Raw genomic sequence first — 68,197 nt, 5'->3', positions numbered from 1 at the left:
CATTCACCCAATCCCTTATCCGGTGGTATCTCACATCAATGTGTTTGGACCTCCCATGGAACACTTGATTCTTCACTAAGCAAATAGCACTTTGACTGTCACTTAGAATCACCACCAAGTCTTGAGCTATCCCGAATTCCTTTGCCAATCTCTTCAGCCATACCGCTTCTTTTGAAGCTTCCGTTAAAGCCATATACTCCGCTTCCGTAGTAGACAAGGCACTAACCGATTGTAACACTGCTCTCCAACTAATCGGTCCTCCACCACAAGTGAAGACATATCCTGTGGTGGATCTCCTCTTGTCTAGATCTCCTGCATAATCAGAATCTACATACCCCGACACACATGCCTTTCCTTGTTGTCTTTCAAACAATATCCCAAGCCTTTTGGTGCCCTTCAAGTACCTGAGAATCCATTTTGCTGCTGTCCAATGTTGCCTTCCAGGATTCGCCATATACCTTGACACCACACTAACGGCTTGGGCTAAGTCGGGGCGTGTGCACACCATTGCATACATGAGACACCCTACCAAGCTTGCATATGGAACTTTACTCATTTCCTCCTTCTCCACATTCGTAGAAGGACATTCTTTTGCACTTAACTTAAAATGCTCCGCCAAAGGAGTAGACACCGGTTTGCAATCCATCATATTAAACCTTTCAAGTACCTTGGAAATATACTTGCTTTGTGACAGCCACAACTTGCCTTCCTTTCTGTCTCTCCTTATCTCCATTCCTAGGATCTTTTGTGCAGCACCAAGATCCTTCATGTCAAACTCCCTTCCAAGTAATGTCTTCAAATTCTGGATTTTTGACATGTCCTTACATGCAATTAGCATGTCATCAACATAAAGAAGCAAAAGGATGAAGTTACCATCCTTGAATGCATGAGAGTACACACAACAATCAGATTCACATCTTCTATACCCAATCTTCATCATGTAAGAATCGAAGCACTTGTTCCACTGCCTTGGAGATTGCTTCAGTCCATACAAAGACTTCTTCAACCTGCAAACCAGATTTTCCTTCCCTGCTTCAATGAACCCTTGAGGTTGGCTCATGTAGATGTCTTCCTCCAATTCACCATGAAGGAAAGCAGTCTTCACATCCATTTGCTCCACCTCCATGTCCTCTTGTGCTACTATGGAGAGTAGTAGTCGTATAGAAGTATGTTTCACCACCGGAGAGAAGATTTCATCATAATCAACTCCCTCCTTTTGCAAGAATCCTTTTGCCACCAACCGAGCTTTGAATAAGGTGGCACCCTTCTCATGCATTTCTTCTTTCTTCCTAAACACCCATTTGCAGCCAATAACCTTGCGACCTTTGGGTTTAGGAACTAACTCCCAAACTGAGTTTTGGTGTAGAGATTCCATCTCTTGCATCATAGCTTCCATCCAACTTTCCCGTTCCTTGTTCTCAACAGCTTCTTGGAACGTGGTTGGTTCTTCTTCACTAGCATTTAGGGCATAGTGAACTGCATCCATCTCCCATCCAAACCTTTGAGGTGGTTTGATGGTTCTCTTGGGCCTGGACCGAGCTATAGATGATGGCTCCACCTGTTCTTGAGCCTCTTCTTCTTCTTGAGTGTGTTGTTGATGCTGCCCAGCTTCTTCCTCTTCAATGTCGGACTCCACCTCCTCCTGAACGTCTTCAGTTGGCTGTTTCTGAGTAGTCTTTCTTGACACCTTCTTGAGTGGAACTTCAAAGGTTGTTTCTTTCTCAACAACATCCTCCTTTGCCTCTGAATTCTTGACTTTGTTCATAGGTATGGTCTTCTCATCAAACACAACATTTCTGCTGAGTATCTTCTTGTGGTTCACTGGATCCCACAGCTTGTAGCCCTTCACACCACTTTCAAATCCAATGAAAATACATTCAAGAGACTTTGGCTTCAACTTGGATCTTTCATCACTAGGAATAAGTGCATATGCACTGCACCCAAACACCTTAAGATTCGAATAATCGATTGACCTTTTAGACCATACCTCCTCTGCACACTTGAACTCAAGATTTCTTGAAGGCGATCGGTTAACCAAATAGGCAGCGTGGTTAACCGTTTCTGCCCAAAAAGATTCGGGCAACCCTGCATGAATTCTCATACATCTCTCACGCTCCATGAGAGTTCGGTTCATCCTCTCCGCAGCTCCATTTTGTTGGGGTGTCTTCTTCACGGTAAAGTGCCTTTTAATGCCTTCACTTTTGCAAAACTCAAGGAACTTGCTGTCCTTATATTCACCACCATTGTCACTCTTTAGGATCTTGATCTTTCTTCCGGTTAGGTTCTCTACTTCCGCCTTCCACTCTTTGAATTTGGTGAAGACCTCAGATTTCTCCTTCATGAAGTAGACCCAAACCTTCCTGGAAAAATCATCCAAGAAAGTCACAAAATAGCGAGCTCCACCCTTCGATTTAACCGGTGATGGCCCCCATACATCCGTGTGAATATAATCAAGCACACCCGTGCTTTCTTCCTCTTTGTTTCGTTGCTTGAAAGCTATTTTGGATTGCTTTCCCATGGTACAAAATCTGCAGAACTCAAGCTTGCAACTTTGAACACCTTTCAACAATTTTCTGTTGTATAGTTCCTGCATGCCCCTCTCACTCATGTGCCCTAGCCTCAAATGCCAAAGCTGAGTTTCATCTTCCGAGTCCTTGCTTGTAGATACAGCTGCTCCACCTATGATTGTTGTACCACACAACCTATATAGACAGTTAGGTTGTATCTCTCCCTTCATAATCACAAGTGAACCTTTTGAGACTATGAGTTTCCCTCCATTTGCTTTGAATGAATAACCATTCTTATCAAGAGTTCCAAGGGAAATGAGATTCTTACGCAACTTTGGAATATGCCTTACCATTCCAAGCGTCCTAACAGCCCCATCATGCATCTTCACCTTGATTGTACCGGTTCCTTTGACTCTACACATTGAGCCATCCCCCATCATCACTTCACTGCTATCTTCTTTCTCATACGTGTCAAACCACTCCTTGTTTGAGCACATATGATATGAGCAACCGGAATCCAAAATCCAATCGGAAGAGGAACACCTTGAAGAATTAGCCAATGCATTTGTTTTAACATTGCTATTAACACACAAAAGCTCACCATCACTTTCTGTGACATCCTCCGCTGTGTTCGCTGCATTCTTCCCTTTGTTCTTCTTCTCCTTCCATATGGGGCAATTCTTTTTCCAATGCTCCTTTGACCCACACTCGAAACAACCATCTTTCGCCTTGGATTTGGACCTTCCTCTATTGCCTTTCTTGCCTTCACGCCTCTTTGAACGACCTCTCTCTCCGGTCTTTGCAACTAGACCTTCACCTTGAGAGTTTTCTCCCGAACGTTGAGTCATCCTATGGTGTGTCATGATGTCTTGCACCACAGGCTCAAAATCAAGAGTAACCTTTCCGAACATAAGAGTGGTTCGGAAGTGTTTATAGGACGAAGGTAAGGATGTCAACAACATGAGAGCCTTATCCTCCGGACTATAATTCACATCCATTCTCTGCAAGTCAGCAACACATCTATTGAAACTACTTAGATGTTCCATTAGATTTCCTCCCTCCTCCATCTTAAGATTCAGGAGTTCTTCCTTGAGGAAGAGTTTGTTGGACAACGATTTCCCTGCAAACATCTCTTCGAGCTTCTCCCATGTTTGCTTCGCTGTATCCTTTATCACGTTGATGAGCACCTCATCGGAGAGATAGTTTTCGATAGCTCCTCTGGCTAACTCGTCAAGAACTCCCCACTCATCATCCGTCATGCTTGCTGGCTTCTTCTCCTTGCCAACCAACACTACATGGAGCTGTTGTTGTGTAAGAGCTGACTTCATCCTTCGTTGCCAAAGAGTGAAGTTCTCCTTCCCTGTGAAAGGCTTTAACTCCACCTTCATACTTGCTGCCTGTGGTGGCTTCATATGCTGTGAACTGCTACCACTCTCAGCTTCCATGTCACTTGCCATCTTCAACACACTAGCACTCCAAGAGAAGAACTAGCTCCAGCTGCCAAACACAGCTCTGATACCACTTGTTGTGAATTAATGACTAACTCACTGCCCTTTTAAGATCTTGTTGTTGATGGACTTTGGACAAAGAACTCAATGATGGATGAGTCTTACACACACACAGAAATTAACCAAGCACAAATGACACAAGTGTTTATAGAGGTTCAGCAAATTGCCTACATCCTCTTTGGTGATCACCTTGAGAAATTTCACTAATGAAGATAGGTTACAACTTTGGTTTACAAAGGAAACCCCCTTAGAACACTACCCTCACAATCTGTTTCTCTCACACCCTTGCTCAACACCTTGATACACTTAGAGAACTCTCTTGCTCTCCCCTTAGTTTTTCTGAACACACTACTAAAACTTCAGCTCTAACTCAACTTGGAATACCAGCTTCTTCCACTTACAATTATTCAACTTGTTTTCTCCTCTTGTGTTATCTTACTTCACCCCATTTCCTACACAAGCCAATAGACAAGAGATAAGATATCAGCTTGTCCTCCACGTTCTTCCCTTTAGTCACCACTTAGACTAAATGTCAGATCAAGTAGGTAAATAGAATCCAACTCAGCCACCTCCCACTTACACCAGAAAAGAGAGAGTGATATCTTTGAAATAAGATAACCAATTAGCCATGAGTGCTCTCCCAACTATCCAGCAGGTAGTCAACGTTCATTTAACTCAGAAGTGACCCACTAAGCCTCTGAAATCTTGTGGAAAGCGATAGCCATTGAAAACACTGTTGAAAACGCGTAAGAAATCGTCACAGCACGACTGGGACGACCGGTCGCCAGGAACTGGCGACCGGTCGCTTTTGGTTTTTCCTCCAGACCTTGAATCTGCTTCTAAACGACCGGTCGCAAATGCTAAGCGACCGGTCGCTAGCTTCCTGCGACCGGTCGCAAAGAACTGGCGACCGGTCGCTCGTTGATGTTGCTCCAGACTTCGAATCTGCTTCAAAACGACCGGTCGCAAATGCCTAGCGACCGGTCGCTTTTAGGCAGATTCAAAATCTTCCTTTCAGCGCCAAAACCAACCTTGTATCCTTAGGTGAGCCATTTTTCCCAACAACTCCTTTGCCTTAGCTTCTAATGTAAACGGAAATGCCCTCAACTTGACTTGCTCCTCATCCACATTTGCTGGTCTCATTCCTGAGCCTACCACGTGAAACTCCATGAGATGCTTGTTGGCATCCTCTGTTGAGAAGCCATGGAACTTAGGCAAGTAGTGAATCATTCCAGACTTGAGCTCCAATCCTCCTTCTGCATTTGGATATGTGATGCACAATGGTTGTTGATCCGTATTTGGCGTTGCCAACTCCCTCAAAGTACGGTTATCAGCCATGTCTTCTGGTGGTTCTTCCTCCTCTTCCGAACTCAAATGTGGTGGGGAAGATGGTGGTAAAGACACCGATGCACGCTGCTGCTTGATTTTTCTTTGAAGCTTTCGAAGTGTTCGTTCAAGCTCAGGATCAAAGGAAGCTAGGTCAATGCTCTTCGACCTTCGAGTATGCATATACCACAAAGAGTACCTGAAATAAAAACAAAAACAAAAACACTAATTAGACAAGAAAAGAAAACAAAAGAAAAATAAGTGATTAGAAATAACAATTCCCGGCTACACGGCGCCAAAAATTTGATAGGATTAAAAGCACACCACAAAGTAGCACACAAATATCCTATTGATTTTCCTTATTTACACTAAGATTTGTCAATTGTAGCATATGAAAATAAGGGTCTTTCCCGCAGAAGATTGTTTTATCTAACTACTTAAAATGTCACAAAGACTGGGCTGCTGTCCCTACAGACCAGCCACCGAAGAATAATTATTAAACCTGCTTACACCTATCTAAAGTCTACAAAAATTTATATGCAGATACTAGACACGCAGAACTACACGCACACAAATTTTTGGGATTTTTAGAGTTGATTTGCTATTTAAATTAAATCGGACAACAGCAGGACAGAAATGGATTCTGAATTATATAAACAGATTGTATTTCACAATTAAGAAAATGAGTTAGGGGAAGTGCTATCCACCACCAAATAATCATGCAACATGTTATGTTTCATTCAAATTCCTTTCATTTCCGGATGAAGATGCTCAAATTGGCTCAATGTTAGAACTCAACCTATTACTCTTTCTTAAGTAGTATGTTAAGAGAATGACGTTTTCAACTTAACTTAGTCCCTAGCATGCAATCTAGATTGGCGTGTTCATAGATTTAACAAGTAGAAATCATTAAGAACAAAAAGAGTTTGAGTCATCACAAGGCATTGAAAGTACTGGCGTTGTCTTACTTATCCTAGAAATTGATTCACATGTTAATCGCAATTAACAAGTACTACTCTAGAACATATGTAGGTCCTCATTCGTCAAGGGCAGGCACACACATATTCATAGCATTAGAATCCTAAATATGCTTACTAAGTATGCATCCGTAGAAAACACATAAAGAATTCATCAATGAGACAAGTAGTGAATCAATTTTCATCCTTTCATAAAAGAAATTGAAACGAAATGTCATAACACATTTGCAATCATATCAGAGGCTTCAAAACAGCCCCTAACTACTAAGAATTTAGCTACACATTATTCTAAAATAAAACCAAAAGAAAAACATGAGTTTGAGAAGGTAAAACCGAAAGAAGAGAATGCCAAGATTTTCTCCTTCCTCCTATCTTGCCCAACGTTGCTGCCTACTTCCCCCCAAAAAACTCTCCTCTCACCCCTCTAAATAGCAATTTATTGATGACAATAAGTGAGAAAAAATGGTAAACAATTGTAACTCTTTGGGCAGCCTTTATGCTCATTACTCCCACCTAATCCTCATCTTTAATTCCATTTCCTCAGATATGTGAGTAGGTGTCCGTTGGCTTGTTCTTGGCTGCATCCGTTTTGGCTGCTAGATTCATTGGGTTTATTGCTTTTCTTGCAGTTACAAACTGCTCAGCCTCTTGTGGACCTTTCAGTGTTAAAACGGCCATAACTTCTTCTAGAAACATGATATGAACAATCCGCGAGTTGGTCCAGAAAATAGACATCTGTAGCTTTCCAAGCATATAAGGCACGTGCTCTAATTCAGTCTGAGCTGTTCGCAACTTGCTTCCAAAATCAGCTGATCTGCACAGGCAGTTTTGACGAATTTGTTACTTAAAAATCCCACTTATGCTATTTTTCTTTTCTTGCTTGACAGATCCTACAAAACACAAAAATAAAGTAAATAGCTCAAAGATATAAGGAACTAACTAAGAAAAGGCAAGTGAATTTGATGTAAAATATATATAAATATGAGCTTGTATAGCCGTGATGAGGGCACCTACCTGGGTGCTGATACTTACTTAGAGGAGCCGGATACCTCATATATGCCTCCCGGACTTGCTAGCACCACCGAGCGACGCATGAATCTTGAACTGGTATTGGAGATCTTTCTTGTTTGTTGTATTTGCATATACGTGCTGCGTGTTGTCTGCTTCAACTCACAACTCGTGCCCTGCCACATATATATTTTTTTTTCGCAGGTGGTCCTTACTGCTGTGGACACGACATATACTTCTTCAGAGATTGGCCCTAGTCTTCCTACTGCTGACACTACGCAGACTACCAACGAGGTACCCATCCCTTGTTCTCCATTTTCTATGTCCCGGCTTAGCCTCTTCTTAGGTCACTCATCACTTAGACTTGCTTTTCTTTCTTTTCTCAGGTTGAGGGCGCGGAAGGCGTACCCTTTACTCCTCCGATTGATGCTGCTGCCATTGTTACTCCGCATCTTCCAGCAGCAACGATTCCTACTTCAGCCCTCCTTGACATAGCTGCTAGCACCACTCCAGACCTTCCAGCAGCATCAATTCCTGCTTTAGCCCTCCTCGACATAGCTGCTAGCACCACACCAGACCTTCCAGCAGCATCGACTCCTACTTCAGCCTTTCTTGACATAACTGCCGGCACCACTCCAGACCTTCCAGCAGCATCAATTCCTGGTGACGTCCTTGATGTGGGCCATCCAATTGGCAGTACTTCCACAAACGTTTCTGCTGTAGAGTGCTTATCGGAAAAAAGCATGTCCTAGCAAGATTGGGAGACTTCCTTTATGGCGTTCAAAGCTTTCTTTGATGGCGGCGTCAAGATTCTTCGGTCCATCGACGAACTTCTTCCTCTCTGTTACAGGTTTGATGGGTATGCAACCTTCCTAGGTGCCTTCGTGTACCCAGAAACAGTCGAAGCTTTGAGAAAATTCATGGATAAGTACAAATGCTTTGCAGAGGTCACGAGTATCGCTTCATCTTTCTCCAGGAGCGCTGCTCTCCGGGCCCTTTGCTTGGTACTTCACGGAGTAGACACCATGCAACTCACGAACATTATAGACCACAAGCTTCTATGTTGGCGAGACACCATCTGCGAGGCTATGATCCTAGGATTCCATGTGGATTTTCTCCTCAACTTGGTGAGGAAGCTGCGCGAGCCGTATTTGGGGCCCGAGCTCTTCATGGCATGGGGCTAATACCAGGTTCGAATGAAGTGAAGACTGCGGTTGATGCCTTGAACCTTAGGCGGCAAGAATTGGAGACTCAACGTCGGGAATTACATGATTTTCTCCTTGCGAGAGTCGTCTCCGTCGATGGTGCAAAGTGTGTGGTGGAAGCAGCAGCCAGGTTGTCTCATAGGGCATCCTCCGTTCTTTTTGGACATTCTCCATAGTTTCATGGTATGTTACACTTCCGATTCCTTATCCCCTCATCTTTCTTCTCGTTGCCATCTCATTCCCTTCACTGCTAGGCTGCTTCTTCGAGCATCATTCGGTTTTGACACATGCTCTTACTGCTCCTTTTCCTCTTGCTTGCAGGTTATTTTCTTTGGGATCCGCCGGCCTGGTGCACAATTCCCGTCCTTTTTGTGACAATGGGATGCATTAACCTTCAGCGTGTATAACCTTGTTATCTTTTTTTTTTTTTTTTGTTATGGCTGTGTATCTTTTGGATAATCTAACGACTATGTCGTTATAATTTTGCAATGTAACTCTGAACCGCTGGGGCTTGTAACAATTTCTGAATGCTTGAAACATATTGTAGTCCCTGTGTTCCATATATATGCTACTTGGTTGGGAAAATCTATCCTTGTGAAACCCTTTTTTTTTTTTTGAGATTTTCTGACAGGTCGGATGTCTTTAAAAACAAGGCATATGCTGCCAAAATTTTGGTAGGAGCCGAATCCCTGAATTTCCTTTGCATGGCTTGTCTAATTATCAGGCCTAAAAAACACCTTCTTGTCATGCCTTAAAAGGGCCAGACTAGCGTGCATGGTTTTTACCAAAATTCCAGATGTTTTGAATTGCTTGTTGAGAGGGTACAATGCTTCCATTGCTCTAGCACCTCAAAAGTTGCATGCCCCTTTTTTTTGTAATAGCTTGGCTTATGCGTGACTCTTGTTGATGATTCGGGACCCCATCCGAGTGGCTTTGCTTGGCATGTTTTACTGCTAAGTGGCATGTATTTTCTTTATTATTGTCATTATGATTTTCTTTTTAAAATTTATATATATATATATAGTATTTGGTGCAAAGTAAGTTTGGGATACATAAAGGAAAAGTAGTATTTCAAAGCTCATGCTACCATAGTGGTGCATCATACAAGAATTTTCCAAAATACCAAGTGAGAACATAGAAGGAGTTCATATCCGAAATGAAGAGAAATGCAATAGCGAAAGTGCAGAATATAAAATCAACTTAGTAGTAGTACGGTTTGAGCCACTTCCCGTTGATGGGATCCATTAGCACGCCTTCTTTGACAGAGACCAAGCGATAATAGTCGCTGCTGTAATCTTCTTCGACTGCAAATGGTCCTTCCCATTACGGGGCAAACTTGGAAGGTTCCGATACTTGTCTCCTCACATGCTCGATGACTTTTAGCACGAGGTCTCCTTGCTTGAAGGCTTGTGACCTGACTGCCCTGTTGTAAGCTTGGGCAACGGTTTTGTGGTAAAGTGTTGTTCTTCTTTCGGCTTCCATTCTTTTCTCATCCAAAGCCTCGATGTCTAACAAGCACCACTCTGAGCATGTCTTTGCATCCCATTCAAGGTCATTGACAGCCGATACTCTAGCAGTGAGGATAGTGATTTCAACGGGCGATATAGCATCGGAACCATACACAAGCGAATAGGGTGAGAAACCCGTGGCACTCCTTGGAGAGGTGCGGTAAGCCCATAAAGCATCCGGCAGGTGGACACTCCAGCCTCCTTCATACTCATACACCATTTTGCTTAGGATTCTCAACAAAGTTTTATTTGTGGCTTCCGCTTGGCCATTTCCTTGCGGGTAGTATGGCGTGGAACGACGATGCTTGACACCATAGCCGCTCAGCATCGAGCTTACTTGCTTGTTAACAAATGGGGTACCATTGTCGATGACGATCTTGTATGGGATTCCGAATCTACAGACAATGTATTCACGGATGAAATTTGCAATGGCGGCCCACATGGCCTTTCGGAGAGGAATTACTTCAACCCACTTTGTGAAATACTTAGTGGCTGTGAGGATCCACATGTAACCATCAGAAGGTGGGTGGATAGTTCCGATCAAGTCAAGCCCCCAAGTGTGAAAAGGCCAAGGAGTATGCATGTCCTGCAATAACGTGGGAGGCTTGTGACTTAAATTGGCATGAACTTGACACGTATGACACTTCTTCACAAAATTGTATGCATCATTCTTCATGGTGGGCCAATAAAACCCAACATTCAACAGCTGCCGATGGAGTCTTCTCATCCCCTGGTGTTCACCACATTCTCCAGCATGAATTTCCTGCATCACTTGCTGCGCCTCAGATTCTCCTAAGCATTTCAAAGATTCACCATTAAACCCTTTGCGATAGAGAGTGGATCCATCTACGAAGTATCTCTTCAGCGTCATTTTGAGCTTGTGGGCATGCATAATGTTGCTTGGTAGAACTCCTTCAATTAAGAATGCCAAGTATGGCGCCCTCCAATCTTCCGCAAATGAAATGGTGAATGACTCTTCGGTGGAGGGTATTGTTGCACAATTGGGACAATTGGTTTGGACTTCAGTTGCTTGTTTCTTCATTTCTGGCCAATAATAACCTTTGTGTTGCAAGCGTCGATATAGGCTGATTATTGGCTCCAAATTGCAAGTGGCTTCATGTACCTCTTGGAGTCTTCTTTGTGCTTCTGTCAGTCCTATGCAGCGAATCAGAATACCTCCCGGCAAGCGTCTGTAGAGTTCGCTGAAGATAACCACATAGTCCTTCAAGTCCTTGATGTTGCTTCCTTCGATCAGACTTTCTTTCACTGATTTTCTCCAATCCTTTTCCTCCAGCGGCTCCTCCTGAGCCATTGCTTCAACTGCTGGAACATCTCTTTTTATTACGGTGATGTTGGGCTGCTCTTGGATGAATGAGAGCTTTGACCCCAATGTAGCCAAAGCATCAGCGTATCTATTAGTGATCCCCGGGATATGTTCCAGCAGCACTTACTTGAAAAAACCGACAAGCTTTTCAGCAGCTGTGCGATATGGCGCTAATGTTGACTCTTTCACAGCAAAGCTTCCTTGTAATTGACTTAGCACCAAATTCGAATCGCCAATGATTTTAATCCTTTCTATGCCCATTTCTTTTGCTGTAGACAATCCCATAATGAATGCCTCATACTCCGCCACATTATTTGTGCATGGAAAATTTAGTTTGAACGAGAGGGCCGTGGCTTGCCCTTCAGGGTTGATGAGTACCACACCTGCTCCTCCACCATTTGACGTAGAAGAACCATCAAAGTAGAGGGTCCATGGTTCTTCCTCTATAACAACAGCCACCATTTCCGGCAGCTCCCCCAGAATCTCCTCCGAAAGAATTGGTCCTTCTTCTTCAGGAAATAGAGCTAGTATGTCAATCACGGCTTGTCCTTTGATGGCCCTAGGAGTTGTGCATGTGATATCAAATTAGGACAGTTGCAATAGCCACCGTGCAAGACGTCCAGAGAGCACCGGCCTCGTGAGCAAGTACCTTACGGGGTCAGACTTCACGATGAGTTGTAGCTTATGAGCAAGGAAGTAGTGACGCAAGCGTTGCGCAGCATAGACAAGGGCAAGGCATAAGAGCTCGGTCTTTGGATATCTTGTTTCAGCTCCCCTTAATTGCCTACTCACATAGTAAATAGGGCCTTCCTTTCCATCATGGTCGTCTTGAGCGAGTAAGGCCCCAACTGCTGCATTTGTTGCAGCTAGATAAAGCTTGAGGGGAAGTCCCGGAATGGGTGCTCTCATGGTGGGCAGCTTAGTAATTATTTGTTGCACCTGCAGATAGGCTTCTTGGCATTCCTTGCTTCATTCGTATGGCCTGCCCTTCTTGAGTAAGGGAGTAAAAACACTCATAGTGGCAGCAATACCTGGGATGAAGCGCCGAATATAGGACAATCTCCCCATGAAACTTTTCAACTCCTTTGGATTTCTCGGAGGCGCGAGGGAATTTATAGCTTTTGTCTTTTCTGGATCTACGTCTATACCACGCTGATGCACTTGGAACCCCAAGAACTTTCCGGATGACACCCCGAATGCGCACTTTTTGGGGTTCATCTTTAACCCATACAGCCGACACCTTTCCAGCACCTTCCTCAGCACCTCTCGATGGCCTTCTCTAGTTTTCGACTTCACCACAAGATCATCCACATAGTCTTCCACCTCTTTTCCCATCATATCGTGAAACACCGCTGTCATGGCTCTTTGATAGGTGGCACCAGCATTTTTAAGACCGAATGGCATGACTGTGTAATAAAAATTCCCATATGGTGTTCGGAAGGCTGTCTTCTTAGCATCTTTGGGTGACATTTTAATCTAATTGTAACCACTAAACCCATCCATGAATGATAGCAAACCTTGACCCAAAGTTGAGTCAATTAGGATATCCATGTTGGGCAGCGGGAATTCATCCTTTGGGCAAGCTCGGTTGAGGTCTCGATAGTCTGTGCATATTCTAATCACTCCGGTCTTCTTTTTCACAGGAACAATATTTGCTAGCCATGTTGGGTGCTTGATTGGCTTGATGAATCCAGTAGCTAACAACTTCTCAATTTCCACCTTGATTTGCTTTTCAACTTCAGGATGAAAATTCCTCCTTTGCTACACAACAGGTTTCGTACCAAGCTCAATATTCAACGTATGACTTACCAAGTTTGGATTTAAATCGGGCATTTCTTCGTAGCTCCAAGCGAATACATCTCTAAATTCTCTTAACAAGGACACCAACGCCTCCTTTTCTTCATTTGTTAAATGAATTCTAATGGAAATAGGCTTTGGGGCAGAGGGGTCGTCACTCAAATTGATTGCTTCGAGCTGCTCAGCTACGGCTGTTGATCCATCTTGCATGTGGCTAGGTGCTGCCATTGGCTCCTGGAAAGCACAAGACGTGGATGTCTTCTCACCTGGACTCTTATGGCTGTTTGTTTGCATGGCTTCTTCTCCATACTTGGGGCTTTCCTGTAGGACACGGTCGAGCCCCCAATCCCGTCATAAGCGGTACACGGTGCGTCCATCTGGCAGCGTCACTTTCAAGCATTGGGGATGATTGTAAGCATGGTTGTTGGCTTCCGAGTGTCTCTTTCTTTCTCGCTCAACGATGGTGATGAGTTCTTCGTTGCTCAAATCACGAATTTCAGTCCATGAGGGTAGGTAGATTCCAAAATCCTTAGATGAGCTGCTTCCAGCGCCTGTGCATTCAGTGTAAAATTCTGCCTCAGAGTAGTGAGCTTCGTCTTTGTTGAACGGTGCTTGATTCCCAGGTATGCGAAGTGGCCTTAGCTGTAATACACAGGAAAAATTCAAGGTGGATTTTCATATTTTAGTGAAAAATAATATAATTGTGGAGATTGATTTTGGGTATTTTATCAAGTGATTTTGGGATTGAGATTATTAAATTAAGTATGTTTAATTTGAAGTTGGACCAAAATGACCAAAAAATACCCCTATGTGTGAAAGATTACCAAAATACCCTTGTAGATAATAACCAAAACAAAAAAAAGAAAAAAAAAAAGGGAAAGAAGCAACATGGAAGCCAAACATTCCCCCCTTCCCACTTACATTCTCTTCAAAAATCTGATTTTGGGGTTGAGTTGTAAACCTATGGTGGATGAGTCACCTAGTCTAGCCTAAGATTCTTTCTCATCCTCTTCTTCCCATTCATTGTATCACCCTCTTCTAAATGGATGACTCACCTAGCCTAAGGCTTTTCAATCATAAATTCACTCTTATCCTCATCATTCATTGTATCATCCTTTCTTCCTCATTCACTTATCTTCATCCTCATTTTTCTTTTGTTCCTCTTCAAAAAATCCAAAATTCGTCACTTCCTTGGAGCAGCCGAGAACTCAAATTTCGGAATCTCAAATGAGAAAACGTTCTTCATAAAAGTTGTTCATTTACGTGATTCCTATAACATACTCAAATTTCAGCTCAATCCGACTTGTATAGGCTCTGAAACGTTGGTATGATCACAATAAGTTTACCATTTCCTGATTTCACAGCAGTATGCTCGGTTTCAGTTTGTTTCTGTGATTTCCTGTACTCAAATGACTTTGGTTCCTTCCTCAAAGTTGTTTGAAATGCTGTCTATTATAACATATCAAAATATCAGATTGATCGGACTTCTCTAGCCACCCTTGGGAATGTTTAGAGTGGAACTTGTTTATAGTCTTCAACCTTAGGTCCTTCCCTCGTTTTCAGTCCAAAACACTCATTTCAAAAGCTCAAAACACTATGGTTTCTTCATGATAGTTACTCCAAATTGTCCTCTTTAAAACATATCCAAAGATCATCCAAAGATCATCTAAAAATTGGTATGAACAAAACTTGTTCAATTGATTATGTTGAATCTCTTGTTATAGATGTGTACTTTCTCTCAAATGGCTTGTTCCTTATCATTCAATTGCTCAAATTAGCCACTATCATCTCAAGTAAATGATTCTTTGAAGGCTTGAAGCTCATCTTTTTATTGTCTCTTTGAGTACTAGTTTTAAACCAAGTGTTGGTTAGAATGCCTCAAGTATATATATATCTTTCAAAGGGTGTTTTTGTGAAGTTCTAGATTATTTCGATGTGATTTTTGTTCCAATTTCATTTTGGGGTTTTGTTACATCAAAATGAATATCTCAAGGGTTATTTCAAAGTTGGTTTTGTGCCATTTGAATTTAAATTGATTTTTTTGTGAAATTTCAAAGTAGAGACTATCCTGCTGGAATTGTTTTGATTCTGCTGCATACCCTGTTTTGAAGTAAGTGTTTGAAGACTTCCTAAACTTTGATTTTCATGAAATTTTAGTATGTTTTACTTTCTCGTATTTTCTTCAGATCTGGAAAGTTTTATCCAGTTTGGTTGTAAATTGTAATTTTGGTGATTTTTCAAAGTAAAGTGTACAAACCTGAAAAAAAAGAACGTTATGAAGCGTAGTCTGTTTTTGGTTTCTATTTTGACATGCTTCCTTAACCCTAATTTTTATCAATTTTTGACATCTTTAATGTTTCTATATCTAGTTGTGATATGGAAAGTTTTACATTATTTTGATTTAAACTCAATATTTAGTGAATTTTCAAAGTTAACGTGTTCCAACCCAAATGTTTAGCAAAACTGAAATTTTAGTTTTAAATTGATGTTTTTAAACTTTCTTTATGAGTCTAGAGCCGAACCACCTGATTTTAAACATCCCAAAGAGTAGAACTATTATAGGAGGGGAATACATTAGTTTTTCCTTAACGCTTGGTTCTATGCTTGCTTGGATGTGAGGTTAAGGGAGTAACAATCGGGTCAAACAACTTGTCAAGTGTTTTGTGGGGTTTTAGGTCTACGTGCGCTAATAGGACACTCAAATTTGTTTCCTTATTTCCAATGAATTTTAATTAGTAAATTATCTTAACTAGGTGTTCTACTCTGCGTACTTTCGAGGACAAAATCACACAAGGTTAAGCTAGCTGGACTTGAGGTAGGGTTTCCTGATTTCCCGATAATTGGGCTATGTCACTTTTAATCTTGGTGATTATATATAGTACTATAAATATGAATATTATTGTTGCGTTGCTCGGTGAATACTATTTGATGTTCAGTGAATATTATTGTTGATGTTTATCCGTGGATATTATTTGACGTTGAGTGAATATTATTATGCATGTGATCAAGCCTGGAATATTATTTGTTATTATCTATATTATTATTCTGCAGAGATAAATGATGTTTGCGCTGCATTATATATGCATCATAAAGACAGTGGTGTTTGGAGTGTGTGTGTGTGTGTTGTTTGAGATATATCTAAGGGGTGCAGGAAGGCTTTAGATATATCTGAATAAAATGTGGAATATATTCAGGTGACGGGAGTAGAGCTTGAATATATTGAGATGATGGGAGCATGGCCTCTAATGATAAGTGAAAGTTGAGAAATTCGTAGACAAAAGAAAAAATGGGATAAGGGATGGATGGGCGCTAGTTCATATTTTAGGGTATTCGGAGCCATAGACAGTGGTAAAACGCATGGTATGGGACATGCAGGCTTGTTGCCCTAGGATATGAATTAGTGGGATTAGAAGGGAGTGAGTTCATGACATCATCGCATATGCAAGTTTATTTATCTGGTCTGATTACATAATTATCATATACCTTGTGTTGCTTGATGCATGACACTTTGATTAACTGTGATAGCTGACTTTGAGGGGTTTCACGGTACTCTACTAGGCATTAGAATGCTCATACCCTATTAGATTGTGCAGGATTAAAGAAAAAGTTTGAGGAAGCGGGTTCAACTAAGTTGCTGGGCTTTTATTGTTGATTTGTGTAATTAATATTTGTAAGTAGTCAACCGTTTGTTAAAGATCCTAGTGTTTAGTTAACTACAAGCTACTGTGACTCTGATTTTGTAATGTTTAGTAAATTTGTACTTTTGTGGCTTTATTTCTCATCATATCATGGTTGTAGGATTTTATTCTTATGACTATGGTATGACTCACGCCATGATTCGGGAATATTCTTTATTTTCGAATCAGGTCGTGACATTAGCCCAATTCTTCCCTTCATGCACTAATGGTAAGTAGAGACCACAAGTTTATGCTTGTTGAACCATAGCTTTCCAAGTAAAGCATGATAAGCCACATCTACATCTACCACGTAAAACTTGGTAAGCGACCTGATTGGCCCCACCTTCAAGTTTACTTGCATGTGCCCGATCGTGATCTCACTTTTATTCTCGAAACCGCTGATGCTTGTTTGAGATTGCACTATTTTGGACAATGGAATACCAGCTACTGTAAGCACAAACAGAGGCAATATGTTGACAGAGGAACTTGTATCCACCAAAGCTCTTCTTTTAAACACATCGTTGATTTGTCCCTCCAAGTAAAGTGGTCTTCTATGATCTGGATATGGAACTTCCATGTCTTCATCCGTGAAAACGATAGCATTGTCATTTCCCAAGAATGACCTTTGTGGTTGAGCAGTGAAGCAATGAGGATTCTATTCCGCAGAGATGTTCATGAGAGCTACAGCAGCTGCTTCTCTTGCTTGAGGCCCAAAGCCAAGTTGGTCAAAGAGTGACTTGAATTTCGAATTCCTCTGGAGGACTTGTGAGGCCGTGGGTCCCTGCTTCAGACTTAGATAATGTTTCATCACACTTGTTTCGGCCTCCGTAAGGTTATGAAACATTACAGCAGCTGTTTCCTGCTGCAGAGACGAAGCCCCCAAGTAGCATTCTTCCGGCACGTCCATCGAAAAGACTTCATTGCTTGTGCTATCATTCCATCCATCAGCAAACGGCCATGGGGTATTATAACTTGAAGGTTTCAAATATTTGCACCAGTAAGCCTTCTCCATATTTCCGCAAGGTTCCCACATAGCCTCCGGTGGCTTCGGGTCATTCTTCCAGCGGTGGCACAACTCATCGTCGTCGAGCAAATCATCAGAGCACGTGATGACAGCAGCTATCTCTTTTCCTCTTCGTTTTGGCAAGGGGTCTTCATCAATGGTTTGCTTCCTAGAGGGAAGCTCGAGGACTCCCTCATGTATTTTAGAATGTAAAATCCTCCTTAAGCTCTGACAAGCTGTGGTTGGATGCCCTACAAATTGATGGTAACGGCAGTACTTAGGATCATTTTTCTCCTCTCGGGTGGGGATTTTGTAAGGTCTGAGAGGCTTGATTGCACCATCAGCAATCATTGTGTCGAGAATGGCATGGAATTCTTCGTCTTTGCAAGGTAATGGTGGGTATGTCTCCATATCCTTTCACTTGCGTGAGTTGTAGTCACCCGATGATTTATCATCCATAGCCAATGTCTAATGCACCTCCTTCTTCTCACTCCTCCAACTTCTATGCCCAGCTGGTTTGACAGACATACTTGTCTTCCTCACTACTTCCAGCAGTCGAGAAAATTGACTGATGCCAATATTCTCCAAATAAACACTATAATCTGCCACGATATTGCTGATACAGATTTCAACCAGCGCCTCCTCATCCTTCTCGTCATAGCAATCCACGGCCAAGTCCCGGAACCTGCGCACAAAGTCCACAGGATCCTCCCCATGTTTTTGGCGTGTGTTGTTGAGTTGAGTGGTTGTGATTCTCTCCTCATGCTGGAAATACTTTTTGCAGAACCTACTTGCCAAATCCTCCCACGAACGAACAAACCCTGGTGCTAGTGTCGTATACCATATGTGTATAAGCACGATCGGTAAGGGTCTTCGAGAACTCGCGGAGCCGAAGGTTTTGGTTGCCGGCATGTGGTCCCAAGGCATCAAGGAAACGATTGACATGCTCCTTCGGGCTCCCTTTCCTCCCATCGAAGAGGACAAAGCTTGGTGTCTCATAGCCCTTAGGATATGGCTGCTGGAGCAAGTTTGATGGATATGGTGGTTGAGGAATGTACTTCCAATCCTCTTGGCTCCTACGCAGTTCCTTTTCCAGCATGACAATGACATCTTCTTGGGTGACAAAATATGGTCCCTTTTGTTCAGACCCCTTTCCAGCAGCAGCAGACTCCTCTTGTGGGTGTCTCTCATTTTCTTCACTTGGGTTGGAGACCGAACTTTTCAGCTCCTTGATCGTGTCTGCCATCTCCTTCTGAGTTTCTCCCATGGCATGGATGGTAGCAATGAGGTCTGAGAGGGTGAAAGCTCCCTCACTTGCACGTCCTTCTTCTCTAGAGGAGGCATTTTGCCTTGATTCTGAATCACCAAGGTCTGGCCCATCTTGAGAGGTCATATTATTACTTCTAGTCTTCTTCTTTGGAGGCATTGGTTCAGATATTGGCTTAATCCCCAGCAGAGTCGCCAATTTATGTAGGGGCCTTTTTCTTCCGGCAGCAAGTGGGCTGGGCTACTGTAAAGAGCAATCTGATGCAAGTGTCCCTTTTGTGTCCGAGTTCGAAGATTAAGCCCCAAAGATGTCTCGAAAGGGTGATGACGCCTTAGGAAACTCTTTGGTTACCTTCACCAATGAAAACAACAACAAATTACAGATAAATCTTCTACCTTTGCATGAGAAGATTATGGCATGGGAGCAAAATTATCATGGGTTTAGCACTTGAGGAGAGAGAGCTGTGAGTTCCTATGAGAGACAGAGGTTCTAATGGAAGGGAAGAGAGGTTCTAAGGAGGATTGGTGGAGAGTTTTGGGTGATTTTCGTAGCTTCCGGCAGATTGCCAGTGACTTTGTCAAAGCTTCTGTCAATCTGCCAAAACAGGGGAAATAAGGGAAAATGGGCAAGGATGGCACGAAAATTGCTGGGTTTGCAAGTGAGAGAGAAAGCTTGCTCTCTGAAGGTTGTGGGTTGTGTTGTGTTGGGTAGAAGGGGCCCTATTTATAGTTGCTGGGGTTTGTTCTTCTCCAAGAAACCCTAATGGTTTCTTCCCAATCTAGCTAAGCTTTCCTCTTCCTTTCTTCTCCTCTTTCTTGACTTACTTCATGGTGGCAAAGTCAGCTCTGCCCAATCCCACAAAATCAGAGATTTTTGGGAGCTCCAGGCTTCTTCCGGCAACTGCTTCAGAGGGGAGCTTCCATTTTCACCCATCCTCTTTCTCCTCTTTCCTCCTCTTTTCATGGCCAAATCTGATGAAGGAAAGGAAATGAGAGCGCCTGCTGGTTTAAGAGATAGCATCCTCTCCTATATGCCAATACCCCTTGGTTTCTTTGGATGCTTGCACTTGGAATTCGTTCTCCCAACAGCCCCTCACATGTGAATCTTTGGCCTTTCATGGCTTTCTGCTTCAGCCAAGTGCTGAAGGCCTTGGATTCTTTTAATTCAAGTGGTATGGGCCTTTTAATATAGAAAACCAAGCCATTTAATAAGTGGGCTAAATTCACCAAATATTTGGGCTTTTATGGGCTATCTAAAGTAATGGATTATTTTACCAACAGGAGTTGGTCCAAGTGGAAGGGGCTTGGATCCTTTAAACAAGAGGTCCTGGGTTCGATCCCAGGCGCTTGTGAATAGAGCAGACTTTGTTGGGAGAGGTCCCCGCTTTGCGCCCGACAATACCTCGAGGGTTAGTCCCCGCAATCGCGCGGGGGATACCTTGGTTTTCACCAAAAAAAAGTAATGGATTATTTTGGTTAGGCTACTCTAGTTGGAGCAATGGTCTATTCCCTCTCTTGTGCTTACCCACATTTGGGCCTAAGAAATGGGCTTGAGTCCCGAGTCCCCCAAGCGACCCGAGACTTCCATTTCTCGACCCATCAATGGGTCCCATGACAATTTGTTACCATCCATACCACAATCCCACTCAAGCAAGCCCCGGGCATTTGAGTGGCTTGGGCCCACTTAAGCTTGTTGTGGGATAATAATTTCCCGCTTGGCATGGCATGTCGTTTGGCATGCTTTTTAAGTATGACGCTTGATAGGATAATTGGCACGAATTTGCAGTGCTAAGTGCATCCTTATTATTTTAATCTCAGCTTCTATCGTGATAGATTTCTATTTGGCATGGCATGTAGGATATGGCTCGTGCATGGCAGACTTCTGTATACTTCAAATTGAGTCTTTTTCCAATAATATATCGTCTTGGGCCGGGAATTTATTCAGGCCCAACCATGGATTTTTTTGGGCCTCAACATTAACCCCCTTAATTATAAGGGCCATGGGCAGGTGCTGGAATGGGCCTGATAATTAAATCCAACCTAGAGCTAATCTACAGCTATAATCTTAGCACAATATCAAGTGATGATACATACCTCAAACCCAGAGCTAGCACCACAGAAAAGAGCTGCTAGTTGGCGTTGATTTCTCGCACCAACATCTTTCCTCTCATCCAATAGTGCTATATCACCCACTTCGAAAATCTTCAACAATGTAAAGTGAGAAGAAATTTAAAAGTAAGCTTATAACATAAAGAAGATATCAAATAAGAAATAACATTTTCAAAAGATACCAAACTTAACAAACAAGATTATAAACTATACGTTTGAGGTGGAGAGAGAGAGCGAGAGACTTGAATAAATTTAGTCAATGTAAAGTGAATTACATATATATCCATCCTTGCTAAAATTCCTTTTTAATTTATTAGAGGAAAAAAGTGGCAAACCCAAATGAGAAGAAATCATGCTCAAGCAAGATAAAATTGTAACATATACCTTTATGGGCTTTGGATGATCTTTGTTGTCACCAACAGTTTTCAATACGCCAGGCATCAGACTGGTTCAGACAAGTTCAAAATCAGACGATCGAGGATTTCCAACAACCACTACCTTCGATTTATCATCTTTACGATTTAACATGGCAAAATTTTCTCTCCACGAGCCCAGAATAAAAGAAGTCAGAATAAACAACACTTCATTAAGTAAACTATGGAAGGGTAAAACTTAAAACTGTTATTTATCAACCAAAAAGTTTTGTTCACCTCTAATTTGATATGGTCAGTGATCTCATTCAAGGCTAATGGCTTCAAAGATGCAGGACTTCGCTTTGGGATATTATTATATCCATATGCAATTGCAACATCCTAAACAAGAAAGAAAATGGGTTATTATAGAAACATGACAAAAGTTTTGATTTATAATCCAAAAAGGTTGTTATGACTAATTCTAGTTGAACCTCCATGACATCACAAGGATGAAGAATGTCGCTTCTGGGTTGGAGGTACAAATACTGTGATATCGCCTGATATAGACTGCTCAGCACCAAGGTCTAAAATATCGGTGGTATCGGAAATATCGGAAGTCCAAAAACACGGAAATATCGAAGGAAATATCGGGATATTATCGGTATCGGTAAAAATTGAATAAAAACCACGGAAATTGTAAGAAAAACTTAGAAATTTTTATTGAAACTTTGTAGGATGTTTATTTAGTCAATTATCTATTAGTTTATCACAAAAAATTGGAAGGAAATGCATTGCATGATGGATTTAACTTATTTAAGTTTATTATATAGCGAGCTGGCAAACACTGTAAGTGTAGAAAATATGTAGTAATTAATGAAATAAGATTAAACACACCATAATCATTTATATATAATGAATTACTACAATATTTTACACTTTATACATTGCATGGTAAAATACATGAGTGACTTAGTACCACATAAAGTTCCTATGAGGTTCAAAATTTTCACTATCTTCATCATCTCTATGTGTAGAGTAAGTATATTTTGAAGAGTAGTCATCAAATGATAAATCCCCAAAATAGTTTTGCATGTAATTGTTAACATGCCACCCATATGGATCCGAGATTGGTTGACGTTGTCCATAAGCAAAATCATTTGAAAATTGAGTCTTGGATTCTTTCCATGAGTCGCTTGATTCCATCCCAACAGGAATGAGATATGAAGGGTAGGGAAATGGTTGGTTATGAGTATATTTTCACAAAAACATAACTAATATGGTGGTTAAGGTGTTGAATGAGTAAAATGGGAGGGGTTCGAATCCCTCTATGCGCAACAGGGGAGGCTTTTCAAAAAATTTCATGTATTTTTTTGGTTTCGTATCGGGATATTATCGATAATATCTCGATATATTGCCCAAATCATTCATAAAAATGCTGAAGTTATCTCCCCGATATTATCAGGATAATATCGATATATTGACGATAACACCATGGTTAGTTGCTAAAATATCGGCCCCCCAAAAATCAGATATTATCAGAATAATATCGGGGATAATATCGATATTTAATACCTTGCTCAGCACGCAATTGCATCCGATTCAACAAATCAGTAACCTATATGATAATAATAAAGAATTATTAGAAAAGGAAAAAATTGCAATATTTCAACTAAATCTCACATACATGATAGTTCCTAGTTTAGATCAGAAATCTTTTAGTAAAACTTGTACAAAATAATATCAACCAACTCACATGCAATCAATAACAATACTAACTTACAACCTATCACTAGTTTTGTTTTACTGATCCTGATCCTCTTTTTGTTTTTTTACTGGTAGGCTATTCACCAATGCCAAAAAAATCCAACTGATACCTTTTAAGTATTTACCAATACTGGTATTCGAAAACGGGCTGGACTTGCCCAATAATATGAAAAAGCTCAAAAGCAGGCCTCATGAAGTGAAACAAATCTAAAAGTCGGCCCAACAGCATGAAGCAAGCCCAGAAGTAAGCCCAATAACTCGAAAACATGCCCCGAAGTTGGCCCACAAATGTCAAAACAAGCCCAGTTGTGGTCCCAAAACATGAAAATGGCTCTCTAAAACAACCCTGGTAATCAGCCCAATAACATGAAAAATAGGTCCGACATTTGGTTTACCATTAAATTAATTCGATACCATACGCTATGGTGTATCTATCTACTTGGTAAAAAAAGCCCTCTTAACAAGAATCTCGCAGACTGTCGTTCTAATGATTTGAGATCTCGGTTCAGCGCAGCAGACTCCTTACCAAGCTGTAAATGTATTTGGTTAAAATAGATGCCAATCAGGAAATGAAAGAAATCACAATTTTATGCAGACAAGAGATCCTTGCTACTTCTAGCATATAGTAATTACCTTAGTAAGGTTGTTCTGGTTTGGGACTGCAGTTAGTATAGTATGGATGGCTCGTTTGTCCTGGTTTCTGAATACGCAGGCAAAAGGATCCAAAAGTTTTGGCTCACCGGGACAGAGGCTAACACATCAGAAATTATTCTCGACTTTGGTCACCATCCGGTCAACATAAAACGGAGCGTATCAGGAAATTTTTGGGTGGCGGTGAACCGTGAAACTAGACTGATAAATCATAGGGGCAAGCTCATTGTGCCAATTGCACTTCTCATCGACTCAGATGGCGCTGTGCTTGATGAGATTATTCTTTTGGATCAATACGGCAATTCATCCATCACTCAAGTTGAAGAAGTTGCTATAGCAACTTGTAGGATTGCTACAACTCTTGTTTAATAGTTTTACACCTTTATGAGTTACTAGCAGAGTTTGATTATGATTTCTACTTTTGCACATGAGTTTGTGTTCCACTAGGATTTAGTGTGAAGCCCTTCTTACAGGAATGGCCAATGGCCGGCGAATGATAAAATGACGAGACTTAGAATAGTTTGCTGGATCTTAAAGGAATAAATATTACAGCAACATGGCCTTGCCAAACTAGAAAGAAATTATCAGTTTAAACTAAGACAACTTGATCAACTTTCACCGACTAGTAAGTAAGTACTCAATCAATCATCCATAAAGGAAACAATTAAACTAGGACAAGTAAACAATTTCATCACATGATGATGAAATTGATCAGTCCACTATAACTAGATTCTTATAGTCTTGGCTAGAAATGGCAGCTCCCATGGCATGTTCGGGGCCAAAATCCCCACCATTGTCCAGGAAGAACTTGACCAAATTGTTGTTGACGAAGCCACTCAACTTGGTGAAGCCTAAGCCTGGTTGTGTATTAGGCATCTCCAGCACAGACATGTGTGCCCTGATATTCCAATACACAATATGTGGCACCACATCCCCATATCCCTTCTCCTTAAACCTTCTCTGCATTACCTCAAAATCACTAGTCTCCCATCTATTATAGGCCCCGCTGGAGGGAGTGAACACATACACCCTCTCGATCATCTGCTCCGGCTTCAAATTCTCATCCACAGCCACTTTCAGGATCAAATCAAACAACTTTTCAAAATTAACCTCAACATCCAACGGGCCTAGTTTTGTTGTCATAAACTCGTACTTGGACTTAAGATCATGGCCTTGTATGGAAACCAGCCGAGGGTTCTCATTGTAGGTGATCACCTTTCCATTCCATGGTTCTTCACTCAGTTGAGACAACAGAAGCCCCAAACCCACCGACACTTTGTTGTTTGACTCGACATCACATACAACCAAACACTTTTTAAACTTGCCTTGCTTTAAGTAGAAGTCCTCTACCATGGTCTTCCACTGAAGACCAGCCGCAGCCATTAGATCATGCACGTCATCGTCGTCATTATCCATCCTTCTCTTAAGATAGCCTATGATCTCATTTGGAAGCAGAGCACCTGCCTTAATCTTGGACTTGCCGACTTTGACGACGTCCTCCAAATAAGTCTCAACCGCGCAGGGCTCTCGCTTGAACCTTGGATCATAGCCCCATTTGTTGCCACCGGTATAAGCAGGGGTGGCTGTCTGCCGCGCAAATCTCACGGCCTGGAGTTCCGGGCCGAGGGGATATGCGTTAACACGCAGTTTCCTGCTTTTGGGTGCGGTGCGGTTGTGCGCGGGCGTGCCAGCACGGTCTACCGTGCGTCGATGTGTTGATGAGTGTTGGATGGATAAGTGGTGCGCCTGTTTGAACTCGTCTTCCTAATCAAACGATTGTAGCCGAGAGAGGAACTGGTCTCGGCTGTTAGGTTCACGGCCTGAACTACAAGGCCGTTGAGTGATGGTGTTGGTGGTGGGTTTTGGGCGGTGCTCCGGCGTGCTGCTCAGGGAGCGACGGTCGTGTGATATATGGGGTGAGTGAACGAACAACAAGGATGGTGCTCCGGCGCCTTGAAAATCAAGGGTCGTATGATATATTGATCAATGGATTCTCCTTACAATCTAACACTACTCCTAGGAAAGCAAGTAAAGATATTGAAAGTGCATTACAGGAAAAAATAAGTTGCTCCGTGGGAGGCTTTGTTTTGGTGTTGAACCCTTTGAATGTAGCTCGAGTCTTGTATTTATAGGAAGAGTCTCTGGAGGAGTAATCGAGGCTAAAAAACTGCATGGTGGAGCCTGATTGGAGCAATTGGGCAGTCCAATCGACATTTGGGATCGTGAAGTATGGTGGTGTGACCCCAGAAATCCCGGTGAATCTCGGCCGCCGCTCTTGATCGTGGGTTCTGAGTTTTTGGCCGTGGAGACGCATTTATGGCCTGGATAGCTGGTGAACCAATATCTCAGGCTGTCAGAATTCTTGTGAGAATGTCCACGTCTAATCACTCTGATCCTCATCACCAAATCCTGACTTCAATCACTTCCCACCTTCCCTCATGCATTAAATGCTTCTTTGTGGCCAATGGGTTTGCTGCATTAAACAGGCACTACTTCATTAAATGAAGCCTGGGACCCTGCTGTCACGTGATGATTTGCCTTTAATGCCTTGGCCGTGATTTTGTTCGGCCTCGGCCTCGGCCTGCGCTTGAGGCCGAGATGATCATGCCTTAGTATTTCTTCTTTTTTCTTTAGGAAGGCGAAGTACCCTGGCGAAACGCTGCGTTTCAGTTTTTACGAACAAGTGCCAGGGCCGAGAAAAGGGGCTCCTTCGGCCAGCTTATGGCCGTGATTTATCAGGCACAAACAGTGGCCAAGGCTTTCTTCAATGGCACCAAAACCTCCTTCCACAACCGCTTCCTGACTCTGTACGCATAATCATTGTTGGCCTCCTCCGATTCTACACCTCCTCCTGGCGGAAAAACCTTTTTCGCAATGCTCTCGCAGAGCAGAGTGGCTCGATCGTAAGACGAGTCGATGTGAGGGAAAAAATCCGCCGCCCTGGTTATCTCCAAGCACTCAGGCTGATCATCACTGGTAATCTTATGATTTTTCAAGCTCTGAATGTCAAACTTGAGGCACAGAGCGTAAATATCAGAGACGGCGTCGTGTAAGATGCGGTAATTGGGGTCAAGCTGGTACCTCTCAACAGCCTTTTTTGCCATGGCCAAGATCTTCTCCCTCCTCCTCCTCATCCAAGTACGACCCTCGATGCCTTTTGTGATCGGTAGGTAGAAACGAGCACTGGGCAATTGGTCTTTGCCTTGCAAAGTGCGGTACAGAATCTTGAGAAGGTCTAAGAAAGTGCCAAAGGAGGCAGCAATAGCAACGACGTTGCAGGCAAGGGTCTTCGGGTGGTATTGGTAGAGCTAGTACGCCGCCATGTAGAAGGCTTGATCGTCAAATTTACCACGTCGGTGACGTAGATTGAAGATGAGCTTGAGTGTGGTGAGGGGGCTGTGAGACCAGGCTTGCGGCAGCAGTTGCTGGAGATAGTCATCGGAAAATTGGGGGGTGCCCCTCCAGTATGCAGGTGGTTTGATGTCGAAAAACAGACGGAGGCAGGGGTTAGGGATAGGGTTCTTGTTGGAACCATCATTATAGTTATTAGCCGTTAATCTGCTGAGCAATGGAGGACCAACAAGAGTTGTTGGAGTTGGAAGTTGAATTTGAGGAGGAGGAGGAATATCGGCTTTTCTGAAATTGGTACTTAGGTGACGATGGGTAAATTTAACGACACAAACAAGACACAACAACACAACAATCTACACACACTTTAGACCTTGACCAAATACACATATGACTAGTCAACTGCTAGCCATGAACAACCACAATCAAGAGAACACACAGAGTATGCCACAAAGTACCTGCAACCCTAGAAGATTACTAGTGACAACCTAGGCACTCAGAAGGACCCGTCAATCTAGGCATCCCCTGTGCTAGCAACAACTATGGTGAAAGTGTGTGAAATCATCATTATCAAGTAAACAGCAAACAGCAGATAAAGATGACTAGTCAACCACCAAGAACACAAACCCAGAAAAATTTACAAATATGCAAAACAGAATTTGTTTACCGAGAAACCCACCATTTGGAAAAACTGGGAGTCATCAACCGACCAGGCAATCCACTAAGTAGAAAAAGATTCTTACAAAGGAAACACAACCAAGCTTAAGAAACACCTAGATCTATTTAGGAAGATGAGCTATACCTCCTTCGTGCAATCTTCTTCTCCAACTTAGCAAAACTTGAAGCTCAGTTCTTCATGGCAATGGCAGCTCCTTCTCCAGCTCGTTCATCCCATGGCACTAGCTTGCAAGCTCCAACTCAGACCAAAACCAAAATTTGGATTGAAAGGAGAATTACCAATTTCTTCAAGAAACCATACTCTTGAAGAAATCAGTCTTGAATCTGACCTAGATATAAATGAGAGAGTGTTTTAATTAGCTAGATGCATATTTTCATGTGGGTAGGATCCAGCTAGAACAGTGAGCTGGAATTCCTACTAAGGCAGAGGTTGACTAGTCATACAAAAGAAGGATGACTAGTCATAATCTTCAGAAGTTAGAAAATGCTATGTAATACAATGCAAAATTTACCTTTTGTCAAACCCATTGTTGTCCATCATAATGTAGCCAATTAAGCATACCTAGAGAAGTAATTCTTAATCTAAACTTGAGCTTGATAAAAACAATAAAAATCCTATTACAAAATTGTCAAGGAAAGCCAAAAGAAATACTCAAAATGCATACATTAACATTTTCCGACGACATGATTACTTCGGCATACTTTCAGGAGGACGGAGGTGGTGTAATACACTGGCACTGGTTTCTTCATCTCAAAGCAAAGCTTAGCTTCTCTTTGTTCTCTCTGCTCAGAGAGTGTCTTGAGTTTTTTTTTTTTTAGAGTTCCTATGAATTTCAGTAATTTGTTTGGAGGGAGTGTCTTAAGGACCACGGTCTCTGTGAGTTTGTTTGTTCCATTGAATTATAGATTCCCTTAGGCATTGGCTTGGGCACCAAGGAGTTTCCTACTTGGGCTCCACCTCCACCACGAGCAAATATATTCTTGGATTCCTTCGTTTATGTATGCTATGTCCAATTTCAACAAAAATCTTTCCTTTCCTTTTTCTTTGTAAAGTTTACCTAAGTAAGAAGAGTAAATAATAAATGGACATTAATTTCCTAAGCAGTAGTGGTTGATAAGTTTGGTAGTTGGTGTTGTTTAAGTCAAACAAGTCAAATTCTTTAGTTTTCTGGGATACCCATGTGATACAACATTTATTATTTTCCTTATTTCTTCTGAGCAACCAAATTAAGCAAACGGGTTTGTTGTGTGTTTGTTTGTGATTAAATGTTATAGATGCTATTGTTTGTGGTTTGCTCTCCTTCTTTTGATCTTGTTTTAAAGTTTTAAATTTTCAAAGCTTCTCATTGTACCGGGAAATTGCACGAATCAAATGATCATGGTTGTCACGACTCAAGTGGTCGTGACTGTTTGTGATTAATATTATATCACACCATATAGAAGGAGCACAACATAACATAACATAATTAAGAACCACAACTTTGCTTCACCCCAAAAAAAAACAAAAAACAAAAGCACGCTTCTAATTATCAAGCTGTTTGTAAATATCTAAATAGGCAAGGCAACAATTGTTATTTAACACATAGTTGGCATTGCTCTGTTTTTTGTGTCTTTGAACTTCAGTTTTGGTTATCCTGTAAACACCAACAAAATCCACAAATGGAGATCCTACGTAGCATGACTCATTGATCTCATTAACTTCACTAAACATTCAAATTTTATCACATCAGTCGTAATTTAAAGCCCAGATGCATTGATTAGAAATGCATGGGGTAGGTGGACACGAATGACGTATGAGCATATCTATATCAACGGTTCACAGCCACCCAAAAGTCTCGTGATGATGATGATGATGATGATGATGTGTTGTTGATGTTGCTGCTCCTTCTCCTTCTTATGTTAACCGGATATCCCACAGTATGGTAAATAATTTCTGATGTGTTAGCTTTTGGACCTGTTAGCCAAAACTTTTGGATTCTTTGTTGTAAAGTGCATTCAGAAACAAGGACAAATGAACCGTCCTTACTAACCGCCGTCCCTAGCGGCAAAGGAAGTCCTCTTAACAACACTGTTACTTCTTTTGTTTGTGGATCAAATTTCAACAGTTTTTCAGTTGCGTTGTGCTTAACATTTGCCTTATGTATGTCACTGCAGACGTACATACAGTCCTATGTTTAATTATCTAGCACACATTACGTTATTCGAATAATCAAGCTTTCCTCTTCTCTTCTTTGAGGTTAAAGCACATTAAACGACCCTGTCTAATTTTTCCTCCTCTTGAACAAGAACTCAAACCCAATGAACCTTTCCTCTCTATTAAGGAACAAGCAATTTCTGAAAAAGAAAAAAATTTAAAAGTAATTTAATCAATGCATTGCCGGAAAAGCGCCATTGCCTAAAATCAATGCAATATCATATAGTACAGGCTATAATATAGGATAGGCGATTACACCTCAAACATAAACAATACATTCCAAGTTCATGGAAGAGTGGGGGAAGACTTACAACTGCCCTAAGGCATGACTTGTGTACTACAAGGGTGACGAAATCATACATAAATTTCACATCTTTTTTATATTGGCTTAAAATTCTTGAACATCTTCCAACTCCGCATCAGAGAAGCCTGCAAAATAGAGTGTACATCAAGTTCACCTGTTTTTCAAATGGACTAAAACTTCTTGAAGATCTTCCAACTTCGCACTAGAGAACCCTGCAAAATAGAATATCTTGTAACCAAACAAGGAAATCCAACGTCCTAAAATAAGTTTGAATTGCAAGACCAAAAGTTGAACATAAATACTCCATAGCTATTACCTTTGCCGATACCCATCATAGATGGATCTCTGTGTGGGTTGTAAATCTTATCTGCTTTATTGTGTTCGGTTTCTTCTATCTTTCTGGTCTTCAGCTTGCCTATTTTTGTCCGAAGTTCTGATGCTGTCTTCATCATCTCTGTATGAAACAAAAATCTACTAAAACTTTTCGTCTTTTAAGATACAGCAACAGAAACTCAAGATCCAAAACAGTTAATACAAACACAACTTGAACGCGTAAATGTATGGATTTTCCCACTCAGTAGTCTTGAAACAAGAAATGGTAAAAGTAGCAGATTACTAAATACAAGTTTTCCTGCAGAACAAATATGATTGTAACTTTGTCAATTTCAGGGACCTATAGCAGCCAGAAAGTTACTAAAACTACAGGACAGACTAAAAACCTATAAGACATCTTTGCCTTGAGTTGAGTTTTAACATCAGAAGAAGTTCAGAACAAGGTCCAATCACCTAATATATTAGAAGAAAAACTTTCATTAAGGTAAATCCATGTCTTCTAGTATTATGAGTTATAACGGATGCTAAAGCACACTAAGTTTGAACATATTTGTCGGGAGTATTTAGTTAGTTACCTTGGAACATCTCATGATAAGAGTTTTGGTCATATAGTAGCGAAATCTCATTGAGGGCAGAAATATGATCGTTAGATGCAGACTGTCGTTCTAATGATTTGAGCTCTCGGTTCAGTGCAGCAGACTCCTTACCAACCTGTAAACGTATTTTGTTAAAATAGATGCCAATCAGGAAATGAAAGAAACCACAATTTTATGCAGACATGAGATCCTTGCTACTTCTAGTATATAGTAATTACCTTAGTAAGGTTGTTCCTTAATAAATCCAACTGGGCATCCAAGTCTGAGTCACAGATTGCATTTTGACATATAGAAGTGTCGACAGGAGTTTCATCCTAGAAAGTAATTTTCTTTAGTTATTGAATTATACAAGGTTTATGGAATAGAAAAGTATTACTTCCAATGTACACACTCCACATTGCAATTCCTATAAACCAATTATTTTCTCTCACAATAGGAGTGTGGATAAAACTGACTTGAAAGCATCGAATAAGTGAAAAAAAAAAAACCTACACTTCTGGGCAGCATGAACCCCTCAGGAACTTGAAAAAAGTGGTTATGGCAGTGCTGCTCCCACATAGTTAGCCGCTTATCGATATCTGATTGAACCTTTTTGCGAATAACATTAATACCCTGCACAGAAAAACAGATAAATAACTGACCAGACCCAACAAGAATTTAAAAATAAAAAAAAAGATTGCATCTCCTATTAGTTAGAATGAGAAAAATATAATCCTCAAACAATTTTGTTTAAATCCATGGTGAAATGTGTTTGTTTCATTTGACCTTATGTAAATCATCCGATGCAATGTATCAAGCACCAAGAGAATTCAAAGTTAAAAAAAGCTAAAATTCAAGTTTACTAATAATATGGACCAACTCCCAAAAGAAAGAATGCGTTCACTAACAAACACATAGTCTCACTCACACAAACACACATCAATTCGAGAAATTTGTACAAAGGAACAAGCCCTCGAATTATGGAATGAATTGAAATGATAACAAATTAGGCAAAACAAGAAAAAAAAAAGAGCAAGGAGTGAAATTTATACCTTGGATAAATCTTGGGTTCTGTCAGTGCCCTCGATCTTCAGGGAGGTTGATGCTTGTCTGGAGGAAATCATCAGAAAAATAAAAATGCCATAAGCAGCCGCTGATTTAGGTTTTCAGAGAGAGAAAGAGAAAGAGAGAGTTACTGGTGGAAATGATTGCAAGCGTCATCGACCAAATCATCGACGAGGTTGAAGAACTCGTTGATAAACAGCTGCGGATTAACGTTCAGCGAATCGAACACTGCCTCGCTTTCACTGCCTTCCATTCTCGCAGTGGCTGTGTAAAATGGCGCACTTTGAAAAGTATGGGAAAATTGGACTTGAATTTTGAAAGTGGAAATATTTAGGAGAACAGAGCGGACACGTGGATCCACGGCATTCTGCCACGTCAAGTGTAATCTGTCTCCTGTCTTTCTTTTTGTTTTTAAAATTATTTGTTTTTTTCGGTGGAGGAACTAACAACTGAAGAAAGGCCCTAAATTTTTCACTCCAAAAATATTTTTTGTTTTTCTAATTTGTCAGTGGCTACCCGAATGTCTCCGAAATTTCAAATACCCATGACAACTTGATATTACTAAGTAGATAGATACAAAATAGTGCGTATGGCATCGAATTAATTTAATGGTAAACCAAATGTCGGGCCTATTTTTCATGTTATTGGGCTGACTACTGGGGATCGTTTGAGAGAGCCATTTTCATGTTTTTGGGCCCACATTTGGGCCCGTTTTGACATTTGTGGGCCAACTTCGGGGCATGTTTTCGAGCCGTTGGGCTTACTTCTGGGCTTGTTTCATCTTATTGGGCCGACTTTTGGATTTGTTTCACATTATGGGGCCTACTTTTGGGCTTTTTCACATTATTGGGTAAGTTGAGCCTGTTTTTGAGTACCAGTATTGGTAAATAATTAAAAGGTATCAGTTGGATTTTGTTGGTATTGGTAAATAGTCTACCAATTAAAAAAAAAATTAGAAAAAAGGACAAAAAAAGAGAGGATCAGGATCAGTAAAACAAGGGCAAACTAGAAAGAAATGACCAGTTTAAACTAAGACAACTTGATCAACTATCACTAACTAGTAAAGGAAGACAATTAATGATGATGAAATTGATCAGTCCACTATAACTAGATTTGATAGTCTTGTCCCAAATCTACAAAACTAGCATTAGGTCCTTTTCCTTCATATTTGAGAATTATACCATCAGAAGTGCAAGTGCCCGCATAAGGTCATCCACCATATTTGCTAAAGACAAGGGACACCGAACTGCCGGCGTGTGATGTTAACTATGCAGATATCCTTTGCTCAAGTTCAGATGTCCTTTGCTCAAGTCCAAAAATCCTCTGCTCCGCTAACAATCATTCATTTCTTAGTTTCCTTATTGTTTCTTCTTTTGCTTCAAACTCCTCATTACGAAGCTTTATCTCATCGTTAAGCTTTTGTACCACATATGTAAGATATCATTCCACTATCAATAAATTAAAAGAAAAACAAAAAGGAAAATGGAAAGAAGATAGAAATGAGTGGATTTATACCTCTGATTGAACTTGGGATTCGCCAGCTTCTGTCTCCATTTGCATGGCATCATTTATACGTATTTGAAGGGCAACAGAAATATCTTTACCCTGCATGGAAAGCAGAAATGCATCTAAGTCAAATATATATATAAGTGAAGAGGCATTAAAACCCCAAAAACCTGCTCAATTTCAAATTGGAAACGTGAAGAACACCTGCTTTACCTTATTGGCTCTAGGTTTTTCAATCCCAGATACCCCTTGCTCCAACAACGCTATATCCTCTTTTAGTTTCCTAATCGTGTCCTTTCTTCCTGGCAACTCCAAATTATGAAGCTTTTGTACCACCTATGTAAGATATCATTCCACAACAACAAAAATGAAGAGAAAAACAAAAAGGGAAATGGAAAGAAAAGAGTAAGGAGTGGATTTATACCTCCGACAGATCTTGGTCTCTGCTAGTGGCCTCATGTGGACGAACACCAGAGGAGGAAGCACAGTGAGGAGTAGCTGGGTTGTGGCGATAAACACCAACCAGCATAAACTCCATAGTGGAGGGAAGGACCCTGAAAACGACATGGTCACCAACTAGAAGTTGGTTCTCTCTTGCAAACGTGAGCCACTCCCTACCTATAGTTATTCTATAATTGCCTGTTAATTCACTTTTAATTTCTACTTGCCACTTTTTACTCCCCTATTCAAGTGGTTCACTGCATAATCTCAAGTTCTAAAAATACAACATTTTAAGTCAAATAATATAAGTAGAATATTTTCAGTTGTATTTCATTCTTTAAAATGAGGTATTTATAATACAAAGGTATAATCCTAGTATGGTTAAACTAGAAAACAAAATAAAATCCTAATTACACAATATCTGTACAAAAGGAAAGAAATAGAGTTCTAATAGACTAGGAAATAAATCTCCTAAGTAAACTAGGATCTCACTAACACTGACAGAACCCTACCGAAATTCCACTTTGGAATCTGTGTCAAACCCTGTGCATGTCCAACACCTGGCCGGTGCCGGGCATACTTGACCAAATTACCTTTCTAACTAAAACTCAAAAATTCTTTTAATGTTTGACTTCTGTCGAAAAATCGGCAAAGTCTCTCCTGTAAATCAGACATTTCCCAATAAATTTCCCACTATAAAATATACAGTTAATATTGAAAACTAAATCTCAATCGTTCAGCATGCATCAGACAAATAACTCTGAATGGCCTCAGGCCTCTTTATACCAAATAAATCATTTTGCCATTTGAATGTGGTCTCAACTCTTAGAACGACATGAATACTTTATCAAGTTCCAATATGACCTAACTGAACAAATTTCCAGCACTTGATATTGTGGATGCACTTAGTAACTCTAGGTTGCCTACGTAGCCTTATCAAGGAATCAAGCCACACGTAGTTCTTTCACACTTCCCTAAACCAAAAGCTTCAACTCTAATTAATCCTCTACAACTTAAACAAAAGATTTTGATTCTAGAACAACCTTCCACCCATCACATAAGTGCATATGCAAATATGGATATATAGAGCTCATTACAAATAAGTAAGAAAACGAGAAAATTATTAAAATAACATTGGCCACGTGAAACCTTAATGTCAATATCAACGGTTTAAATAAAACATGTTTCCATCTTTCACATGTAAAACAAACTCGTCACTTAAGAAATTAGTTGTGAATTGTATAAAATCCTTGAAACTTAGAAAACCCTCAATCCTTGTCCCATAAATCGGAAAACATGTATTAAAACTTTTACCAATAAGTACCAAGATAAAATCATCAGTTTTAGTTTAAAACATCTCAAAACTCAAATACTCTCCACCTAGACGAACCCCCATTCATAATCCGTCAATTCCACTAATATTCCGTCAATTTCAAATAATATTCCGTCAATTCCAAGTACCATGTATGTTACAATCTCATAGAACTTGGGGGACATATAGTCAGTCTGAGAACGCACATCCTCGCAGAACTCGGGGGACATATAGTTAGCCCAAGAAAGCATATCCGTCAAATCCCCTTGCAGGACCTAGGAAGATATAATCAACCTGAGAACGCAAATCCTCACACCACACGATCCAAGCGTCCCCGAAACTCGTGGGGCATTATCATAAATGACAAGACTGTTCCAAAGACAACTTGGGGGGGTGGGGGGGTACTCCCGTGGTGGTTTTGAAAACCATATTCTAAAACTTATCATGAAATTCCTCTTATTCCATAAATCCACTTACACAAATCCTTTATTAAAACGAGATCAATCACAACATTCCTTAATTGAATTTAACCATGCATCATCTTTCAAAACTGTTCTCAACTACATTTAAATATGTACCACATGTTGTTGAGAACTAGTATCCATAATTCATCATTTTCAAGCCACTGAGTATATATATTAAATATAGACATATACTTAGATATTTAATTAATTTCTTATTCACGTCAAAATCCGATTAACAAACCATTCCCAACTCTACACAACTAAACATAATATAATATACTCAAAAAGTAAAAGTGATTACATAGTAACTCATAAACATATAAATAATCTTGCATAGTATGATATCATTCTAAAACAACCCCCCAATTACAAAGAAAGATAACAACAACAAAATTCCCTTGAGGAAAACTACTAATGGCCTCAACCGAGCCGACAAAGCTGACAATCTAAATTAACTATACTCGTAGGGCTCACAACCTCAATTTGTTATATGCCAATTCCTATTGGTCCATAATCATAAGTTCAGCTCATTCTAAAAGTCTCGTCACGATCCAACGCTCGGGTTAACCCTGATCGCGGGATTGACCAATTGGGCCTACGGGGTTCACAACCTCCGATGTCTGATCTGAACGTTCCTATAAGTCCGACAAGGTCTACTTAACATGAAGCGAGAGTTTGATCTCGATCGAGCAATCGGATCGCTCCCGATTGCACGATCGAGCGGTCACCGTATTACGTAAACCTTGAATCATTGGTTCGGAGAATCCGGGACTCCGATTCTCGATCCGTGAGTTCCTATTGTTGAACCAAAAATAAATAAATAAATAAATAAAATCACATGGGTTGTGTTTGTCTAAGCCCATGTCCAGCAACCCTGATCTAATATAGATGATAAGTGTTTCAAAGAAACAAAACAAAAAAGCAATTAAATCCAATTATCCCATATGCTTTTCAAATTTCAAAGCCAAAGATTAGTGGGGTGGATCCCACGTGCAAGTGCCCTCATTTTCCTTGAAGCTTGGTAATCTAGGTGCAAGAAAGGAGTTCAGAATAAATGGGACTTTGAGCAGCCAATCTCAAGAGAGGTTGGAAGTTCCGATTTTTTAGGGGCTCCGCCGATCTTCAAGGGAAAAAAGAATTGAAAGTCCTCTGGTTGGTGTTGATCCAAAGGAAGCTTATAAAAAGCAATGAGGGAGCCAACAGCCTGGGGGGAGATACAAAAATAAAGGAGGAGGCTTCAAAGGAAAAAAAAAAGCTCGCAAGGCCACAAAGGTAGAGAAGAATAGCTGAAAGACTGGAGAGGAAATTAAGACAAAAGTAATCAAAGATGCATCTGCAACAAGACTCCTCTCTTGAAGTCTCCCATGATTGGGTATAAAACCCATAAATCAAATTTTGGGAGGGCATCCCTTGAATCAAAATTTCTTAGATGTTCAATCTATCTTTGGGTAATAAACCCTGAAATCAAAGCATTGGGTTTTGCACCCCGGAAACAAAGCTTGGGTATTTCACCCTAAAAACAAATATTGGGTTTTGCACCTTGGAAACAAAGCTTGGGTATTTCACCCTGAAAACAAATATGGGTTTGCACCCTGAAAACAAGTTTGGGTATTGCACCCTAGAAATAAAGCATGGGTGTTTCACCCTCAATCAAGGCTTTGGGTTTTACACCCCAAAAAAATCTGGGATACAAAATCCATTATGGGTGCGTAAACCTTAATCAAATACTCTGAGGAGTAAGCACCCAAGGGAGCCGCAAGAACAAAGAGGAAGAGCAAGCACATAAGAGGATTCTTGGCTATGGTGACTTCTATCATCATAAAAACAGTTAGGGATCTCTCAAAGACTTGGCGCTGCTCAAATATTTCTAGCGATGTTTTCAAACATCCAGACCACAATCAACAGGAAAGATTGTCTTCTATGATGATTTCAATAATCATATATTCTATTCCAACAGGCAGCTCTGATCAAATGCTTTCAAAGATGTGTCTAACCTCCAATTCAACAGCAATTCGTGTGGGTTGATTGTCATGGTGGGCAAATCACCAAAAAAATAAAAACTGGTGCACAACTCTCTTGAAAAGGCGTAGAGGAAATCCTAGAGTTCTCTAGGTTCCTCTTATTGTGGTGCCACAAAAGCCAAAGCTCATTCAATCATGAGATGGACAACAAACAAAAAATAAATCAAATTGAAAGAATCAAAGGCAGCTGGTGATGAGCAAGGAAAAACGAAGTGGAACTCCACTTCCTACCAATTGAAAGTCTCAAGCTTATCTCTTTGGTTATTAACCTTGGGATGTTACAGCAAACAGACAACAAGGGGATTTGTTTCTTTTGGCTCCACGTCACTTGCAAAGAAAAATCCCAAAGTCACCCAATTGACAAGAATGTCTTCTATTGCTGTTGCTTTTGCTGCCTATGCAAAAGCGATGTTAGTTCAATGAATAAAATAAAATAAAAAACTAAAGAAAGGTACGGGGTTACCATGTGAAACCTCAGGAGGGGAAGAAATAATATGTTTCTTCTTTTGATGATCCAACAGGCAGCCTGTGAAGGTGTACGAATTGGTCTGGAATAACAACAAAATATCAAGCGCACTCGTTTTAATTGCTGGTGCTCTCAAGTTGTGGTGCACACATACCTTTTTTTAAAAAAGAAATTCTTGAGGTCTAATCCTATTCGGAAAAGGGCTTGTTCTTCTTGTGCCTCTTGTCTTCAAATCCAACAAGGAACAATACGGCCTATCAATACTTCACTGGGAGAAGGATTTTTTTCCTTGGGTGTCTTGATCAAATTAAAAGACATTTATTTCTAGCACCAGTCCGTGAAGGAACTAGCTGGAGAAAGGAAAGGCATTAATCAAAAATTAACTGGCCCAGTGTACACCTCTTTCAAGGCCCAGCGATCTCAAGCCAATATTCCAAGACTTGACGGTCTCAAATACAATGGGCTTGTTCATAACAAGTCTCAAGCCCAACGGACTTGTCCATTAAACAAATCCAGTTGGCGAGCAATTGGTGCAAAGTGTCAAGTCCGCAAATTATGGATTAATGTGCTTGAATTCTAAAATGCCCATTAATTCCCAAATCAACAAATTGAAGCCCAAGTGGTACAAAACCACATCAAAGGCCCAAGTGGTACAAAACCACGCAAATTAATTTCCAATCATTTTGGAACTACATTGGTTTGATCCCGTCAAGGATACATAGGCAGTCTAGCATCCTACTAGACACAACCGCAACCAAATTTGAATCACTGGTTACATCAACCAAATTCTCACAAATCAAATCTCTCTCCATACAAATCAATTCCGAACTACGTTGGTTTGATCCCTTCGAAATGGTACGTAGGCAATCTAAAGACTCAATCTAGATGCAACCGCCCAAATCTTAAATCCAAACAGAATCCCTGGTTCGTTCTTAACCAAATTCACCCCAAACACACATCAAAATCGAATCCCTGGTTTATTCAGCTAAATTCACTCAAACACTTTCTCAATCAAATTCATACAAAATCTTTCCTTTTGCAATGAGTCATTCACTCATTGCAATTCTTTGAACTACTAGTGGCTTGATTCCCGCGAGGGATACGTAGGCACCCTGAGGTTGGACTTGGGAGCCGTTGCAAAACCAAACACACATGTTCTGTTTCTTTATGATGGAATCAAAGGGTGTTCCCTTGAAGCAAGGGATTGTAATTAAGAGACTTTGCATCTCGAATGGGTTGAACCTAAAATAATAAAACCCCATTATTTAATTAGTGGTGGTGAAATTATGTTGGGAGGTTCACATTTTTATTCAACACCTACATAATCCTAGAGATACCTAGATCAATATATTTGGAATTGGAGTCGATCCAACGGTTTGAACATATTGAACCTGAATATTGCCTAATATGTAAAAATCCATTTGATCATCAAACGATAACCACATTCAAATCCGAGCATACCATCGTGCTCTGGACAACATGGGGATCATTTTAGGACCAAATGGGCCACCCAAATTTGGCCCACGCACCGGCAGTGCGTGGGTGGCTTGAGAAAATTCTAGCAACCGGAAAACTCTCAAAACACCTAACAATACATGTACCTACGTGATTAGGGCAACTAGTGGAGCAACTTTTGTTTTTGGGCCATGGCCAAAAAGTGGCCGGAACTTGCTAGAATTTTGAGCCAAAAACTAGCCAAAACTTTGATTCATAATTCGAGTTTCAAAACTTCAAAATCGATCATAACCAACCCAACCATCTGCTAAGTCACATTGAAAGGATGAGAAAGCATACATGGATCGACAAAGTTGGTGGCCGAAATCGTCGAAAACGACGACGGAAAGTTTTGAGAAAATCAAAACTTTATCGAGCTACTACCATCAAAGGAGAGGCTAGGCTCATCGGAGAGGGGATGGGTCGTAAAGAGGAAGTCGAGACGGTTCCAACGGAGTTGGTCTCGTGGCCAACGATGGCCGGATGGAGGAGTTGCCAACCAAAGAATGGTCGGCTATTATGTTCGCGAGAGAGAGAGAGAGAAATCTGGGTTTTCAAAAAATTGACTTCGAAATATTTACGGTTGTGCCACTGCACTTCCATTGATCATAACTTTTTCATTAAAACTCCGATTTGAGCCCACTACGTGTCTACGAACTCGTATCGACGCGTTCTATGCAATGGTACTACTAAAATCGCCAAATTCTTTCCAGAACAAAAAGTCAACTTTTAAACCCATTAAAATATTTTCGGGGTTAAAATTATCTTTTACTTGAATATTTTAATAATTAAATATTAATTTAGGATTGGGTTATCACAAACACTCCAACTCAAGTTGGAGCAAAGATGTCACGCATGCCCAACTTGTCAAGCGAGATAAGAAAGATCGTAGTAGACACATCTTTCGTAAGAACATATGCCAGTTGATACTCGGATGATATAAATGGAAAAGAAATAATTTCATCATCCAACTTCTCTTTAACAAAATGTCAATCAATCTCCACGTGCTTTGCATGATAATGTTGCACAGGGTTATGTGCAATCGTAATTGCAGCTTTATTATCACAATACAAAGCCATGGGTTTCTGGGGTCCAAATCCAAGATCTCTCAACAATCTTCTCAACCATAATAACTCACACACACCTTGAGCCATCCCACGATACTCAGCCTCGACACTAGACCTAGACACCACTTTTTACTTTTTACTTTTTACTCCTCCAAATAACAAGATTACCACCAACATATGTAAAATACCCATATGTACAACGTCTATCAGTGACTGAACCAGCCTAATCAGCATCTGTATACCCTTCCACATCTGTATGACCATACTTGGAAAACATTAACCCCTTGCCAAGAGTTACTTTCATATACCTCAAAATGCACTTCACATCACCCATATGATCTTCACTAGGAGAATGCATAAACTGACTCACTACACTCACTACGTATGCAATATCATCAGGATGTGTATGAGCTAAATAAATCAATTTCCCCACAAGTTGTTGATAACGCTCTTTAACTGTAGCGACTTGATCAGGATACAACCCCAACTTATGATTCTGTTCACTAAGTGTATCAATTGATTTATAATCCAACATTCTAGTCTTTGCAAGTAAATCCAAAACATATTTTCTTTTGGGCAAAAATATACCATGTTTAGATATGGCAACTTCAATCTTAAGAAAGTACTTCAAATCACCCAATGACTTCATCTCAAACTTGGAAGCCAAATACTTCTGAAGATTTTGCATTTCTACCTGATCATCTCTAGTCACAATCATATCATCAACATATATAATTAAAGCTGTCAATTTACCTTTATGACGCTTTAGAAACAAAGTATGGTATGAGTTAATTTGCACATACCCAAATTTTTTCATAGATGTTGCAAACCTCCCAAACCACACTCTTAGAGACTACTTTAATCCATATAAGGATTTTCACAGCTTACACCCAACACCCTTCTTGGAGGTCATAGGAATACCAGGGGGAAGATCCAAGTATATTTCTTCCTTGAAGTCATCATGTAGAAACACATTTTTTACATCAAATTGCACGATTAGCAACTAGGGACAAGAGTACACGCACAATATTGAGCTTTGCTACTAAAGCAAAGGTCTCCAAATAATCCACTCCATAGGTCTAAGTATAACCTTTTGCCACCAATCTAGCCTTGTAATGGTCAATGGAACCATCAGCTTTATGCTTCAAAGTAAACACCCATCTGCATGCAACAACTTTCTTCCCTCGTAGTAAAGGAACTAAAATGAAGAAGATAAGTCCGAAATGAAATTCTAACTCAGTTTGCTCGCTGACAAAAATCCATCCTGAGCATGGATCTGTGTTTGCTAGGTGACGGACTCCAGATTTATCCAATGGGGCTGAATTTTGGATATGTTATAGTACACACCCATTGGAACAACTTTCATGAAGAATGCGGCCTCATCCGAGCTGTGTAGGTTGCTGAAACAGATCTTGCAATGTGACCCACGAAACTGGACTGGCAAGAGGCTGTAGGAAAAATGAGTTTGTCTTTAAGCTCTTCTTCCATTCATCCAAATTAGGCCTTAACATGCTTGAATTGCATGAATTATGCTCTCTTGCTCTATTGGCCTACAAAACACACAAAGGGAGGGAAATAACTTAGAATTATAGGAACTAAGCAAAAGAAGTAAGTAAATTGGGCATGTATATGTATGAAATTATGAGCTTAACAGTAGCCATGACATATTGCTAGGTGTCACTTATGGCTTGTGGAAGCCCCGTAAGGACTAATTATAATTAGCCTTCGCCAATATGGAGAATTGTATGGAGGGATACAATTCACACTTGATTCAGAGTGAATCATTTATACCCATTGCCTCGCTAATTAAAACCTATAATCGCACACTGAAAAGGAATCGATTGGGAAATTATGAAGAGAATGAATGATTTTGTGACTTGATCAAAGTCAATGTGAAAGTCAAAGGTCAAAGGTCAAACAATTGACCCGACACTTGACATGGTCAACTAAGGATGACTGGGACCAACACTCGTTAGACAAGTGAGTGATTGAATTAGTCAAGTCACTAAAGTAATTAAATTGATTAGATTAATTTAATTAAAGGTCCCATATGACTTGGAAATTCAAAAGGGATTTGACCATATGGATTTAGGCACATATGTGACACATTATAGGATTAATGTGTTGGACCAAGATAGCAAAAGATGACACACAAAAGGAAGAGGTGTAAGAAATGTAATTGGACAAGGGAAACCGTGTACCTGACTTCTTGGAAGATGATGACCCATTTGTAGCTTGATTGTAGTCAAAATCACGTAAGAGAATGGATGGTTGAGAGACACGTTGGTTACGGCGAAGTGGTGGAGAGGTTGTGACGTTTTCTAGGGAAGGAGAGTCAAGAACATTGTCGATGTCACGGGGCGATCGATTGTTGTGAAAGGTGAGATCGATCGTTTTGTCAATTGGAGAGTTTGAATGCTCTCTGTCAAAAAGCGATCGATCACCAAAGGATGGGCGATCGATCGTTTCTGGACTATTTGTGGTTTTGGACATTGTTTGAGGGTGGGATTGTGTTTCAAAGGGAAAAATGTCTGGAAACGGGTTAGGAAAGGTGTGGAAGCAATGGATGTGTGTTTGACAATGAGGTGTGGTAAGGAAAGACATGTTCATGAAACACGATGTCACGGGTAGAGAAAAATTTGTGTGTGGAAAGGTCATAAACTCTATAAGCCTTTTGGCTCAATGGATATCCCACAAAGACACAACGACGAGCCCTAGGTCAAAATTTGGAAGGTGAGTTGGTGCTGGTAGCATAACAAAGGCATCCAAAGACACGAAGATGAGTATATGTGGGAGGTGCTTCCATATGGTGATTTTTTGTTGAGGGTAGGTGTGGGAAGGCGATTGATGAGGTAGGCAGCGGTGAGAATACTTTCTCCCCAAAAAGGAAGAGGAAGATGAGCTTGAAATTGAAGAGCTCGACCAACATTAAGTAAGTGCCTATGTTTGTGTTCAACCTTTCCTTTTTTTGTGGAGTGGAAGGGCATGAGCGTTGAAAAGTGATGTCATGTTCACCAAAGAAAGAGATCATAGACACAAATTCAGTCCCATTATCGGAACGAACACTTTTGACATAATAATGAAAGTGATTGTGGACATAAGTAAAGAAATTCTTGAAAATTTGTTGTGTGTCAGATTTGTGATGCATGAGGTGAAGCCAAGTGTAGCGTGTGTAATCATCAACAATGGTGAGAAATTATTGTGCACCCGAATGAGATGCAACGCAGTGAGGACCCCAAATATCACTATGAATTAAATCAAAAGGACGAGTAGTTTTTATTGAACTGGAAGAAAAAGGCAAATGAGTTTGCTTAGCTAAAGGGCATATATCACAATGATGGCGCAAATCAAATAAAATACCAGAAATTGTTTGAGACAAAAATTTGGATGGTTCTTTGGAGGGATGACCTAAGCGTTGATGCCAGAGAGCAGCGGATTTGTGATTGAGGTGGCATGTGGTGGCGTTGGATGTGGATGGTGGAGTGGTGACGTTCCTTTTCGTGAGCAAGTAGTATAAGTCATTAACTTGTTTCCCCAGACCAATCATCCTCTTCGAAGTCAAGTCCTGTAAGACACAAAAGGTAGGGAAGAAGTGAATAGAACAGTTGAGACTAGATGTAAGTGTGCTAACAGAAAGTAAATTAACACGAAAGAAAGGCACACAAAGAACTCCATCAACAGATAAGTTTGGACCCATAGACGAGGAACCAAGGCCATTGATTTTTGCATGAGACCCATCAAGAAGATCAACAGTGGAGTTGAGTGGGGTAGTAACAGAAAGCCCGGAAGGAGGTGCAATATGATCAGTGGCTCCACTATCAAGTATCCAAGGATTCGTGAATGATGAGCCCGTGAGGGCACAAAAAGAAGGCATTTGACCTGTGAAATTAGCACGAGGTTTACCATCACGAAGCAAAGACTTGAGTTGAGCATACTCCTCAGCGGAGAATTTGAAACCTTCTGTCGCGAGTGGTGGAGTAGATTGTGTCTGATTTGCTATAGAGGGTTTCTTGGAGCGATTGGGTGGCTTGACATTTTTGCCATGAAGCTTGTGCCAAGTAGGGCAACCGTGCAAATAATAACACATGTTGACTAGATGAGTAGTATCCTCACAGTAGGTACAAAAGAGAGGTTTGCGTGAATTGCTTCTTTGAGCGGTATGTTTGGAAGAGTTGGTCTCTTATGCTTTGGAGTTGCTGGAAGTGGAGGAGCCAAGGGGCTTGTATGACTTGTTGCTCACGTTCATGGCATGTGCAACTTCAGATGGAGTGTGTTCTCCCACTCCACGTTGTTGTTCTTCCTGCATAATCATGGAATAGGTCTTCTTAACAGAATGAATAGTCTGCATCAATAAAACTCCTCGAATGGCTATGTATGAGTCATTGAGACCCATAAAAAATTGTATGACTTGCTCTTCATCCTCGCGTGCTGGCAACACCTTCAAGGCTCCCTAGGTGCAATGCGGTACGGATTGATAAGAGCCCAATTCATCCCAAAGGGATTTCAATTTTGTGTAGTATTGACAAATGGTTTGCTGACCTTGTTTGTGTTCGGCGATGGTCCTCCAAATTTGAAAAACACGAGTAAGATTGCCAAGAGAGAATCGATCCTGCAGATCACTCCAAATTTCAGCATGGGTGTCGACATAGATGACACTATTGACGAGGTTTGGTGTGAGAGCATTCAACAACCAAGCCATCACCATATTGTTGCAGCAACGCCATAAAGGGTATTTGTAATCTTACTCAGAAAGAGATTTGATGATGCCATCAACAAACCTTAATTTGTTTTTGGCACTGAGATTAATGGTGATGGTGCGGCGCCACATGCTGTAGTTATCTCCATCAAGAGGTTGGGAGACAATAACAAGTCCTGGATGATTTGAGGATTGCAAGAAGTAAGGATAAGTATGATCCATGGTTTCTGTTGGAGGAATTTTGGCTTCTGTTCGGGAGGTGTTGCTAGCGTCACCCATGAAGAGTTAGACGACTAAGGTTTGTAAACAAAGAGACACCTAGAATCGGTGCTCTGATACCATGTCAAATTGGAGACTATGTTGAGAAGAATATTTCTCTATGTATTGATAGAGCCAGAAGGCTAAGTATTTATAGAAAGATTTACAAACCCTACAAGGAATCCTAGGTTTACTTGGAGACTACGTTTTCATGATGGCTTTGCCTTTTATATTGTAGAATGATCATTATTAAAATACACAATGCATTGCAGTTTATATTTATATAGAAATGGTTTTTATTTTTGTTACAGTCTATGTCTTTTGTTGTAGTTTTTGCTTTGTTTGCATTTTGTGTGTTTTTTTTTTAACATCATTGATATATACATTGTTTTGTTATCTATAACTCTAGAGCATGGAGGATTTGGTACAAATCTTGCACGAATCAGTGTGGAAATTATTATTATTTTTAAAATATTGATTTTTAATATAAATATTGCGTAACTAAAAAAATATCCCCAGCTAAACAAAAGATTCATTGCACTCGCGGAAAGGGCCGTAAACAAGTGGGTGGGTTTAGGGATATCCATCCACCGCAATCCCCTAAAAACACATTTTCGTGGATAACTCATTTGAATTTTGGCGCGCTTTTTATTTTTTAATTTTCCGCCATTTGTCGGTGTTTTGCCAGAAAGCAATCAAATGAAGAGAGGATTGTATAAGTATTTAAGTAAAGGAGATCAAATGGCTGAGACTTTGGAAAGAATGAAGAATTGAATATTCAATTGAAACAAAGCTTTCCTTCGTTCGTTTCGTTCGCAGGTTGCTGACAGATAGGTAATAACCCTCGAAAAAGTCCCAAAACCCTCGAAAATGTCGACGTGGCAGATGTTCGCCGACGCCGGCAACAATTACCGGTGGTATCCCGACACACCAAACGGCGCCGTTTATCCTACTGCTACTACTACTCATCATAGTGATAGTGAAAGGCAGCAGCAGCTCAAGTCGAGCAGTCGGCTGCCTTCCATGGCGGATCTGCTGCTTCAAGGTTGTTCGAAGCTTGCAGAGGCCCAGACTCAGAATCAGAGAAATGGCGTTGATGTTGATGACGGTGTTGGGATGTTCCGCAACGGATTTGGAAGACCCGTCGCCATCAAGCCATCCTCCTTAGCCAAAGCATCGTCGCTTCTTCAAACTGGAACTGGTAATTAGGGCATTCTGCTGGATTTTTTCAATTTCTCTGATTTATTTATTAAAATGTCCAATGCCAAAAGCTTTTTCTTTTCTTTGAGTTTCTGGTGGTCTCAATCATTCTGGGAAATTTGGTTTCTGCTTCTCATATCCTCTGTTTGATTGCCAAGGAAAACCCTAAGGATATGAGAGCAATAGGAAAATGGAAAAAAAATAAACAATTTTATATAATTAGGAACACCTTTATTTTTTATGAATCAATCAACCACAAGTGACCAAATTTTCTAACCTCAATGTGCTGTGGTGTGGTGTGCTGCAGGCCAAGTGCAAGCTACGAATAGTAGAGGTGGTTTCTCTAATTCCCTTTTCCAGACTGGCTCTGGGAAAATGGTTAATATATCTCCGGACGGTCTTGTGAGGGCAAAGACATTGCTTGGTTTGGGAGACGACAATGATCACAGCAAGCTTCCGGGTTTCGACAGTGGTGGGGAGGTTATGGATGCTGCATCCATTTCAAGGTCTCCGTTAATTAATAAGACTGTTTCAGTACAAACTAGATGTAAGAAGAATGAGGCTGATCTAAATTTTATGTCACCTGAAAGGCTTAATTTAACTCCGGACAAACCTTCATCAATCAAGTTCCATACAGCTGGAGGAAGATCTATATCTGTTTCTACTGATGCACTGCAACGTGCAAGGAGTCTACTTGGTGACCCAGAGTTAGGGAGTTTCTTGAATGAGGGGGATGCAGGTGACTCCGTTTTCTCATTTTCAAAAGGTAGAGGACATGATGAACGCACTCCCTTCTCCCATCAGAAAATGACTAGGAAAAACTTTTTAACTAAGACTTCTGTATCTCCACTGCAATCATCCTCTAATCAAGTGCGGTCGTCGTCGGCTATAAATTCCGGCACTAATCTGATTACTCAATTTGATGTTGTTAGGAGTGAAAGTGTCTGTAAGTCAAACAGCGAGTTAACTTATCGGCAGGAGAAGCCCCTTAGCGACAAACCTTGTATCCTCAAGACAGTAGAAAACAATTATTTGGAAAATGGTGGTAGTTTGAGGATTAATCCTGTTGGAAAGTCACTAGCCAAGCCATTGGTTGATATTTCAAATACCGTTGGCACCACTGCTATGAATAGCACACAAATGAGTGGTGTAAAGAGGAGGCTTGGAAGAAGTTCTATTTCTCCATTCAAGAAGCCTCGCACTTCCAACTCCTCCACTCCATTGCATAAGAATGTTCCTCTTGTCCGTAATGGTAAAATTTAATAATCTCTTAATATAATTTTGTTGATATTAGTTACTGAATATGCTTCTCATTTAAGCTACTGTTCCATCAGGTTTGTCTACTTTGTCCTCCGACCATTCATGTTCCAAAAGAAGGGTTTCTACTAGATATCCTTTCTCAGTAACTAGAATGTATGTGAAGAAATATTTTGGAATGCCACCACCTGACCAGAACATGGTATGGAGACTAATAATTTTGTTAATTGTCTCAACAGATTATGTATGCCTTGGCACTGATACTATTTTATGCATCAAAATGAATTTAGTTGGAGTGTTTGTCAGACCCGATGAGAAGAATTACAGCAAGTAACGCAGAAAAGTACATGTTTCTTGATGAATCTGGCTTAAACTGCATAGGAGCAGAAGCTTTTGTCCACATGTTGGCTCGTTCTGGAGCTTTAATGCAATATACTTCCAGAGAGTAAGTGTTACAGTGCATTACAATTTTTCTTCAACATTGCCTGACTAAAGACAATTAGAAGGAAAAGATTGGAGTGCATTTCTCTTTAGCATGCACATGTAATATTGTCGTATACAAAATTTGGTAACATAATTAAAGGTACAAATTTCAAATTCAATAAATACCAAAAATTGAATGCCAGCATAGAACTCACATCTACAAATTGTACATCCAATTGGCCCGATGGTATGGATCACCTGGGTTATCATCTTGGATTTGTTAAGTTTGCACTGTATGGAACGTGTGTGCAGTTCATCAATAGCATATATGCCAATGTTCTGTATCTTTGTTTAATTCTAAACCAGGTTGAGCATTCTTATTTTATTCCTCAATCTAGGTGGGTCACAAATCACTACAAGTGGGTTGTCTGGAAACTGGCTTGCTATGAGAGATGTCATCTAGCTAAGTCGTTCGGAAATTTTTTGACAGTCTCCAATGTGCTTGAGGAATTGAAGTATAGGTATTCATACTTATAAACTTATAATATAGTTGTACAGTTTACTATTGGGGTTTGTGGGACATCCATTGATATCAATATGCAATGCATTTTCACAGATATGAAAGAGAAGTGAATCAAGGTCACCGATCTGCAATTAAGAGGATTCTGGAAGGAGATGCATCCCCTTCTTCAATGGTGGTTCTATGCATTTCAGCTATTCATTCAAATTGTGACCCAAATATGGAGACTAGCTCCAGAGCTGAAAATAGTGGTGCTGCAAAAGTTGAGCTTACTGATGGGTGGTAAGTAATTACCTTTGTGCACTTAAACTTATTTCGAGATGGCATGTAAAATTATCTTGTCTCACAGGTATTCAGTGGATGCTGTACTGGATGCACTCCTGTCAAAGCAGCTTGCTAGTGGAAAATTATTTGTTGGACAGAAACTTCGGGTAGCTAAGATGCTGCTCTATTGTTTTTAGTACGGCTTCTTTGATTAAAGAATTCTGTTCAGAATTGCTGCTTGCTTATAGTTATGATTTCTGATGCAGATCTGGGGAGCAGCACTCTGTGGTTGGGCTGGGCCTGTTTCACCCCTTGAGGTTCTCACTATTTTTTGGATTTTTTTTAAAGTGAAAATAAAAAATATATAAATCTTTACCTCCTGCTATTAGAGGGATTTCTCAGGTTTCTGCTTCAACTCAGGTGGCAAGAACAGTTACTTTCCGGCTGCACATAAATGGAACATATAGAGCTCATTGGGCTGATCGATTGGGATTTTGTAAGAACCATTTGGTTTACATAGGATTTTGGTATATTGTAGTCTCGCACTGGTTTAGTGTATTAACAGTTTTATCTCATTGTCTTCTCATTCATGATTCTCAAATTTATCTCTACAGGTAAAGTTGTTGGTGCTCCCTTAGCATTTAACTGTGTCAAGAGTGGTGGTGGTGCAGTCCCTTGCACTCTTCTAGGAGTCACACGGATATACCCTGTTCTCTACAAAGAGAGGTAATTTGAAATATTATATATGTTTACTTGAGTTGATACTGTATGTCCTTAATTATGAACATAACCACTGTAATATATTTTTTTTCTTTTAGGTTAAGTAATGGAAGATCTATTGTAAGATCAGAGAGGTTGGAGTCCCAAATGGTGCAATCATATCAAGAGAGGTGTCTATTCTGACAAAGCAAACAAACTATAAGTTAATTTACTTTTTGAAAGTATTCGTAATTTATGTTTCCTTTATTCATTCAAAATCTAATTTTTTTAGCTTAGCCTCTTTAAGTGTTCTCCTGTCTAGTTGCTCTTTGAATTTTTTTGACCTCAAGTATGCTCAACATTTTCCTTTTTCGTTGCAAAAATATTTGGATCATATCAGGATTGCGTTATGTTATGCTGTTCTAGATGGTGCTCAACAGAGGTGTCTTATGTCAAGTTTGCCTTAAAATCCAAAATTGCTTCAATATTTGATGGGAGCTACAAGATTGTTCTAGAAAATTTGTGACTTTTTTAGTTTAGGAGAAACCATTAAATGATTTGTTACATGATTGTTCATGTTATGCTGTTCTAGGTGGTGCAGGAATGCATGACTGAAAGCAGGCCCTTTAGCATGTGCTTAGGTGGGAGAACTAGATATGCTGAAATGGATGACTGGCTTGCCAAAGATTCTTACAGTAAATAAAATATGTTTCAAATGAAAAGTTAAAATGAATTGGGGAACAGGAAGTGTTGTGCTTATAAGAATACTTATAACTCATATTAATCTCAACAACAGCCTTATTATGCGGGGGCTGATTTTTCTTTCAACAATGACCTTAAGACATCTTCAGCTAAATTATTGGATGGAAGTAGAGTATAATTCTGCTAGATGTAAATATCAAGAATTATTGATTCTTGAGATTTAAACTCATGAGAGTTGTACTTCTTTAGAGCTAATAATTTTTGTGTGTGTATGTACTTGGATCTCAAATTGATCTCATGCTACAAAGATACTTTTATGTCAAACAAACTTACGCTTCATCAGATCAAAGTACACTCCTTTTCAATCATGTAATATATCCAAAAAATTATAATAATCCATGTTTTAGCTATTTTTATAATGAAAAGTATCATTGCACATTTACCGGTAGATATTTGGTGAAATAAGAATACACTGTCTTAAAGTTTGTTTAAACAAAAAGATGATTTCTTTTTGGTGTTATACACTGTCTTAAGCTTTTTACATCAAATTGCAAATACATCCCTGATGAAACTTTAAGACATATTCTCTTGCAAGGCCTTTCCTATTTGCTGTGATTGATATTTCTCTTGGGTGCAGGCGCTCTAATGTCATAGAAGGCATTATATCTGAGTTCCAAAGAGGACTAGAACATTCACATTTGTGTAATGATAGCGATAGTGAAGGGGCAAAACTCTTAAAGATACTAGAAACAGCCACTGAACCCGAAATTTTAATGGCAGAAATGAGTTCAGAACAGTTGAAATCTTTTACCAAATATCGATCAAAGCTGGAGGTAGGTTTCCAATGTTTTGTTTGAATGAAAGTCTGGTATAGAACGAGATTTTGATCATGGCAGGTTGGAACTTAGGCAATTAAGCAGTCAGACATGGAGAAATCAATTTTGAAAGCACTGGAAGATGTCGGCTTAAGTGAGAGGGAAGTCACGCCATTCATGAGGGTGAGGGTGGTTGGACTAACAAGAAAATTATGTCATGGGAAAGACAGTTCTAAGGAAGGCCTAATAACAATCTGGAACCCATCTGAGAAGCAGGTGAACCCAAGTGTGTTATTGTATAGATCCCCTTTTAATATATATTTTGTTGATCTCTCTCTCTCTCTCTCTCTCTTTCTTACCCCATGTGTGTTTATGAAATATAAATGACGAGTCTGCTCCCTTGAACAATTATTCTCTGAATGCTACAATGCCACATATGAACATTACCAAGTTTACCTTCTGATACAGCAGAAGACTGAGCTGGTTGAGGGACATGCATATCGCGTTTCTGGACTTATACCAACAAGTTCTGATGTGGATACTCTACACTTGCTAGCGAGAGGATCCACAACAACATGGCAGCCTTTATCTCAGCAGGCAGTCGAACACTTTAAGTAAGTATTATGTTTTTTATTTTCCTATATTTTCTTTACTTATTTTAATAAAATGACTATATCCATCTCAGGCCTTTTTTCAATCCTCGCAAATCAGTCTTATTGTCAGATTTGGGTAAAGTTCCTCTTTCCAGGTTAATCCTAGACTAAGCCTATGCTTTTGATATTGATTCTTCTGTTTGTTCCCATAGAAAAGTAATGTTGAATTAATTGATTTATTTTTTGGGGTTGTGGGGGGGTGTTATGCAGTGAATTTGATATTGCTGCATTCATTGTGTTTGTGGGGGAGGCATATATAGCTGCTCACCAGAAGAAACAGTGGGTGTTTGTGACAGATGGCTCCATATCTGAATTAAATTCAGAAGAATCATGTGATTCTCTACTGGCCGTCTGCTTCTGTTCACCATACATTGGCGTTGATTCAATTGCTCCTATAAACTATAACCTCACAGGATCAACGGTATGTACTGTTCCTTCTCAATAGTCAACCTCAGAAGGTCACCGCTTCATATAAACTAATGAGAAAAATCATCATGTGAGACACTGGTACTATCTTGAAATAGAATATGAAGGTGGCATTTCTTAGTTTTATTTTGATCCTATATCTGAGTAGATCTGAATTTGACCTTAATGTTTATGTCTGAATGATATGTTTGTTTGTTTGATATCTTCTTTTTCTTTGTTTCTAGTCTAAAAATAAGTTTCAAGTCTGCTTGTTATATACCATAAACATCTTAAAACCAACAATTGACACATTTAACCATATGAGTTGTATGTTTATGTTTGCACTTAGAACATCTTCCTTGGTTCTTTTTAATAAGAAACATAATTAAATCGAAAAAAGTATAAACATACATACAAAACACAAGGTGTGCATTTAAAGCAATATAAAAAAAATCTTACTATAATACAAAAGGCTACCTTTATACATTTTGAACTGTCTTCTACATACCGGCTACCGTCAGAGCAGCAAAAATAAGGGCAACCTTCATTAAGTTAAAATTCCAACTAATTCAAGATATCGGAGTAACTTAGATGAGTTATTTCAAGACTTTTAGCCCAGAAAACAAAACAGCCTCTAAATGTAATTTGTCTTCGTTAATTGATTTGGTCTGCAACCACTTTGATGTATCTAAGATTGACAACTTTCATCGTGCCCTTTTGTTTAATTTGAGGGAATGATTTACGATCTTCATTAGGAAGTCATATAACCCATTAATTATGGTCATAGAATCTTTTAAGACACAAAAAGTACTATTTGAATGTGCTGCCTCTTAATTCCATACTTGGATGGTAACTAGATAGAAAGCATTTGACTTCACACCCATACTTGATCCATTTGGTTAGTAATTAACAAAATGCAAGCCCTCCTCACAAGGAATCCCTACCTAGAATATCGAGGTGTATGAAGTATGTAAAAGTTGGTTTCCATTTTTGGAGATCGAGTTGTGGGATTAATATCATACTCAAATTTCTATTACCACATTCTCTCAGTAATCAACCCTCCCATTCTTTCCCAAATGAAACCATCCTATTGGCTAAAAGCAGTCTATTTATAATCTTTTATATTTCTTCTTTACAGGTTGGGTTTTGTAATCTTACCAAGAGAGAAAAGGACCAAATGAATTCCCTTTGGGTAGCAGAAGCTACAGAAACTTCAGCTTACTTTTTAAGTTTTGACACTCCACGTTGTTCTCATCTCAAAGATGCTGCTGTCTCCACTGAAAGATGGGGAAGGATCTCTAGCTTGGTCTGGATTTTGAAACTTTGTGTGCAGTTAATTGTATTGCCTGTGTTGTTCTCTATTGATCCTTTTCTTTTGTTCTGCATGCAGACTATCAATAGGCTTAAGGAGAGGGTTCTGTGTATTACTGGTGCTAGCGAAGGATAGGTGGTCAAAGTAGCTGATCTCAATTATGGGTAAGTCTCTTCATATACCTCTGTTCTCTTACATCAATGAGGATATGTGGTCAAAGGAGCTGATTTCAATTATGTGTAAGTCTCTTCATATACCTCTGTTCTTTTACATCAATGAGAGGCTACCTGTAGCTTCTATATTGTCACATAGAAATTTTTTATTTTTTATTTTCCAATGAGTTGAGTGATAAGAACCGCATGGCTCAGTTCAGGTTATTAGCTTGTACTATTCCTTAAATTTTACTCGACCTAGATTTTGACTTAAGATGCACTAAGCTGAGCTGGGTTCTGCAAGATAAGTAACTATGCTGTAAGCTTACGTATAATTAGGATAATTTACTTTTGAGTTTCATAGGAATTTCGTCACTTCATGATATGAAAAGGTTCCTGTTGGATTTATCATTGTCTTCTTTGCACTTAAAATGCTTTATTGATGTCTGATTTCCTTTCTCATAGATTTTCGTTACCAACATCCAGTTGGTAGGAGTTTCATCTAGAAAATAGCAAAAGCATGAATGCTGGGAAGAAAGTAGCAAGAGCTTTCTAACTCTGCATATACAACTCGATGCCATTTTCTAATGAAGAATGCCACGGTTGGTCGCCCAAGCGCGCAACACTGCTCTTTGTGAATTGGTACTCTCAAATGGTGAGCATTTTGTAATTGGCAAGACATTACAAATTGATTATTTATTTAGAAACTCAAACTTCTGTCTACTTGCTGACGGCCATTGGGTATAGCGGCACCTCATGTGCCTTAATAGTAAGGATGGAGTTTGAGTTTTTTTGGCACAATTCCTTGTGGTTATGTGCGTTTTGTGCCTCTTGCTTGTAAAAAGAGAAAAGAAAAGAAAACTTGTATTCTTTTATATGCTTCCCAGTAGGGAAAGGAAGAAAGTGTAGCAAATTGTGGATACACACACACACGCACATAAATGGAAATAGTTGGAGATTGTTCAAAAATTAACTCAAATTCATTCGAAGAATTGATGATGTAAAGATTCTTCTTTGGTAGTTCAAGGCCTCTCCGATATGGAAACTTCTCTGCCATTCGGGGCGGATAAATGTCAGACATGTAAGCTCTCATGAACAATTTCCACTTGGATTGAAAAGTGAATGAGTGCAATGAAAATCATCATAAACAAACATCATGTTACATTCACGATCATGAGCATGGATGATGGAAATCACGATGGAGACTTGGGTAAGTTTTAAGGCTCATCAACAACTTTAACTTGTCTTCCTTTTCTTTTTCCAGTAGTAATGTGATATTTTGAAAGGCAAATGCAAGGTGTTTCTGCAAAATGATAACAGGGACGACGAAGTAAACCTAATAGGTATTGTATTGTGTTTCGAGCTCAAGGTGCCTCGCATCAGTTCATCAGTTTGCCATTGATTTCACGCATCAATAACTTGGAGCTATCAACAACGCGTTTGCTTTCATAAACTATATAACTACACATTTCATGCCTGGGTGCTGGTTTGAGCGATCTTAATTCAACGAGGGGATCCGTAATCTGAGACTTACTGCACATCTCCCTCGCTGGCTGGACATGATTCCACCAAAAATCTGAGAGAACCATTTTCAAAACATCCCAGTATTCTGCATCCCGGTATAACCTGAATAGGCTACTCCCTTTAGGAGTCCAAACATAGAAATCCATCCAATCCCTGTCAAGTATTTCCATTAAACCCTGAGCCTGTGGAACACAGTACAGAGGAATTCGCGACCAAGGGGTAGCCTTTTTCATATTTCCATCGAAAAATGGGCACTTAATCTCCAGTACTCCTCGTGAAGACAATCCGTATACCAGCCTATCAACCACCCCGTCTGGTGAAGCTCCTAGCCAATCATCTCCAGCATTTGTATTACCATAGACTTGAAATTCAGGAAACAAGACAGAATTTCCTGTTATCAGCTTGTATCTTTCAAGTGCTTCCTCTTCTTTGATATTGCTCCAACAGGTACTCAGGTTACCCGAAAATGGCTCAATTGCTCCAATCTTCTCTAACCAAAGCTGGAGTCTTCGGCGACGAAAAAAACCAACGGCGGCAGCAAAAGTGCTAGCTGTCAGTTTATGTTTTCTGTGTCCTTGCCAATTTTTGAACCAGTGCTGAAGACCACTTGAGTGAAGAACAGAATAACCTCCAGATGAAACAAATCTCAGAGAGCAATGAGAAGGATTGAGAACTTGTCTGTGGTTAACAAGCATACTATTACTATGAAAAGAATTGGTTGCTCTACTTTCTCCGGCGAGCACGGGGAAGAAGAAGATGTCGACTGACCTAATTTTTAATATCTCAAGTGACGACGTCGTTTGCTAAAACAGGATTTATAATATATTTTTGAGAGTTTCACTAAAACACCCAAAATGAGGGCTGAAATTATAAAAAAACCCAACACCCAAAACATTTTATAAACACACCCAAAACCCATCATTACACACACTCAAAACCCATTTATAAACACACCCAAAAAATATACAACTGTTGATTTTGGGTGTGTTTCTATGTTTAAATAGTGTGTGAGTTTTTTTATAAATACATGTCTAGGATTGGGTTTATTTATAATAATCTAAATATTTTTTTGGGTACATAAATCTGTTTATGGGTTTGGGTCTTAAGCAATAGTATTAAAATGGGCTTTGGGTAATGATATGTTTGGGTGGAAAAAGCTATACACACCAAAAAATATAAAGAACCAGAAAAGAAAGCCCAAAATGCTACACTATATTTATAATTTTCAATTTTTTATTTATTTAAAATTTGTTTTAAGTTATACATATTTATTAATATATATTAATATATATTTTTAATAACCGTATCCATGACGTATCGTATCCTAATTTTTGGAAATTTACCGTATCCCCGTGTTGTATTGTATCGTATTTATATCCGTGTTCGTGCTTCTTAGATCCCTAGAAAACCTAGGATACTTGTCAATAAGGGCAAACAAGAAGCAATTTTCACTTCCCAAAAATGAGTGATTGAAACCTAAAAATAAATATATAAACCCAAAAAAAAAAAATATCCTCAAAGCATTAACTAGCAAGTAACACTTTACTCATATAATATGGTTATGATCACAAAAATACAAAAACCATGCTTGAACAACTTATCAACAGCTTATGGTCACAAAAAATTAGAAATTGTCTGATACTAATGAGAGATGAAAGAGACGAGAGTGGAGTCTGACCTGGGATTAAATTGATGAGATGATACAGACGAGACGAGGTGGCTGTCTGAGAGAGAGAGAGAGAGAGAGAGAGAGAGAGAGAGAAAGCTAAGCGTCGAGTCCAGACCAAAGAAGGAAGAAAGAACGATACTTCCATTTTCCTATGGTCGATTTTATTCCAAAACTGTAGAACCGTCACATATAACAATCATAAAGCGCTATGTGTATTTGATTTATATATATGTTTGGAGTGCAATTTTTAAAGTCGCTAAAAACTTTTAGAAAAAGAAAAAAGAAGACATCAAATTAATTCTAGGGAGCTTCACTAATATACTCAAAATAGGGGCTGAAATTATAAATAAATAAATAAAAACCCCCACATGGAATACACTTTAGAAACACACCCAAAATCCATTTACTACATAAGAAATTGGTGTTGAAGTTCCTATAAATTACGGGATTGACACTGATCAAGCCTAACACAAAAAACTCAAAAAGCACCTAAAACAAGGCTAGGCCAATTTTATAAAAAAAAGCCCAAACATTTCATTACAAACAAAACGTCTCGAAAACCGTAGTTTCATTAACGCGTCTTCACTGCCAACCGTCTCTTCATTACACCCTCTTCATCAATGCGTCTTCATCAACCCGTCTCTGTAAATCGACACTCCATAACCATCACCAAGCTTCATCTACTTACAAAAACCAACATCACTATTCACTTGTTTTGATTTGTCTCCTGTGATGGTAGGGTAAAGTTCCCCATTGTCTTGAAAACCATTAATTGGTCGACAAGTCAACTTTCTTTAGTGTGCGAGCGTGCCACTGCTAGCAATAAAAATTCTAGCAGACTTCTTTAAAAATAGATAACTTGAGCCCCAAGTTACTGATTTCTAAACAAACAATTGTGAATTTGGGTGAGGAATATCTCCCAAGTAAGTTCTTTTCTTGCCTCAGACTGGTGAGGACTTCACAATTTTTCTCAGTATAAAACGGATAGTTCTGGCCAGAATAGATGGTGAGAAAATGGATTACTTTTAGACAGAACTCTCTTTTACAAGACTCAAAAGGGAAAAACTGACTCCGAGAAGAGAAAAAGACGTATGGGCTTCCATTTCTGCCTAGGCAGATGCTTCTAATCCAGGCTGGATTGGATATGACTGTGCTGGACTGGACTGTCAATAACTTCAACTGATCTGTTTCAACTGCAAATCGATGCCAACGTTCGAGTTTGGCAGAGCTTTCAATTTATTTCAAACCCTGGAACGGCTTTGGTCGGGCAGAATTAGGACTTCTTTAGTCTGGAAGAGGCAGAAGTGGCTAGAACTGACTACTGAGCTGGAGCTTTACTGTGGTGTCTAACCTGCTTGATCAGGGCTCTTCATAAATTTGTTGAGGTTTTCATATTTGTAAAAACCTGAATTCTGCTTTCTTTGACTTATGCTGAACCAAATTTGTAACGAGAGAAATCTCGTTTTGAATGATTTATTTCTCTAAGTCTGAACTGAAGTTGGGTGTCTTGATTGGTCTCTGTTTGAAGGCTTTTGGGATCAAATGAGCATTTTGAGTTTTTGTCTTTTGACTGATTTTTGGTTGTTTGAATTGGTGATCCTTTGCTCTGTTCACCCTCTCTTGTATTTATAAGAAATGTTTTGGGAGTGGGGGTTCTAATTTCTTTTAATAATGGATGCAAAAAATCTCGAAAGATCTTTTATTTTAAAAAGCAAAAGAAAAGGGGTTTTATCAATCTTGGCAGTTTAAGTCCTCAACGATCAGTTTATGAAACAGTCACTTCTCTGTTTGAATGGGGAACCTCACCTTCTTTTTTCCAGTTTAACGGCTCTTTCAACCTGTGATGGTAAGTTTGATTTTCCAGTTTTAGCAACTCCCTGTTTCCTGCTTATCTCTTTTTAGAAAGCGTAATCTGCGTATCTTTTTGAAAATGGTGCCTTTTTTGGAGCAGAGAAAATATCTCTGAATAAACAAAACGGGTTTTGATTTCTTGGTAGCAGAGTTTTTCAGAGATGGTCTTCTTTATACCTGCCCCTGTTCATTCCTTATTAACTTCAGTTGAAATTGTTTACTTTTCCAAATCAGAGGGTCACGTGGGTCTGTTTCTCCTTTGGGCTTCTCTCTTTTTCTTTTAATTTAAAACCTGCCAAGCCCATTTTTGGTTCAAGCCCAATTTGAATTCCTTCGAGGCCCAAGTCATGCTTGTGGTTTGATAGTTTCTGGGCCTCTTATGTTGGGCTTGAAATGTATAGTCTAGGCCTGATTTTTGTTGGCAGATGTTTCAAAATTATTGTGGGCTTTCTGATTTTGGACTGGGCGCATCAAATTTAGGCCCAAACAACCACACACTAACCTCCACCTACAAAACCATGAAAATTTCAAGCAGAAAATGCTTCAAAGGTAAGACCTTTAAAAACCACACATTTACTGTACTGTTGATTAATGGCTGTAAAATTCCAGTCTAGGGTAATAATGCTGCTAGTTTCCTATGACATTCTATTTCTAATGCATGTCTACCCATGTAATGTTCCAGTCTAGGGTAATAACACTGCTAGTTTACTGTCATGTTGATTAATGGCTATAAAATTCCAGTCTAGGGTAATAATGTTGCTCGTTTCCTATGACATCCTATTTCTAATGCATGTCTACCCATGTAATGTTCCAGTCTAGGGTAATAACACTGCTAGTTTACTGTCATGTTGATTAATGGTTGTCATGTTGCTATTTCTAATGCATGTATACTTAAGAAATGATGAAGAAAGAACAAACCAGACCAACCTCCGAACCAAAAGGCAAACAGTTATCATCCAAAAAGAAAACGAACCAGAAGCCAAACAGATGGGATGACCCAAACTATGTGCAGATCAAGAGCAAGATGCTCATTTTACAACAACAATCGACAACATCAGAGACAAACTTAAACAACGGAATGATGTCTTGACACTGCTATCGAAGACACCTTTTTGAACACTCATAGAAGCATATATCCAGAAAAGGTTAACAAAGGTAGAGTGCATGAAGTCTAATTATGACATCGTGAGACTCATACAAGACTATAACACAAAGACGAGGAAATTCAAGTTTCATGATGGTGACAGTGAGATGAAAAACCAAGATGTGGCTGAAAGTTTTGGTTTGCCAAACAGAGGCAAGAAGCTACCAAGCACAACAACTTCAACAAGGCCAGAGTTGCATTTTGTGAAGAAATACTTCATGGGTTATAAGAAGATAACAAAGACTTCAATTGATAAGTGCTTGAACTTGGCATTTGAAGATGAAACAGAAGAGCGTCCTATGGATGTAACAAGATTGAAAGTTCTTGGTTACTTCAATTTCAGAGAGCAATGAGAAGGATTGAGAACTTGTCTGTGGTTAACAAGCATACTATTACTATGAAAAGAATTGGTTGCTCTACTTTCTCCGGCGCGCACGAGAAAGAAGAAGAAGATGTCGACTGACCTAATTTTTAATATCTCAAGTGACGACGTCGTTTGCTAAAACGGGATTTGTAATATATATTTTTTTTTACATAGATCTGTTTATGGGTTTGGGTCTTAAGCAATAGTATTAAAATGGGCTTTGGGTAATGATATGTTTGGGTGGAAAAAGCTATACATGCCTAAAAATATAAAGTATCAGAAAAGAAAGCCCAAAATGCTACACTATATTTATAATTTTCAATTTATTTATTTATTTAAAATTTGTTTTAAGTTATAAATATTTTTAATAACCGTATCCATGACGTATTATATTTTAATTTTTGAAAATTTACCATATCCCCGTGTTGTATCATATCGTATCACCGTATCCGTATTTGTATCTGCGCTTCTTAGATCCCAAGAAAACCTAGGATACTTGTCAATAAGGGCAAACAAGAAGCAATTTTCACTTCCCAAAAATGAGGGATTGAAACCTAAAAATAAATACATAAACCAAAAAAAAAAAAAAAAACTCAAAGCATAAACTAGCAAGTAACACTTTATTCATATAATCTGGTTATGATCACAAAAATACAAAAACCATGCTTGAACAACTTATGGTAAAAAAAAATCAGAAATTGTTTGTCTATAATCTGGTTGTCTGATACTGATGAGAGATGAAGGAGATGAGAGAGGAGGCTGATTTGGGATTGAATTGATGAGATGACACGGACGAGACGAGGTGGTTGTCTAAGAGAGAGAGAGAGAGAGAGAGAGCTGAGCGTCGAGTCCAGATCAGAGAAGGAAGAAAGAACGATACTTCAATTTTCCTGTGGTCGGTTTTATTCCAAAACTATAGAACCGGCACATATAACAATCATAAAGCGCCATGTGTATTTGATTTATATATATGTTTGGAGTGCAATTTTTAAAGTCGCTAAAAACTTTTAAAAAAAGAAAAAGAAAAAAGAAGACGTCAAATTAATTCTAGGGAGTTTCACTAATATACCCAAAATAGGGGTTGAAATTATATATAAAAAAATCCCCACATGGAATGCACTTTAGAAACACACCCAAAATCCATTTACTACATAAGAAATTGGTGTTGAAATTTTTATAAATTATAAGACTGACCCTGATCAAGCCTAACACAAAAAACTCAAAAAGCACCCTAAACAAGCCCAGTCCAATTTTATAAAAAAAAGCCCAAACATTTCATTACAAACAAAACGTCTCGAAAACCGTAACTTCATTAACGCGTCTTCACTGCCAACCGTCTCTTCATTACACCTATTAATGTATGCATTTTGAGTATTTCTTTTGGCTTCCCTTGACAATTTTGTAATAGGATTTCTATTGTTTTTATCAAGCTCAAGTTTAGATTAAGAATAGCTTCTCTAGGTGTTCTTAACTAACAACTATCCTATGGAGGTTCAAGCAAATTGACAAAGGTAAATTGTGTATTGCATCACATAACATTAAATTGATTTCATAAAATGATGACTAGTCATCTGTTTCTCGTATGACTAGTCATCCTTGCTCTGTAGGATTTCCAGCATTTTTGTCATATTCTCCATTCTCTCTCTGCTGCCATGTGTCGATTCTGACCTAAGGAATTTTGTGTAAAAACCTTTGTATTCCTCTTTTGGCAACTGTGACTTTGGGAGGCAAGTTTTGGAAAGTTTCTTTGCAAACTTTCGCTTCTTCCTCTAGAGTAACCTTCATATTTTTCATCCTTGAGTTTTTCAAATTGTTTCTTTTTGAAAACTGCATTTGAAAAATGAAAATCTGCATCTAGCTAATTAAAACACTATCTCATTGTAGGGGTCTTTTTTGGTCACGACAACTGAAGGCGGGCTTGGGCCGTCGTAAAGAGCTAATTGTGATGCCCCTTTGCCTGAGTTCAGAACCAGGCCCAAAACACTCCGAGAAAATGTAAATTTCCAGGGAATGCTCTGTTTCTTCCCACCAAGAGAGTGATGATTGTGATAAAAGAATTAGAAAGTTATGCTTGGCTTGAAAGGCTTGTGATGCGAGAGCTAAGTTTCCACAAGTTTAGCAGAGAGAGAGAGATTGACAGATTGCTGCTTGGGTTGGTATCAAAGATCTTGCTGGAGAAAATGGGTGATCGGGTCATATCTGAGGCTTTCCAAGGATATGATCACAGGAGGAGGTTAAGTTTGGTATAGATTTCTGGGTTTCTGGGTGTTCTTTTCGTCGTGTTCGGGTTGTTGGTTTTGCTGCCGTGTGTTTGTTTTGCTGCTGGACCTCTATTTTGCTGCTGGGTCTTTGCTTTGCCGCTGGGCCTTTGTTTTGCTGCTGGGTCCGCTGTTTTGCTGCTGGGTCTTTGTTTTGCTGCTGGGTCTTTGTTTTGCCGCAGGAAAGCGACCGGCGACCGGTCTCCAGGTGCAAGCGACCGGTCGCTCTAGTGCTGTTTTGGAATTTCGATTCTGCGCAAAAGCGACCGGTCGCCATTACTGGAGACCGGTCGCCCAGAACGTGATGGTGTTGGGCTTTTTCTCTCTCTCTGCTTACCTATTTAATGACTCAAGAAAATGGGCTTGGCTTTGGTGCCCAGCCCAAAGCCTCCATTTTTGAGCCATCAATGGCCTTGTGTAACTTGTAACCATCCACACCACAAACCAATCAGCAAGCCCCATGCGTATAATTAAGTGGCTTGGGCCCACTTAGGCTTGTTGCGAGATTTGACACAATAGGGAGTTGCTTGGCATTGCACGTTATCGTGTGCTTGTGCTTGGGCCATATCGTATTGCAGTGGCTCGGGCTATGTCGTATTGCAGTGGCTCAGGCTTTGCGTTAGATAATGCTTTGCAGTGGGCTAAGTGGGCTTGGGCCTATGAAATCTTGTAATTCTTACAAGTTTGCATGTGAAAGTGGTAAACTCACACCACTGCCTCCCCACGTGCCAAATTGTAGCCTTGCTTGGCATGGCATGTGTGCATCAGCTAGGCCATTTTTTTATAGCATGATAGCGATTGGGCTTTAAAATATGCATGGGCCTGTCCTATGATTTTTTGGGCCTCAACATTAGCCCCCTTGATTATTGGGGCCATGAAATACCGGCGAGATGGGCCAAATAATCAATTCCAGCCCCAAAAATAAAAGCCTTTAAGACTGAGGATGGTTCGGATAACCCAAGTGTCTTATCTTTTGATGGTATGCATGAGACAGTAATGCACGTCGAGTAGCGATACAAAATTTGAAGTGTTTGTTGTGGAAATTGGCTAACCCAAGAGATAAAGGAAAGATTTCATTTGGTAAACAGATAGTTGGGATTTGCATAATCGAATGCAATTGGCAGACAGAAATTTGGAAATTGCAAAACGAAATGCAATTGACAAGTAGATAGTGATAAATTGCAAAACCGAATGCAATTGATGAGCAGAAAGTGGGAAATTGCAAAATGGAGTGCATTTGACAAACAGACTTGGAAATTGGCAAGGTGTGAAGACAAGTATAATCAGAGTAGTGCAAAAATGATTATAATAATAATATAACCATATAATTGTAGTGTGGAAACGGTTTGTAAGGAAATCAAAACTCAATGGTTCTGAAAGGAAGTGTTGAGGAAAAGCCACACTTAACTTCTCATAAGTGGAGTGCCTTTTATTTGTTTACTTAACAGTTAATAAGTCTTTCTATAGAAAACTTATAATATTAAAAGGTTGGGTCAGGGGCTTACTCCTTTCAGCGAATTTTGAGAGCTTTTCCTTGCTTTTCATTATTTCAGCATGTGCTGCCGTGCTTCTTCAGCTCTCTCTTCTCTCCTTCAAGACCCAAACCCGTGGCTACTGTTCACCAAAACAGAAGTCACGTTTTCGATGCTCAGATCGAAAAACTTCCTTGATGAAAGTTATTCATCTGCTCGACTACTATAGCCTGTAAAAATTTGGGAATTTTCGGAATTTTTCTGATGCCACAAAGTTGGTCTGCAATCTCTGTGTCTATTTATTGCTGGTGAGTGCTTGCAGATTCTATTTCTGCACTCGTTTTTAATATCTGCCGCTCTGATGATTATGCTTGCTTCATGAAATTCTCTTCAAATTGTGCTGTTTACAATATATCCAAAATTGGGGATCATCCAACCGTTGTAGTGTTCCCTGCCCTTATTTTTCTGAAGTGTGTTCATAGATTGATGTTGGTGCCATTGCTGCATGCTTGTTTTCTTGAAGCTTGAGTTCCTTTGTATTTCTCAAAACTTTGTGAATTAGGCACTGAATTCTGAGGTTGAGCTTGTGATTTAGGGTTTTAGCTTGGTGATGAACAAAACCTACACAAGCTTTCCTAATTAATGCATGCTAAGTGTTTGTGAAAAAGTCCCAAAGTACCCTGTGGATGTTCTCTGGCCTTTCGAAACTTTGTCACTTGAATATGATCTGGAGATTTTGACACATGAAAGTGGGCTTCTCAATGGTTGTGTTGGGATTGGTTTCGTGGCTTTTGAAGCAAAAATGAATTTGTGGTGCAATTTCAAAGTAAGGGCTAAAGCTGCTGGAATTGTGCAGTTTCTGCTGCATGACCTGTTTTAGAATTTTGTTTGGCCTGCTTCCCTAACTCGGATTTCAACGAAATTTTGGGAAAATGAGGTTTGACATGTCTAGTTCTAATCTGGAAGGTTTGGGATTTGTTGGTTGTAAACTTAATTTCTAGTGATTTTCTGAATGTGGGATGTTCTAGCTGGAGCAGTTGGAAAGCTTGTGCATAAGTTTTGCTTGGCATGTTGATTTTGTTTGAGAATTCAGCATGCCCTTCCTCTCGATGAATCTTACCATTATTCCTTGTCTTGCTTGTAGGAATTCACAAGGTGCATTTTAATGGGTTCCCGCGTTTCACCTAGGTTACCACCAGTGATGAAGGATAACTTGTTTTCTCTGGCTGATGGCTTAAGGAGGGGACGGCCCCTTCCGTCGTCCAAGAATCTTTGCGAAGGTCCACTTATAGATGAAGAGCCAGCGGCAGAGGCAGCTCCTATTATAGATCCCACATCCATCTCCAGATGTTGCATAGAAGGAGGCTTATTTCCGGCGGTCCCTGTATTCTTTCAATATCCCTGTGGCATTACTGGGGGTTGGTCAGAATGGGTTGAGCATGAGTTAGAGGATCCGATTAACAGAGATACCTTGCGGAAAGCTGCGGTGTTAGATGCCATTTTTGTATCCGAACGATGTGAGATTCACTTGGAAGTGCAGCTACTTCGCCATGTAATCAGGAGATGGAGCTCGGAAACACATACTTTCATATGTTCGTGGGGGGAATTCACTCCTACACTTGAAGATGTGGTAAATATTCTTCATCTTCCCATTGTGGGTAATCAAGACCCTTTCAACATTATACTGGATGCCAAGGACAAAGAAAGGCTTGAGATTCTTAAAAAGGGTGCCATGAGTAGGCAATCTCTTCGATTCAGTAGCTGGGTGAAACATTTTGGTGATAAAGACGAAGGGCATTCATGTAGTCTTCATGCACTTGTATCCTTATGGCTTGGAAAGTTTGTGTTTTGTGATTTCTCTTCGGATTATATGCACGAGAGAGTGTTTCCTTTAGCACTGGCAATCGGACGAGGTGATGTGATTCCGTTAGCCCCCATGTTCTTGGGGTACTTGTATCGCTTGCTAGATCAGGTACATCTTCTTGAGAAAGGTGCGGCCGGAACAATGGCAGTGGAGGGTTTCCTGAATTCAAGCTTTTTGCAGGTGTTTCTATGGGAGCACATTAATGGTTTGGACGTGTGCCCACTGCCCTACTCACAAGCTGGACTGCTTGTTCGTGCTAGTGATGTTTCATACACGCCAAATATGCCTCCTTTGATTTCTCGGTGGTTCAGGAGAAAGCAAAGGAAAGGCCAAAACTTCCTTGAGCTATTGGATGATATTCAACATTTTGTGTTTCGCCCTTATACGAAGGTACCCAGAGGGTTTGGACAGGTGTCATTTTATGCGGAAGTAGGAGGAACTTCCATTATAATACCAAGGGGTGAGCAATCAAGAAAAGATGCATATCTGAATATGGCAGGCCTCCCACTGTTTACGTTTGGTGATGATCATTCTGAGACATCTATTCATTACTCGACTCATCGGGTTAGACGACAATTTGGGCTTGATCAAGGTGTCCCAGTAAGACCCGACTTTTGCCATCCACTTGAAATGCACAAGGTATTTTGGAGTAGAGTGAGGGTACCAGATGATGGTAGACAATTTGCCCTTGCTCTGACTAGCAGGGAAAGGGTTGGTGGCTGTTCAAAAGGTCACCGTGTTTATTGGAATCGTTGCTTTGCTTATTTTACTCGGTTTCATGCAAGTTCTCCGCGAAGACTGCTCCCTTCCATTGATCATCACCGAAGACTGATATCGGAAAAGAAAGCTATTGCGCTCAGTGAGAAGCGAAACTTGGCCTTTACTTCCAAGGATGGCAAAATAGTTGGAAGATTCCTGGAGTCTGTAAAAAGAAGTACCAAAGTGGCAGTGATTGGTCCTCCCAGGAAGAAACTTTCTCCTTCCATCGGCCCTAAGCAGGCTATGGCGCCAACCGCTTCAGTTCCAAGTTAGCGCCGGAAACCTCCAGCACCTACAACTTGCTTACAGTAGTACAAATGCATATATATATATATATATATATACTTAATTCGTTTGTTACCATGTAGGCGCTTCTTTGAGGAAGAGGAAACGTCGGGGTTCCCACCTGGGAGATATAAGTACTTCAAGTACTTCCGAGCTCGATGGTGAAGATGATGAGGCTAATTTTGCATATATGGAAAGGAGTGAGGAATCCATCAGCGACATACCGGCTGATCATGCATGCGATCGAGGTGATGAGGGTGAAGTTGGTGATGGCGGTTTAGCTGACTTAGATCATCCTTTGGAGGAACCGCTCTGCTTAGACGCCCCCCTTGAATTCGTCCATGACGCCACAACCTCCACGCCACATAATGTTGATTTGGCATACTTTATTTGTTGTATT

General features: G+C 39.9%; 7 protein-coding genes across 10 annotated transcripts in view; 3 read left to right on the top strand and 4 right to left on the bottom strand.

Annotated features, from left to right (window-relative positions):
- Positions 1-11,486: 11,486 nt before the first annotated feature.
- Positions 11,487-12,272, bottom strand: LOC148294860 (uncharacterized). Its single transcript, XM_088252278.1, has 2 exons — positions 12,013-12,272; positions 11,487-11,922 (listed from the first exon to the last, which is right to left on the bottom strand). Exons 1-2 carry the CDS (start codon positions 12,270-12,272, stop codon positions 11,487-11,489), a joined length of 696 nt encoding a protein of 231 aa, XP_088108404.1.
- Positions 12,273-24,007: 11,735 nt separating this feature from the next.
- On the top strand, positions 24,008-24,352 carry LOC148294859 (protein STRICTOSIDINE SYNTHASE-LIKE 11-like). The gene has a single exon (XM_088252277.1). The coding sequence runs from the start codon at positions 24,008-24,010 to the stop codon at positions 24,350-24,352; it is 345 nt and encodes a 114-aa protein (XP_088108403.1).
- Positions 24,353-24,486: 134 nt separating this feature from the next.
- LOC110754069 (uncharacterized) lies at positions 24,487-27,087 on the bottom strand. Its single transcript, XM_088252276.1, has 2 exons — positions 26,731-27,087; positions 24,487-25,570 (listed from the first exon to the last, which is right to left on the bottom strand). Exons 1-2 carry the CDS (start codon positions 27,085-27,087, stop codon positions 24,695-24,697), a joined length of 1,233 nt encoding a protein of 410 aa, XP_088108402.1. The 3' UTR covers positions 24,487-24,694.
- A 3,296-nt stretch (positions 27,088-30,383) lies between these two features.
- On the bottom strand, positions 30,384-32,787 carry LOC110762691 (protein MIS12 homolog). The gene is made up of 7 exons (XM_021965362.2): positions 32,612-32,787; positions 32,468-32,525; positions 31,929-32,048; positions 31,655-31,750; positions 31,416-31,551; positions 30,824-30,961; positions 30,384-30,719 (listed from the first exon to the last, which is right to left on the bottom strand). Exons 1-7 carry the CDS (start codon positions 32,731-32,733, stop codon positions 30,658-30,660), a joined length of 732 nt encoding a protein of 243 aa, XP_021821054.2. The 5' UTR covers positions 32,734-32,787; the 3' UTR covers positions 30,384-30,657.
- A 13,954-nt stretch (positions 32,788-46,741) lies between these two features.
- Positions 46,742-55,482, top strand: LOC110762693 (protein BREAST CANCER SUSCEPTIBILITY 2 homolog B-like). 4 transcript variants are annotated; one of them, XM_088252506.1, is made up of 19 exons: positions 46,742-47,406; positions 47,713-48,657; positions 48,740-48,864; positions 48,953-49,107; positions 49,484-49,606; positions 49,702-49,887; positions 49,955-50,036; positions 50,136-50,186; positions 50,290-50,365; positions 50,484-50,595; positions 50,688-50,759; positions 51,908-52,103; positions 52,179-52,361; positions 52,557-52,699; positions 52,771-52,833; positions 52,949-53,159; positions 54,282-54,449; positions 54,534-54,619; positions 55,073-55,482. In XM_088252506.1, the coding sequence occupies exons 1-18, from the start codon at positions 47,076-47,078 to the stop codon at positions 54,588-54,590; spliced, it is 3,279 nt and encodes a 1,092-aa protein (XP_088108632.1). In that variant the 5' UTR covers positions 46,742-47,075; the 3' UTR covers positions 54,591-54,619; positions 55,073-55,482. The 4 variants fall into 4 exon arrangements, with proteins under 4 accessions (XP_088108632.1, XP_088108633.1, XP_021821056.2 ...); XM_088252507.1 differs by having other exon boundaries at positions 52,554-52,699; positions 52,771-52,814; positions 53,035-53,159; XM_021965364.2 differs by having other exon boundaries at positions 52,554-52,699.
- A 68-nt stretch (positions 55,483-55,550) lies between these two features.
- Positions 55,551-56,912, bottom strand: LOC110762694 (uncharacterized). The gene has a single exon (XM_021965365.2). It carries the CDS (start codon positions 56,824-56,826, stop codon positions 55,987-55,989), a length of 840 nt encoding a protein of 279 aa, XP_021821057.1. The 5' UTR covers positions 56,827-56,912; the 3' UTR covers positions 55,551-55,986.
- A 7,989-nt stretch (positions 56,913-64,901) lies between these two features.
- Positions 64,902-68,197, top strand: part of LOC148294858 (uncharacterized) — a 4,777-nt gene continuing 1,481 nt past the window's right edge. Inside the window, exons 1-3 of the mRNA XM_088251376.1 lie at positions 64,902-65,197; positions 66,034-67,780; positions 67,881-68,167. Coding sequence (XP_088107502.1) covers positions 66,055-67,780; positions 67,881-68,167 — 2,013 coding nt within the window. The 5' untranslated portion in view covers positions 64,902-65,197; positions 66,034-66,054. The remainder of the gene's footprint in view (positions 65,198-66,033; positions 67,781-67,880; positions 68,168-68,197) is intronic.

Source organism: Prunus avium, chromosome 4 (assembly GCF_965620075.1).
Source record: "Prunus avium chromosome 4, drPruAviu1.hap1.1, whole genome shotgun sequence".
Taxonomy (NCBI): Eukaryota; Viridiplantae; Streptophyta; class Magnoliopsida; order Rosales; family Rosaceae; genus Prunus; species Prunus avium.
The sequence above is the reverse complement of the archived record's forward strand: the minus strand, read 5'-3'. Positions and strand labels throughout refer to the sequence as shown.

Bases quoted from the DNA above. Each gene is read 5' to 3' on its own strand.
- LOC110762694 (XM_021965365.2), bottom strand. From the start codon at position 56,826: ATGCTTGTTAACCACAGACAAGTTCTCAATCCTTCTCATTGCTCTCTG.
- LOC148294860 (XM_088252278.1), bottom strand. From the start codon at position 12,272: ATGAGAGCACCCATTCCGGGACTTCCCCTCAAGCTTTATCTAGCTGCA. The intron at 11,923-12,012 runs GTACTTGCTCAC...CACAACTCCTAG, and splicing joins GTGAAGTCTGACCCCGTAAG to GGCCATCAAAGGACAAGCCG.
- LOC110762691 (XM_021965362.2), bottom strand. From the start codon at position 32,733: ATGGAAGGCAGTGAAAGCGAGGCAGTGTTCGATTCGCTGAACGTTAAT. The intron at 32,049-32,467 runs GTATAAATTTCA...TTTTCTGTGCAG, and splicing joins GAACCCAAGATTTATCCAAG to GGTATTAATGTTATTCGCAA. The intron at 30,720-30,823 runs GTAATAGCTATG...TCTATTTTGCAG, and splicing joins TATGATGGGTATCGGCAAAG to GGTTCTCTAGTGCGAAGTTG.
- LOC110754069 (XM_088252276.1), bottom strand. From the start codon at position 27,087: ATGGCAAAAAAGGCTGTTGAGAGGTACCAGCTTGACCCCAATTACCGC. The intron at 25,571-26,730 runs GTTTGTGCCTGA...TTTGCGCGGCAG, and splicing joins TGAAGAAAGCCTTGGCCACT to ACAGCCACCCCTGCTTATAC.
- LOC110762693 (XM_021965364.2), top strand. From the start codon at position 47,076: ATGTCGACGTGGCAGATGTTCGCCGACGCCGGCAACAATTACCGGTGG. The intron at 50,760-51,907 runs GTGTCTATTCTG...TCTTGGGTGCAG, and splicing joins GTGCAATCATATCAAGAGAG to GCGCTCTAATGTCATAGAAG. The intron at 52,834-52,948 runs GTTAATCCTAGA...GGTGTTATGCAG, and splicing joins GGTAAAGTTCCTCTTTCCAG to TGAATTTGATATTGCTGCAT.
- LOC148294859 (XM_088252277.1), top strand. From the start codon at position 24,008: ATGGATGGCTCGTTTGTCCTGGTTTCTGAATACGCAGGCAAAAGGATC.